The following is a 71,564-nucleotide window of genomic DNA, read 5'->3' on the forward strand; positions in this document are numbered from 1 at the left end:
TGGAAAATCACAGGGGTTGCCCGGGTTAGGAGGCAGAGCTCTTAATCTCTCTTTCCTGGGCTCTCTTTGCACAGCAGCCGCTGCTGCCCCAACACGCGGCGCAGCATCTCGGGCTGTACATTAAGGGGCTATACACGAGGAGGAGAACCCCCCTGTGAACCCATTTCAAAGGCTGGGTGGAAACATGTATTTATTTTGCCTTTCCATGCAAAAGCCAGCGAGCTGATCTTTTTAATGCTGCTCTCCAGGACGTCTGCTGTGGGACGGAAGGTCCTTCAGCAGCATGAGGGGGCTGCTCTCTAGCTCTGCTCACAGGCATCTCTGCCCAGAAACCAAACCAGCCACAATAAGGGTGTTTTTAGGAACTGTCAGAAGTTGCTGCCACTTTTAGTACTCAACGCCTCAGAAAGCAAATCCCCCCCTCCCAGCCTCCTGGTTCACCTCGCTGCTCCACCCTGCATTGGCGACTGGTTTCCATTAACACTGGAAAGCTAATAAGTCTCCTGAAATCGGAGTGACCTGGATCATGCTGAGAGAGTGTGTGTGTGTGTGTGTGTGCGCGCGCTGCTCGCTAGTGAAGACAAAATGTTAGGTTGGGCTGTTGTGCACACAGACACACTTAAAAGGGGAGAATATTTCTTCCTTTAACCCTTAGGATGCCCTGCTCTCAAACTTTACCAAGCTGCAGCTATCTGAAGCCAGGAGGGGCTCTTTCTCTTTAGTACTTCTTATTTTTTCTATGAATTGATGGGGTATCTTTTTATCACAGCCTTCATCTCAAGAGGAAAAGGATAGACACCTATCCTACAGCACCGTATAGGAGAGAAGGGACTGGTTGACTAGTTGCAGCATTTCAGTAAAGCAATATTATTTCTATATGCCAAACTGCCATGACGTAAGCTGGGGCAGAGGGAAGTTCATTGTCTTCTTTTGTAAAACTCCGGGTTTGGAGTCATGTGAATCTCAAATTTCACTTAAACCCATGCTGCTTCTAATGCTCTTGTTACACAGACAGCAGAAACTATGATCTGAAATACCCTCTAAAGTTTTAAAAACCAGACATGAAGGATCCTTATTTTCAAATAAACCTTTATTATTTTCATTCATTTAGCCAATGTCTTTCTTCTGGAAAAACAATTTCTTGAAAGACTGTGCTGGTAATATTGAAGGTGCTGCACTGGTCCTCGACCCAAAGAAATACAAGAGCTTTTGTAGGGACCGGCTGTTCCCTCCCAGAGCTGTGCCAGCTCAGGCTCCAGAAAGTGCAATACAGCCACGTCGTATTGTGCTACCGTTGCCTTTCTGCTTTATTGTATTCATCCATGCAGTCACACGTTATAGCTGCCCAGGTAAAAATCAATATGGTCTGGTAGTCCAGTGGTGTGTGCGCTGAGCTGGGTGAGGTGGATGCCAATATTTCTACTGGTGTTATTGCTGTTGTTGTTGCTATTATTACAGTTCCTATTGAATTAACACCTAGGTCCCCTGTCATAGTGTGAGAGCCCTCAGCGCTAACACTTACAGATGTGAAATAAAATTGTGAGGACTGGCCCAAAGCATCTATAATCTGACTAATACTTTTCCTCCCCCTTACAAATTTATGTTGCTTAATACTTTTGGAATCTCGCAGCATTTCAGCCATGTGAGATTTTTATAGCCTTTTTTGTACAGGGACCTTTTGGACTTGGAGGGGGGTTGTTTGGTTTTGTTTTGGCTTTACTTTGATTTTGTAATTTAAAGGAATTCCTTGCCACTGTATTGTAAAGGGGTTCCATCAACTTGCAAGCACATTGATAACACACAGCATCTAGCTTTCTCATTAGAAAAGGACACTTCATTTGGTTGGGGTCTTTTCTGCTAATTTTCAATGCAGCAAAGCTAGCTTTTGACCCAGAAATATCTCCAACATGTAGTCACTTCTTCAGAAAAAGAATGGGGGAGTGGCACCTATTCCGAATGCTGAGGCACCGAGATAATGCTGGGCTTCAGAACAAGCTTGCACGGGTCTGCCTTTTTCGGGAATACCAGTGTGGAGCATCTAGATCTGGACTTGAGTTATTTACGGAGTCTATGGCACCGCCATCACCCCGGGAGGCAATGCCCCTGGAAGGGGACAGTCCCCAGAACTGATGGAGTGTGGCGGTCCCTTGGCAAAACACGGGCTGTCCCTCTCCCAGCAAACGCCCAGATTACGGCTGCAGCACAATAACTTGTTTTTTGCAGTAGGACGCCCAGCGATGCCACAGACGTTACTCACGGCTGCATCCTGGAGCCCAGACGAGAACATTCATTTCACACTGCAAACTTATTTTTTTCCCCCTCCGACACTTTCTTTTATCGAGTTTCAATATAATAAACAAAGGGGATGATATTATTTCACTGGCAAAGACTCCAACTAATGCACAAACAGTTTTCAATACTGGCACACGGAGGGACTTTTTCACCATATACTGGCCAGTCAGACCCATATCAGTCCTAATGGCAGAGGGAAATGGAAATTCAGATCTTTCACCTTGAAGAATAGCTGCAATTCATACACTGCTTGTACTCCACTCTCCCCTTTTTTTTCTTTTATTGCTAGCGCAGCAAAACAAATCATCATAGTGGTATCAAAGGAAACTTTTCCAAGCTGTTGACAACAGCAAAGGGACAGTTTCATATAACTCAGCATTTAATTGTCTCAGACCGTGGCACTCTGCTTTGTACGCACGCTTCGGTTCTCACAATGACTTTGGGCACGTTGCTTCACTCCTCTGGGCTTCTGCTGCCCTTTTAGATGGTCCATTTGGATATAAATTCTTCCATCCAAAAATCATGAATTTAAGCCTTATTCTTGGCTTGTGCCAAAGCCATTCCCAATAGACTACATCAAAATTGGTACCTAATTAATTGGGTGAGAGGCAGCCGAGTCCAGCTCCATCACTTTTTCTGTCCCATTGGCTTTTGCTACAGGTGCCCTTAACTGTGCTGGCTCCTGGGCTCCAACAGCCCTTTGACTAGTTACGAATACAAGCCATATTTCATGTATTATTTGATAAGCTTATTCTATAACTCCAGCTATTGTTAATCTAACGATAAAGCACCAGCGGTGGTTAAAGCAGACAAGCACTTTATTTATTATTTTTTTCAGAGTTGGCTTTTGAGCATTCCTTTTTGGAGCTGAAAATATACTGAAGTTGTTAAAGACAGCCTCTGTATGAGTCTTTTATAAAAGCAGAGGTTTTGCAGGCAACCCCACAGTATGAGATCCAGAAGTACCTGCCAACTTTCATGGCAACGACAAACTGGAGTCCCCATCCCACCAGTACATCCGCAGGGTAGCACTGGGAGAGCACACTGACGGAGGGAAGTGCAGGCACTGATAACCAAGAAAACTCGGGGGAAAAAACAAACCTAGTGCAATGCATCTGGGTAACTCCATCAGGTAAACTTCTCTACCCAGAAGAAGCCAAGATTCATTTCTGGCCAAAATTCCTGCACTAACACTAACCCCCGCTTGATTAAGTGATTTTTCCTGAGATGATGATGCAAGTCATTGTCAGAGGAAGGGGCTTATGGAAGGCTGCTGCAGACCCTGCTGAACGCTTGAGCCATGCAATGGCCCAAGCCACCGCACAACCCGTCAGGCCTGTTACCTGCAGTCAGCTCCCCCATTGGAAAAACATGCAATTTTCCAAAGGTAAGGGAGTCTTGGGTTACTACGAACACAAATCATTATGAGTAAAACTGCATTCCCAATTTATTGTATTTGTTTTATTTATAATTTTATTACTTACTCCACATTTTCCATATTTTCCATGTGTTTCACGTCATTCTTGTCCATTCAGGCCTTTACGTGGAAACTTGGGCTCTTCTCCACTGCCTAATGTGTTAAAGGCTTTATAAACAGCCTTGTTTCATTGTTTGCTCTGCATGTTTCCTTCCAAGAGCATGCGACTAACGTTGTGCCTGGTGCAAGTCTGAATGTTCTCTCACTGGGGAACAAGATGGGGCAAGAAATGAAGAAAAGCAACTATTAATGTGATAAGCTGGTGAAAATAAAGACCATCAACTTGGTCAACTGGAGTTCTAACAAAGAACAATTTGAGACTCCTCTGATTTGAGTTGGTTTTTTTCACGTTAGGGATTTAAGTTGTCAAAGACAGAGATTTTTTCCATGCACCGCAGTCAAGGCTGAAGACTGATCAACGTTGCATGTGCACACCCAGATTTCCCACCAAACCAAAAACCACAGTTCACTGAATGACAAGGAAACTCCTCCCAATGCTGGCAGGTTCCTTCTCAGCTCTACGCTTCTGGAAGGTAATATCATGCATTTGTGCGCACAGTTAATTCACTATTTTCCCCTCTCCTGGATGCGTAGGCAAGTATTTTCTTTCATGCTCACTTCTGACCGCAATCTGTGAGCGAATCAGGAGTGTTCAGCAATGCCGCTTTTAGCTGCGCTTTCAAGGTTTTGTGTCAACAGGAACATTAGGTCAATTTGCAAGCAGCCTTGGAAAATCTGGTGCAGCATCTCTAATGCTATTGACAGGGCCTGCTTAAATTCGGCATTGCCGGGCTAACAGTTGTCATTCAGCTCTTGAGCATATTTACACCATCTCATCTATTTTTCATCAGTCTTGCACCCTTCATGACACCCTTATCAATTCATGAGCGCGTTCCTTCTGATTCAGTGCAATCCCACGAGTCCCGAGTCACACGTGAACCTGAATAATCTCTCGGATAGCGAAAGGATGCTCAGTTCCTGCAAAAAAAATGCAACAAGTTTATTCTAGATTCTATAGTTAAGGTGACTTTTTCATATCAGGGACTCAAAAAACAGCGTAGTATTTGACAGCAGAGGAGGGGCAAGGAGATTGGATTAAAACATCTGGCGGGGTAATTAGATTCACTAAAAAGTTTACACTCCAAACTGCCCCTACATAATTGATGGGACTATTGTGATGTGTCACTTCCACTTACTGGCGTTCAGCAGCCGCTCTCGCCTTGCTGCGCCCTGCGCTAACCTTCGCGGCTGACCTGCTGCGGTCCCCCTATTAAAGCCGCAATTACGGGGTGACTCTTAATAGCGAGGTCTTGCTTCAGAGTGGGGAAAAATGTTTCTGTAGCTCACATGCGACAATTAAAGATAATTTAAAATGTAAGTAATTGCGCCGGGTTTCTGGAAACTACTGTAGAGGTCTTGTCCCAGGCATCTGACAGGCATGGTGGTGTATTTTGACAAGTTTTGTGCAGATTTCCATTAAATACCAACTAGCAGCTCTATTTTCTTTGGAGTCATTGGTCAGGAAATGGAGATTGTGAAAGGTCAGGCCTGGAAGATTTGGGAGGGGATGGAGGTGTTATTCATGTTCTGATCCATGGGGATCTAGTTCCAACGTAAATCCTCCAGTCGTTTGATTCTTGTTTTCTGCGTAGTCTTTGAGCAGGAGAAAGGTAAGGACCGATCCACGGAGAAGAGCTTCTGTTGAGTTACTTTCACTCCTGCAGAGATGCCAGGCAAGGTGGGACCCACAAAATGTCCATCTGGTCTCTGGAAACCTATAGAAACCTGGTGAGTCTGCCTTGAGAGACCTGGCAAACACCAAAATGTTTGGTGGGATCTCCATCCCACCGCAAGCACTTCACTAAACCTCTTAGTTTGCAAAACTAGATTTGAAACTGCAACTTCTCCGAGGCTTCTGCGAGGTCAGCGAAGTGTGAACATCATGCAGAATGCACCCAGATACTTTCAGAGATTCAGCAGTCCCTGAAAGAGTTTTGTATCATGAAAACAGACTGTCAGAAGAGTTTGGATTCTGCCACATGGTCCTAGTGATAATAAGCCATCTGTGTGCATCGTGCTGCACCCGACCTTTCCTCTCTCAATTTTGTCTCCGCTTTTCTTCCAAGCCCTCTCTGATTTGACCTACATTTAAGTAACCCAACAAATGCCAGCAGTGCACAGAGCAGAGTTAAATATGCGCTCGGTTACCAACATGCTAATGAAGAGTGAGTCCATCTACATCAGAGTGAAAATAAACATGTGAAAATAGGATGATCCATAAAATGGAAAAGGCCCCATCAGGAATATAATCACCTTCTGCCACATTTGACTGATTTAGGCTCCTGTCTCTGATAGTGGGACTTTTGCTTCTAAATCACTCGGGGTAGGGTTTTAAAAGATGTTTGGTAACACAAAATGCAGAGAGGAAACTTGTACGACATTGAAAATTGCACTTTTATTTGCTTTTCCGTAGCTGGATTTCTAAATTATGTTCAAAAGCTAGAGCTTACATCTCTGCATTATAGATGTATTCAACTTGTGCCACTGCATAATAAAATTAAATATGTTTATAAGCAGTTGCAGGATCAGGATGTCTGAAAGCTTTATCCTTTGTATAACTTTATATAGGACAAAATACATATAGGAAATAAAAGCTAGGACAGACTTGCCTTCATTATTGCTTTCAAGTGGCTGTCTTTCTGCCTGTAATATTTCAGATGCATCGGTAACACCATGGCAGCTGACCACAAAAAAAACCATTGCGGGACTTCATAAAAACCAGAAAATGAAATTAAATATAAAAAAAGAAAGAAATGAAACATGTCTCTGAGGCAAACGCAGTGAAATGCAAACTTAAACTGCACGACCACAAAAGAAATTGCATCAAACTTTAAAATTATTTTTCTTCCTTTCTAAAAACGAAATGATCCCAAATAAGAATATGCCTGAGCCCCTGGTCTTTATACTTATTCCAGTGTGGTGTTTTTAATGAGGGACTGAAAGAGAAATTACCCTTGAATGTAAAGAGAGTTTCAGTTCTTATTTTATCGTGACTCAAGTATCACTTATGCCATGGCCAGATCCTTATGGATGAGCCAGAATGACAGGAACTGGTTTAGGGGTTGGTTTTTGTAACCCAGAATCGCTTCCTTTTTTTTTCTTTTTTAAATTAAAAAGTCATCAATGTGCTCAGACACAACACAACACATGTAACCGTGACCCAGACAGAGGGAAAAGGGTCCGAGCCCTCCGGAGAGCCGCGGCTGAGTGCGCCTGACAAATGCCACCGCGTGGCACCGAGCAGAGACAGGCGCTGCAAAAAGCATTCCGGGGGAGATTTCCTGGTGCCTCTCCAAGCTGACAGAGGAGGTTTATATTAACATCACATGGCTGTCTTCAGCTGCGTTTGTTAGCACAGCCCATTTGGAGATCTTGCCATGTTGGGCTGCATGGGGAACAGGACAGGGGGGGAAAAAAGGGGGGGAAAAAAAAATTAAAAAAAAAAGGCAAGCAAAACATTTTGGTTTTGAACGCCAGCATCTTCATTGGTACCATTATCAAACGCAGGGTCCTCTGGCCTTGTCCATGCAAAACCTTTGTACAACACTTGGAGGGCAGCTTTTAAAAATGTTTTTGAACATATAACACATAGGAAAATAACACATTATAGAAACTTGGCAATGAGTTTGCCTCAAGTAGCCAAGCTGGGCATGGAAAAAAAAATTAGACAATAAAAGGTCATTTCTAGCCAAGTTTTAAGTGAGTATACAATACATACCTTTTTTTTTCCCTGCTCTTTGCCTTAGTTATTGGCCAACTTGGCTAGGAGCTTATGGAAAACACTGAAGTGGAATTATTGTAATTGGGGTGTTTTTTTCTCTTTTTGACCAAGCAAAAGTTCTTATAAGCAATAATTTAATTACGGCAAAAGAGTAACACAGACACGGTTTTTAAGGATGCATCATCAAAAAAACCCTCTTTTCTACACCATACTTTAAACTAAGGCTAGTTCATGAGAGCCAGTGATCTAATACTACTGCTATTTATGATTTTTTAAATTATTTATTATAAAGTATGTCATAAAGTGGAAAATTACTGGTGCCGATCACATTTCCAAGCAGGCTAATTTAGAACCGAGTGCCGTAAGTCAATTAGGATAATAAACCTGCTGGAGTGAGGAGGGGGGACTTCTCTTGGAATTAACGTTTTCATCCTGCTCCTGGCGTGCTGTTACGTGGGGATCAAACAGGAGACGTTTAACAAGTGGCTTCTGAAGGCGAAGGCACCCTTCCGCCTCGCCGTTTGTGTGGCAGCTCTCCTCCGAGATGGCTTCAGTCTGTTGCAACATGTTCCCACAGCCTCCTTCCTTGCCCCCAGGTATTTCAGGTGGATGGCTGATTACGAGCAAGCTCCTTGCTGACGTAGGTTGCCTATTTAACATCCTGCTCTGCTTCATACCTACATGTGCCTTGGGTATTATTTTATTTTTTTGGAAGGGCAGAGTTTGAAAAAATCAATTAAAAGGAAATATGGGATTTTTTTCCCCCTCTGATAGCTTAACTGGAGGCATCCTCCTCACTTTTTGAAGACTGTGGGCTTTTTGTCTGGAGAGATCTTCTGAGATGTTTGACCTAGAAACATGGGTAATTCAAGCTTGCATCAGCCCAGGCATCTGTGTGGCCTGGACGAGATGATACTTCAGAGAAAGTTGCATAAACAGCTCATAGACAGCAGCCTCTCTGCGCTGAAATATCCTAATGATGCTGGGCTATTTTGATGCAAGGACGCTGACTCTGGATGTAAGATGACATAAGATCAGTTTTGAAAAGCTGACCTCCTACATGAGAGGGAAAGGGAGTCAGGCATGACAGTAAAAGGGAAAAAAAAAAAAAAAAAAACAGATTTGAAGATGAAAACCAAAAAGAAACAGGGACCACAAGCCTGAGACCAACAGAAGTTTATACACTGCAGGTTTGGGCCATGTTTAAATAAGAACAACGGTTTCCTCTCTGTCACTTGTCAATGGAAGAAGGCAATTCCTTTTCAAACACAGCTGATTTTACATTTTCTCATATTCTCTTGGAAATGTCCTTCCAAGCTGGATTACTTTTTTTTTTTAGTAAGTGAAAGTTTTGCCAGATGCATTTACCTCTTTGAGGTTTTTTTTTTTGTCTTTTCACAAAATAAGAATCTAAAGTTTAAAAAAAAAAAAAAATTCCATTTCCATTTATGCTACTGGAAAATGGGAGGAAGCTGCAGCAATGGAAAAAGCAAAATACCTTCAGTTTGGAGAGACTGATTTTTTAACAGAAAATATTCATGGCCAAACTAATTGTGCAAGGAGAAGGGTATTATTTCTCCCACCCCCAGTAATATTTCACAGCAGAGCGCTACAAGTCACCTCCAAGCCCATGTTGGTTGCAACATGTAAGCAGCAAGCAAATGGGAATGGGTTGCGAGCACAGAGCATCGCCCAGCTGGCTGTCACGACTGTTTTGTGCAAACCCACAGGCAGGCGTCTCCAGCCCATGAATTTGGCACCGGGCGCCGCGCCACAGCGATGGAACAGCCAGCCCTCCGGGCAGACTTCATTGCAAGCTGTTTACTTGTGCTACTGGGGGGTTCACAGCCCAACAAGCCTTGTCAAGCTCAACATGTGTAAGGCGGGTGTGGCGATCTCTAATTATACCCCTTGGGAAGGACTTACATGACCTAACATATCTAGCACATAAGAAGTCCATTCCACACTGTTTAGATGGCATTCGTTAGCTGGCACGACTGGTTCTGCGCTGCAGCAGCAGGGAGTTGGGTGGAAAGTAAACATGGTGAGTAACGCCAGAGTCACGCTGGATGTGGCAGGTAACAACTTGATTTGTGACAAACGTGGTGGAGAGACTGGCTGATGCGACTGGCTGCCTCAAGGAATTGTCTCTGGTGATGTTCTGCTGGTGCTTCGCATTCACGAGTTCATATGCAGAAACGCCTGCAGGTGAGACTACCAGCCATAGTGGTTCAAGAGCACTGGATGGACCTCCTTGAAGAGAACCGGTGGGAAGGGTATGGGGCTACGCTGCTCCTCACTGCCTGCCTTGGCCCCATCTCATCAGGCTGCACGTTTTTTGGCGAGGGGACTCTCCTTTACTCGGCGTTTGTGCAGTGCCTCTTTTGCGTCTTTCTCTTTGGCTCACCATGCTCCAGCAGAGCTACTGAGAACTTCAACCACCCAACAGACGCGTGTGCATCACTGTACTTCTCTCATCGCTGGGGAATCTGCCCAGTGCTATCGTAGACAACTGGGGAGGGGACATGGCAGCCTGCCACCCTTTCCTCGGTGACAGGACTGTGTGTTCCTGCACTGGTGTCTGCAGAAGTGCCATAAAATAGAATTTTTTTAAAAAAAAGGTCTGTGCAGAAATGATGAATAGAGGAATATGCCTTTTGCTTGCAAAATCCAGAACTCATCCCGCTGCTATACCATCAGTTCTATACCTGGTCTCTGCGATCGCCTTGTCTCTTTTCCTCAGCCTTGCCCAGACACAACCCACTCACTCATCCTTTGTGTTGATGGGATGCAAAGTCTCACTCAAGTGGGAGACCCTCAAAGCATCAGCAGGAGATCCTGCCTGGCCAAAGAATCTGGAGGTTTCTATCTTTTACAAGTCATTGTCATCATCTTAAGCAACATTAGAAGGAAATTGCTTTAGGGCACTGTCATTACTGTTTGAAAGTATTTGTTGACAGTGCAATGACTGTGCCATTTTTATGAACCTCAGGCTGGGTTAGATTTGAATGCAAGTTCACCAGCTTTAGCACCTATACATCAGCCAGCTGAGCTGAAAAATGAAGGTCTCAGCATCACCAGGAACTGGCAGTTGCTTAAAAGTTACTACACATCCTTGTGCACAGTCTTTGCCAGCAACAAATGAAAAATGATGGACCTAGCTTAGTTGAGGACAAAATATAATTAAATGCCTGCATACCAATGTAATTACAAAGAGGTAGGTGATTAAATACCATTACCGAGCTGGACCAAAACCTGTTAGCAGGAAACAATAGATTCCAAATAGTTACACACTTTTGCTAATGAGTTACACAATCTTACACTCCTACAGCTACCAAGAATCTGCACGTTTCCAGGTCTGGCTGGTGCTCACATGGTCTGATGGCATCACCAGGAGGGTGCTCATTTATTCCAGACAGTGAAAGTAGCACAGACTGGATGTTTCCCATGCAGGAATTAGACTGACCCACGCATCATCCAAAAGCCCTCTTCCACATACATCATTGTAAGACATGTCACTAAATTTAGTGCTTAGGAATGAACCTGCAAGTAGACATCACAGGTTTTACTAAAAATTAGGTGTGCGTTAGCAAGGCTGCTAATCACTGGGCCGTTTTCTCCCAGCTTTTCCTCCTTCACAGCTCACAAAATCCTAAGTCTCCACCTTCTTCACCCCAGAGATGACCCTGGATTCAGTGTGAGAAAATGAAGATTAAGCAAGAACAGAAGTTCCCTTTTCCTTCTCCTCGACAAATCCCACCACCAGTGATTTAGAACTAGCACCTTTCATGTCAAGAATGAGATGCCAACATGACCTTCTGCAATAGCTTTTTGCCCTGGACGCTGAAGTTATCTGGTGTATACAAAAATGGAAAGTCTATGATGCCAAGTGATCAGCACAGGGTGAGATTTGTACAGAGGTAACTATTTGTAAGTATTTGACAACCCCAGCCTCCAGCATCCCAGTCATTAGGCAGATGGTGGCAAGGTCCATGGCGAGTCTAAAGTCTGGATGGAGAGAAGAGGCAAAGGGACGGACAGACAGACAGAGAGATGTCATTATCGTAATGAAAGTTAGCTCTCCCGTCCTTTTCCAGTTGGAGGCTGTCTCATGCTGGTGAAAGGTAGGGATGGTGGCCTTTTCAGGATCAAGCCATCAACCTCATAGAGGAGCCAGGGCACTTAACAAGCAACGAGAACATGCCTGCGTGGAAGGTGTCCTGCTGGAGAGAGGTTCCCCAGTGCAGGCAGAGATGAGGCGGACAGCACAGGGCTCCCCTCCGAGGGTGTTTCCCATTCCTTGCCTTGCAGGCAGCTCCACCGCTCCAGGCTATTGACTCACCGCGACAGCTCAGGATGCGTAACCTCATCATCCTCTTAGCAGAAAGCTATTTCTGTCTCCCAAACAAACATAGGAGAAGCTCTGGGGAGGCAGAATGAAAAATTGCTGCGTGGGTTCCCTAAAGGACGCGAACGCAAGGAGGTGATCGTCAGCCATCTCTTACCATCTGATGGGGCTTAAACCCAATATTGTCCAAAATCTGTGGACAAATAGCAGTGCTCTAACCACAGGATAACACACTCAGAAAGGCTGGCTGAGATCCTAGTGTAGCTGAAAGCAACTTGAGACCTGGCCAGCCCAAGCAGAGTATTTTGTTGTTGTTTTTTAAAAATGATATTCATTAAGACCAGGAGTCGGGCAAGGTTCCTCTCTTTTCGTCAGGCCAATGTGCTCTTCTGCAACTGCTAATATTGAAAGAAGGAGATGGGGGAAAAAGAAACCTCGGAAAATAAAACTTATTTGGCACTGCTGATTAAAACCAGTTTGTGTTTCATTGTGAAAGGCTGTGTTTGCTCAAGGTTTATTCAGTTCTGGTCTCTTCCATCCACATAAGGTTTGTTTTAATGACCGTGGAGTTATATGAATCTATTAATTTTTTTTCCTGAAGGTTTCATAATAACAATGCCTGTTTTTTCATATAGCACTTTACAGCCACGCGTCTGGAAATGCATTGCAAATGGGCAATTAGTGTCAGCCCTATTTTGAAGATGGAGAAACTCACACAGAGTCCAAGCAAGACAATTCCTACAATAGCAATGCCAAAATCAGGCCTTTAGCTTGATCTTGAAAAAATTGGAGCCAGAGCCTGAAAAAACTCGCAAAGACAGTTCAGCAAAGACAAACGCAAAGCATTTCGTTCAGCAAGGAATAACAGAGTGCACACGCACAGAAAGGGGAATGACTGACACGGACAATGACTGTCAATCACTGGGCAAGCCTGGCACAGCTCATGTTGTAGTCAAGCAGGAGTCACCAGTCATCTGCCCTCACGAGGAAGGCAACCACTCGACCAGAAGGTATAAATAGGATTATGGCATGCAAAGGCCTTAAGAGATGCACTTTCCTGCCACCAACCCTGGGATGCTCGCTCCAGCTCATGGCACCCATCGTCTTGTAGGAGTGCAGTGGCCCAGGATAGACAGACAAGGGGACGGTAACAAGGACGGATTGACCCACGTGGGTGCCTTAACCTGAAGAAGAGAAGGAGGAAGAGGACTGTTTCAGTAATGACAGACTTCAAAGAGGCCGCTGCAACCACTTACATCCCAAATCCAGTGCTGGAGGAAGCCACTCTAATGAAGGTTTAGAGGTTCCTATTTTTTGACAAGGTCTTGTTTCTTTTTTTCCCTCCAGGTGTTTTAATGGGAAAATCTGGAAAGGTTAAAGCTCAGAGGAGAAAAACACCGAGATAATATTGAGGCAAATCTCTAACCCTTTACTTGGGCTACGTGGGAGGCGAGAGAAGTGTTATAAACAGGGGAATATTAAATTATTAATATTATGTCTAGGTTGAGATTAATCAGATTCCAGAGATATAATAACCACCTGCTGCCTCCTCAGCTACGGATGTGTGGAGGTGTGCATTTAATGAGCAGACTCACACGAGGAGGACCACAGCCTGCAGGGAAACAGGTCCTGGGGCAAGACACGCTGCCTCGCACCGCAGGTCCGAATCCAGCCCACCAGGGAAAAAGAGCAGTTGTGCAAGAGCTGCTTGTGCAGCGAGCCGAACAAGCACCTGCAGTCCCACCAGGAGTCAGGGGGAGCGGGAGGGGGCCGAGCCAGGCTGCCCTCCCAGCCTCCTGTGTGGACGGTGCAACCGCAAGCTTGTCTTCCTTTCTTTTCTCCTCCAGGATAAATGGATGGTGGGGAGACTTGCTACCAAATCTGGGCACCACCAGAGATGCTGACACCAAACCCTTCCCCGACGCACTTGGCTGGATAGGCTTCTGCAAACTAGAGGTTGTGGGTGTGCCAGGGCACAGCTGCTCATTTGCTCCCAGAAATATCGTGGAAATACATTCAGCCCTTGTCAGAGCTGCTGGGTGAAACTCCACAACCCCCGCAAAAACTCAAAACAGCCTTACCCCGGGGCGCCGCGCAGCCTCCTGACCTCTCCATCGGGTCCAGCCCGCGCCGGGCTGCAGCATCCCGGGATGCCTGGTCCTGGCTGGTGTTCCTGAGCCGCTCTTCACGGATGGGCCACTCCAGAGGAGCACCCACGAGTCACAGAGAAGTAATTGAGGTGGTACAGGGCGCGTGGGCTGGCGGACAGCTGGGACGAACTGCCGGCAGGTTGGGGACATGGGAGTGGGGCGAGATTAGAGCCAGCCGGAGAGCCGCCGTCATATTTCATTTTTCTGCTGATCCCCAGAAACCTGTCCATAGATCATCCTGCAGGAGCAACACGTGGATCTAATTCTCTAATGCCAGGCCTCACTGCGCCGTTATCCACATAAATCCTGAAGCCCTGACACCAGCCTTTTCATCATTTAACTGGAGTTTGTAAGGAAAAGGGAGAGGAGGGAGCGTAGGCTTGGAGGGAGAGATGGGTCTCAGCAGCAGGCATGGCTCCTCTTTCCTTGTGGCCTTTATCCTCCTTAATAATCCTCTCTCTATTTCATATATCAGCTGATAACATGTGGGTCCTATTTCCCCCCACCCTCCCCACATCTGAACGAGATGGCAGATAAAGCCGTCCTGCGATCTGAGGCATGTTTGCAACTGCTCTTGATTAAAAAAGAAAAAAAAACCTCTGGATGCGATGAATGCAAGGCTCAGAAGGGCTCCCCACGCCATCACTAAGTGCCCTGGGTGACTTCGGTTTCAGGCTTCATGGTGCATATGCTTTGAGCTGAACCTCTCCTGCCTTTGAGGTTACAGGCCAGTTTCTCACCTGAGGTTCACTGGCACAGGGAGAACCCTGCCTTTTAATTACTCTCCCAGCTCACTTTATCTACTTTAATATTAAAAGCATTAAATAATTTCAGTGGCATGAGGAATAAATGCATGCATTTGGGGGTAGATTTTGAGAGTGTTTCATCCAAAATGTTTTTCAGTGTGAAAAATCAGGAGTTTTTTGTTTAAAAGAATAGAAAATAAAGCCAGAAAATCTGCAATTTTAAAATCAGAAGGGGAGGGGGGAAGGAGGATTAATGAAGGCAAAAATTCTCCCTCTTTTTTGGGGGGGGTTGGAATTAATAGAAGTAATTTGGGGCAGGGGGGTGGGATGCAGTAGAAAGAAAAATTGCCTGATCAAGTGAAGTAACAGAGAAAGTATCAACCAAACTGGGGACATTTTCAGCAGTTGCTGCAAGTCCTTGAAGTTTCTCCTTCCCAAAAATCAGAGAAAGATTAATAATTCAGCGCAGAGCTCAGGACCAGTTTTGTCCTGAGATCATTTCCCAGCACCATCAATAGCGTTTTGCTTCACATTTATCTATCAATTCACTTGAGCAGATGATGGTCTAAATTTCCAACTTTCCTTTTGCATTGCCACCCGTCGGCTGTAAATCAGGCCCTCCGTGGGTTTTCTGTGGTTTTGCTGCCAACCCAGCTGTGGGCTTGAATCGAGGGGGGAGGGTGCTGCCACCCAGCCCCGTGCCAGGGCTCTGGGGCTCATCCCGGCACTTGGGTACGTGCCCATGCTCCATCTGGAGGAGTAGCCCTTGCTAAGCCCTATGGTTTGGAACAAACCTGCACCAGGCTGGTAAATCTCCGTTAATTCCATTAGAGAGCAGGTCCTGTTCTTTGAAGGTGCCACACACCGGAGCTTATGAGAAGTGAAGAGTGAAGAAAAATCTAGAAAAATACAAAAGAAGAAAAGATACTGAGAGGAAAGGAGATGGTGAATGGCAAGAAGGGAGTTAATGAGAGCCAGAAATGCAAGTTGGAAAAATGTTGATTTTATTTAGCATTAATTGCAGGAAAGAGCCTATAAAGTGCGGTAAAAAAATTATTAAGTACCACTATGCAATGCCAGCTTTGTGCCAGCCATCCCTACGAAACAGGTGTATTATTCCTAGTTCCCTAGGTATAAATAAATAATTGCTTTCCCACATCTTTTTTATGATGGCATTTCATTATTTTTTACTGCCGTATTGTTACGGCTCCAACTCCTCCAGAACAGATTTGGAGATCTGCCGGCGAGGGAATGCGTGTGCGTGTACAGATGCACACGTGGGTTGGCACGTGTGAGGTGGGTGAGCGGTGAGGTGTCTCAGCTCACAGCCTCCCAAGGGACCATGCAAAGCCTGATCCCCCTGCCCACAGGTTGAAACAAGGTCTCCCCTGTGGTCCAAGCTCTGCCAACAATATCCAGACGAATACAGAAAGGAAAATTGTGGCCACAGGTACAAGACAATGTGCATCACGTCAGGGAACCACTCAGCAATGCAGAGGGAACAGCTGTAATAAACAGGTCAGGCAAGTCACCTTTCCCAGAGAGGGATTACCCTGGGACAGGACATTTTGGAGGACATCACCCTCGTTCAAACACTGGTATCACATCAGCCCGTTTATCTTGATGTCAGGGACACAGAGCTGGGGTTTTCCTGAGATATTCCATCCATCTATGAACCCCATTTGCAGGTTCTGAAATTACAAAAGGAAAATAAAACCTGTATTCCACTCTGCTTTTAATTTTCTGCTCATGATCCGCCCATATGCTCTTCCCAGCATCGTTACATGCAGACTCTGATATTGCCTGAGTGAAGAACAACGAGGGCAGATCACATTTTTCCTGAGCAATGTTTATATCAGCATTTTGGGGCTTGTTTTAGCGAGTCTCTCACTTCTCAGAAGGAGGCTCAGCAGGGAGATAAGCGCTGAATGCGTTTTCCTAGCCATGTCTCTTGCTTCAGATGAGGCCACCAAAGACGTTCAGGGAAGCAATGATTCCCTGGTAATGCCTCAGTCCAAGCTCTGACCTGGAACCGTGGGCTCTGCAAATACGCATAAATCTTCAGCTCACGTCCAAATCGCTGCAAGGTTCAGTGAAAATAGCAAAACTGCCAGTGAATCTAACCTAAGCTTTAATCCAGCTCCGGCATGATTTATGACCTCAGGTGGAAACCATGAAACACGATGGCTTCAGCCCCAAACTGGAGGGCGGTTGGCTACCCCAGCCCAGACTTGGCTGTGTTCAGTGCTGAAGAATTGGGGACAGCCAGCAGCACAGATGAAATTAAGCAGCACAAACACATCCCAACAAAGTCTTCAAACCCTGTTCGTCGTGTGTTGGGTAAACGTAGCTGACACACAAATCAAACCAGTGTCCTGCTCAAGTCAGAGACAGGAAATTAAACAAATCAAAGAATAATAAGGGCGAGCAAGCAATGAAGTTATTTTTTCTGGTTAAAAAAATAGCAATTCACCAGCTTCACCATTCGTGAATGGCGCTTCCCTAAATGCAGAACTCTGCAATAGTGCTATGGTATTTTGGGACATTTATAATGGCTTTTTAATATTTATTCCCCTATCAAAATATTATCATAGACAGTAGGAGACACAATTATTTTTTCCTACCTAAAAAAAAGAGGAAAGAGAGAGGGCTTCAGTCTCAGTGACCCAATTTGCTAGGGGAGAATGGGTGTCACATCAGCAGGGAAAGATGCTTCTGTTGTTCTCTGCTGGCAAAGTTCCCTCCAGACAGAAGCAGGAATGATTATCTCTACAGAGCATTAACGAGGCCATTTCCTCTCCTTTCTCTGACCCTCGTTATCTATCCACATATTAGCTTGGAAAAACTAACCACGATAACAATTAGCATAAGATCCCAGGTGACATGACCAAGAAGACTTTTGACCAGTCTAGATATCAACACTGCATCTCACTAGTAACCTCCAAATAATCATTCTCATTCAGCCCTTGAATTTTGAGTCTCTTTAATAGTTTAGCTGAGAAATTGCTGGGTGGGAAGGGGAAGGATGGGTGAGGGAAGGGATTTCTGCATCATTACCCTATTGAAAGGCAGCCACGAATTGCTGCTCGGCTCCGAGCCTGCAGTTTACAGCCCATGTTGACGTGGGCTCACGGCTGTAACATCTGTATCCCGTCCTGGTGCCAAGTTCGTCTTTTTTCCAATACTCGGCATCCCCCCACCACCACCACCACCATGTGCATGTAAAGGGAAACACTGCATCATGGATTTTGACCAAAAAGGTAATCCCGGGAGGTACGTTATAGCAACACCTGCAACGCACTGTGGCTTTTCCAGCCCAGACTACCGTTATTGTGGCACAGGGCTTCCACCACCAACCACCCCCCGGGATCCACAGACGGCCGTGAGCTAATAAGCCGCAACGCAGATGGTTTACAACACCCCACAGGCTTTTGGGTCATGAGGCGATGAGAAACGGGTCACCCGGCCAGCGATTTCGGGGGCTCAGGGAAGGCGATGCCGTGGGTGCAACAGCCCGGACCAGGCTCGGCGTGACAGGGGGCTGGTGGAAAAGGCACGTGCCGTGTCAAGACAGAGATGCCAAGAGCAATCAGGGTGCCAGGGAATGGGACAAACTGAATTTCTGCTTCCTGGCGGAACAGCACCCAGAATCGCTAACTCTCTCTCAGTGCTACTTCCAAGCATTTCAGTTACTGTTTTCTTCCATTTCTTTACGCTGAAGGTGAGCGACCGCTGTTGCGACAGCGAAGCTGAAAAACCAAGTCCTTGCGGCTTTTCCCAATTCTTCCCCAACTCTGCTGGGTGCTGTGCAAAGGAGGCTGGAGGTGAACGGCCCTTTCTAACGGCAGCGCTGTGGAAGTGGCGATTCCCTGATTGTGGGAATATTACCGATGTACCTCGTCCGTTCTGCACCCCTCGGCACTCTGCAGCCTCCAAGAGTATTTACCAGGCTCCTAACACCCGTGACACAGCCGCTCCTGCCTTCAGAGGGGTTAGAGTAGCTGGAGGTGCTCAGGAAAACATCTCTGATGCTGAATGGGTTTAATTCACTGCAGAAGCAAGAAATGAATCACTTTACCTTTATACCACATCCATTTCTTCAGGCAGCCTCCTGATTTTTCATAGCTATTTCTCATCCCTGAGGTAGCAAGTGTGATGTGGACATAGATGTCACAAAGAAGCCGCCTGACCCCAGCTCTCTCTGTAAAAGCCTAACATGTCTGGCCTGGTCTGATCAAGCTTTTTCTTGAGGTGGATGTTGGCAAAAACATAATCCAGAGGGCTTATTCGCTCCTTCTCTTTCAGTGCAAAGCCAGAGAGATTCCCAGCTCTCCTCATAGGAAAAAGTAAGCTTGCACTGAAAGGGTTTCTGCAGGACCTACCTTGTAAATGAAATGAGATTAGTAACAAAGTTTTTGCCTTTTTTTTTTTATATTTCAAGTGAAAGAAAGAGTGTGACAAGGAACCAGGAGTCTGTCTGCCATGGAATATTCCTGCAGTACTTGGGGCTGTGGTTTATTTTACTAGTGGTGACTAGTTCAAGCCACATTTAGTCAATAAATATGAGATATGAGGTCACTCCGCCATTTAGCTGTTACCCTGTCTACATATTTCACAGCTGGGTAGTAACCTTTTAACTAGCGTCTACCTCGGTGGGGAGTCTCCATAAAAAAAGAGCCAGGATCCATTGGTCGTGGTGGGGGATCAAGGCATAGGAGCACCACGGAGATTTCTAAGCAAGCTGAGTGGGAGAAAGGGAAAGCTCAGGGCTTCGCTTTTCACTTTCTTTCCCCAGTTTCCAGTGACGTAGCTCCCAGCCGAGGCTCAGGAGCCTCCGAGCTGGCCCTGCATCTCCACGCAGATAACGGGCGATGAAACAGCACATCCCACACGCTGAGTTTTACAGCGAGTTTTCCCATGTTTCATACATGAATGGGTCAAAAGACAAATTTCCTCCGGTTTCCAGCTTTACAGAACAAACGTATCCGAGCCAAACATTTCCAAGGGGTTAGTTTCTCCTTTTATCCACATCTTATAGGATTTAACAGAAATTCAAATTCTTTAAAAGGTTAATTCTCCTTTTTCCGAGTCTGTAGCTTCTCCTTGCTGCCTTTGCTTTGGTTTGGGATGAGGAGGACTCTTCCCTGGTTTCTGGGCTGGTAACTCCGGGCTAAGTTGGGTTAAGATAGAGCATCCCCGAGTCCAACATTAAACCTTCACACCAGCACATGTTGCGATGAGAGCAAACTTTCTGTGATAGTCCCAGCTACAACTGGGAATAGAAGGTGCATCCCCAGCCCTGCTCCTGCCCCGATTTGAAACCTCCAAGGTTTCAAAGGAAGCGGATCTTAAGGCGTTGTTCCTCTAGCCCTACCTCGTGCCCATCCTGCTCCATCACTGGCGCGGTCCCGCCGAGGGCTCAGCCCCAGAGACGGCGGCAGCAATCTACAAGAAAGCAGCCAGCGCCAGAAGGGACCTGGGCCAAGTCACCTGGCCCGGCTCCAGCAAGGTATTTAGGTATCGAACAGAAACGAACTGTACGAGTGGATATGGGGAGAAGTGGGCAGGGAAGAGAAAGCAAACCCACGAGCGAAAGAGGCCACGTTAGGGAAGCCAGCTGCGGACCAGATCACGGAGCTGTATTGCTTTACACCAGCTCTGCCCATCGTCCCGGCGTACGTGCGCTGGAGACGAACGGAGACCTAGGACCTCAGCTGGCCTCGTCCTTCCCTTGCAAACTCCTGTACCTGCAACGCAACTGCCAACAGTAAACCCAGGGCGGGGGGGGGCGGGGGGGGGGGGGGGGAGATGTGCCCGACCTGCGGAGCAAGGTGCTAAGAAGTCCCTTCCAAGCATTGCACAGAGTCTCCAAGAGGCGAGCCAGGAAAGCAGCAGCTCAGCGCTGCTGGCAGGACCACAGCGATAGCTGGGGTGAGCGCCCGGCTCCTGCCCTCCGGCACGCCGGGAATCCCAGCCTGGCTCTCCCTCCCCGACGTCACGGCCGGGGCTCGGCACCAGCAGACGCAGCTCCGGCGCCGGGAGACGAGGCCGGCTCCACCTCCAAAAATCAGAACCTCTTCTGTCAGCTGCCTTTTATAGGGCTATAAAACCGCAAGTTCATGTACGAGTCTGTCAGACGTTGGCCGGCACCAGCCTCTGCCACCTTCATCACCAGCTCCGCGGCTCCCGCACACACGTGGTCCCTGCTCCCTCCACCTCCATCCCCAGAACCACCACCTGATGACCAGTACCCCTCAGACGGACAAGCGGACGTGGAAAGATGGACTTGCAGCAACGCCAGCTCAGGTGGACGTGCCCAAGCAAAACGGGGTACGAGCGAGGCAATGAAATGCCCTTGATTTGGAGCCTCTCCATCCTAACGATGCTCGGAGGCATAAACAAGCCCGGCACCATCGGCGCGGGGCTGCGGCTGGACACCCACCCACCAAACCCTCCCCACCAGCCGCCGCCGCAGCCTCCCAGCCCCTCACGGCAGGTTGGGACCAGGCAGTCGTGCCACACGCTACTATCAGACGCCACTAATAACGCGTACACTTGTAATGCTGGGCCCAGCGACAAGAATAACATGAAATAACACTGCACCCACCCACTGAGAACACCAAGTGTGTCACACTCCTCTGTGTCATGTGTTTAAAAATATCTCTACTGACGGCCTTTTTTTTCTTTTTTCCCCCCTTTTCTCTTCACATTTATTTATATTTTTTGAACGCCTAACTCGGCCAGGTGGAAAAAGCTTGCATCAGAGCCGAAGCAGAGGATGGTGACGGGTGTCTGCTTGTTTTACGTTAAATGGGAGGAAAGGAAAAAAAAAAAGAAAAAAAAAGTTTGCAATTACATGTTCTTTGCGGAGAGGTGTGGCCATTGGCACGGTGAGACGTTTCAGCCTAAACCGCATAGACAGATGCTCAGGGACGTGGCTTTCGTGGCCAGTGGAAATACACAAACAGGGGCAGCCTGCAGCTGAGATTTTATGGGAGCGAAGGGATTAGAAGCTAATTGAAAGGCTGAGGAAGAATTTGGTCCTCCTGAGGGCTTCCGCTTTGTGTTAGTCGCTTTGCCCAAAGCTGCATAAGAAGTTGGCAGCACCGGGTGACAGCGCTCGGATCCCCGTCCAGATCTGCGGCCGCTCATTCCGGCTGAGGATCCTGTTGCCGTGGGGCTGGCGGCTGTGGCCATCCCAAGCAGCAAGTCCCCATCGGAGGGTAAAGCTGCATGAGCCTCGACTAGCCAAAACCGGCAGCGCACCAAGGTCCGTACCCTGCATAAACATTTTTCCTACCCTTTCGCTGGCTGCAGTTTCTTTTTTCCCAAAAAAATAAGTGTTGAGGTTATATTTAAATCATCAATACGCATAAGTTAGCTTTCAACCTAAAGCATCCACAAATGGAGGCATCTGGGAGCAAGGCATATTTGGAGAACAGCCAAAAGTAAACAAGTCAAATAATGGGTCAAATCACAGGCGTAAGGGGAATTTTGCCAGCTGAGAATCAGGGCTTTAAGGCGAGGCTGAAGGAATTGGCAGGCTGGGAAACAATGGAAGTGCAGGAGAGAGAAAAAAAAGCAAATTTTGGTAAAATAAAGGCTGAATCCCTCTACGTTACCCTTGTCTGCCCTACCAGCCTTGCCAAAATGATGTAAAATTAAACTGAGGACAATTGCACTTTTAACAGATACACCTTTACTCTGAAGACGGGACGAGCCAAATGAGCGTGAGCAATGCAGGCGTGTGCAGCTGGGGGAGGCTCAATTTCTTTCCCCTTGAAATTCCTGGTGCCCCTCTGGGGCAAACTCTTCCTTTCTGAACCAGCATAGAGCAGCTTGTGTTTCTAGATGTTGCATTTAATTGTCTTTTATAAACTTCCCCAGAATTAGTCACCCATTTTTTGTCTTTTCCTTCTGCACAGGTTTCCAGACTCTCAGAAATTTTGGACCCTTCCCAACCTCACGCTGCAGCCATTTGGGCTTCACCCCATCATGCAATCAATCCCGCAAACATTGATCTCCCAGGTACAAGAATGTCCTTTCTACTGCTGACGCTGTCGATGCCCGCCACAAGAAAACATACTTGAATTTAATCGCTGAAACAGTCCCAGCTGTAAGTATTACATTATACTATATTAGGTTTTGAGGTTTGTTTGGGTTTTTTTAATCAGACAAAAGCACAGCCACACAACAACCATCTAAAAGTACTTCAGTGGTGCTCAGCTACTCACATCACTAACACGGGACGTGCCAGGCTGTGGGAGGTACAATATGGCCATCGCTGCACTCCCTGTGGAAACCTGCTGGCAGAAAACTCGTCCTTGAGCCCTCGGGAGCTGTGGCCGGAGCCTGGCTCCACCAGAACACTTAAATTCACAAAGTCGACATGACTCTGTCTTGCCCAATGAGGCGTAAAAGCATCAAGAGCCGGACAGTGCTGTTTCTGTCATCTCTTCAGCCTAATTTAATCGTGCAGAAAAATGGGCTTTGAGCTATTTTTGATTCTTTTTCCAGGATGGGAAAAGGATAAAAACAATGCAATGGGAGGCCCTGAGCTTAAAATCTCTCCCCTTAACTTTTTTTTCCCTTCTTGCTTTCTTCCACAATAGCAGGCTGAGACACCAAATCAAATTGCTGGCCTAACGCACGGCTGCTCTAGGGTAGGAAAAAAGCAATTGAGTGGTGCCTACAATTGCCATGTTGTGGCTTTCGGGAGGCTCAGCTGCCGAGCTAATTTGGTGCAGTTTCCTGTTTTTCTATAGCAGATAGAAGGAGAGAAGAGAGATGCGGCTAATCTGAGCTGCCTGAGCTTGCAGCTCTTGTGCTCCTGGGCTGAAAAGCTCAGTTCAGCGCGCTCAAAGCCCCAGCTCAAGCCCACGGTCAATACCAAGCCCAAAGCAGCTTGCCTACTGTGAGGCAACAGATACACAAACTACCAGCTGGCTCTCGCTAATGGAAAGCCAAGAGATGGGGGTTGATTCGATGGCTTGGCAGCCGTTTCAGTTTGCAGCATGGACTGCGGCTGACCAGCCAGCTCGGAGCCTGCACAAGCCCCTTCCAGCTCCGAACGATCATCGCTGACATCGCCCAGGCTCAGAAACCACTGAGTCTACAATGCTTAAGCCTCACAGGTGAGCATTAACTTCATTATTCTCCAAGTACAGTGGTGACGTACATCTCTAAACTCCTCAAAGTCTCTGCACAACACACACAAAACCATGAGTGTATGCACGTAAATATGCGTGTACACACTGCATATACACACACACTACATACATATATAATCATATTAAAAATACATAACATACACATATGTTCAATGCATTGTAAGGATAACAATCTCCAGGGCGCTACTCTATTTTCAGGAGCCAACTTATCAACAGTAACGCTCACTTGGCACCGTGCTGAGCTGCACAGCCATGCCCAGCTCCTGAGACAGGCATTACAGGCTCGGACCAGAGTCAGTGACAGCAATTCTCCAGCCAGAATTAAGCAGGGACTGCTTATAGATGCCCCCAAGTTCTCTGAATCAAGGACATGCCGCTTATAAACAAGCTTCTTTGGGGGCCTTGCTGAAATATCTGCCCCACCTCCCTTCACCCAGCGCATCTGTGCAAATAAATAGGAGCCACTTCAAGCAACAGCCGTCCCTTCTGCATGAGGCAGGGGCTCGTGCCTAACCAGTAACAGCGAGAAGGCTGTGCACGCCACAGCCCCTTGTTTAAACATCTGCTGTCCCTAATAGGAACGGCAAAGTACAGCACACGCCGATTCCTGACATGGATGGCAATGGATGGATCTTAAAAATGCATTTCATCATCTGCACGAGGGAAGGATTTCACCACAGCCAGTTGGTCCCATCACTAGCACAACATCCACCGTCTCAGATTATGTGACGCTGCAGCCAGGGACTTCAAAAAGGACAGGATTATAGTCTAATTGGATTTCTGGTCTCAATTAGGGCAGAAGGGAAACCAAATGCAAAGCTGACAGGGAAAGCTTCAAACATCTGTAACAACAAGTGGCTAATTTACAACGTACCCACCTAGGAGCATGCAAGCAGGATGCAAACCTTCCTCTCGAGGTGGCCAGGGACTCACCTGCTCCTAAATGAGCCTGCGGATACTTCAGACCAATAAGGACCAAATATAATCAGATGTCACCTTGCTTCCCTGCAGCATCGCGGCGATGGGGATGATACCCGGAGGAGCGGGTTCAGCAGGTGATCTCTGACTCCTTCCTCCTTCCAGACGTGGGCTCGACTGCAGGAGACAAGTGGGATTGAAGGGGGCAGCACCCCTGCAGCTCGTTTGAGAAGCCTCAGGAAACTCAAATCGGTTTCACCTTGAAATCAAACAGAGATTAGGGCCTAACAAGCAGCTAAAGCAAAGTAATGGCCTGGGCCACATGTTGCAGATCAGATGCCATGTGAGGCTAATTATTGCAGCCCAAAGGTTAGAATGGCTGCTCAAGCATTTCCACATGGGCTTTGAGAGCCAGCTCTGGAAGCACCAAAAAATAAATGAGTGAGTCAGTACAGAGGTACCAACAGCTGATGGCCAGTGCTCCTGCTGCGCTGCAGGAGAGGCAAAGCCGGGGCGGGGGGGGGGCCGAAGCAGCCCCTGTGACCGATGCAGCTACTGGTGTGGCCGTGCCATCCTGTGCCTCCCCAGCATTCTCCATCAAAGGACCCCAGAGACCTTTAGGCTAAAGCCAGGCTCGTCCTGCTGCTTTGTATTGCTATGGCAAAGCAGTGCTGGCAGCAACCCCAGCTGCTGCCTGCACAAGGCTGGTACCCCAATCCCTCCTCCCTGTCCTCCCAGCACAGGAGGCGGGAGGAGATGAGACTGGGACATGTCCCAGATCACCCAGTTAACTGGCACTGGGCTCTGCCAACCAAAACGCCGGTGATGGCATCCCCATCTCTTGCTGCTGAGAGCCAAAGGGCTTCTTTACGGTGACTAAAATCCAACGGCAACCTGTAGCTTTCAAAACCCACGCTCCTGGGAAATAAACCCTGGGAATAGCCACGCTTCATGCTCCGACTCTCCCTCTGCTGGCTGCTGGACCGTGGCCACTGCCCACCCCTCGCTCCTGGGACCCCTGCAACAGCCGAGCCGGGAGCGGAGCCGCTTTCCCGTGCGGCCGATAACCAGCTGCTGGCCCGCATGAGCACAAGGATGGGTCTGCTCCATCGGTCCCGCTCTGGCCTCTTCAAATGCAAAAGCATCCCTACAGCAATGTACGGCAGCTCTCCCCTCCTTGATCTCCGAAGGACGTCGGGGGACGAGCCCGCTCGTCCTTCCCACGGGAAGGGGCTCCAGGAGCCTGGCACTCACTCAGCCAGCACTGCCTTCCCCTCTTCGAGAGCAGGAGGTTTGCATAGCATTAACGTTTCCCTTAGGGGCTCCAGATTAGATTGTTTAACTATATCTTGCCAGCTGATAGAAAATTTGGGTTTGCATGCATTTCACGGCATGTTTACATACCCAGGGGGCTAAATTCCACTTTGTGAATGCGCCATAGATGATGCAGTAACCCCAGTGGCTCCACATAATCCCACTCCTACTCCAGCATCACAAGACTAAGGGAGGGAGCAAGAAAGCACATTAAAGTTTGGGGTGACAAACTCCTCCATCCCACTGCATACTGTGCTGATGCAATGGAAAAATGCATGATGCACCATTTTTTCCCCCAAAAAAAGTCCTGTTTCTCACTGACCCATTCACCAGCACCCTCCAAGCCACCAGGCTGTGGTGCTGTGGTCGAGGGGCCGCGAGCATACCGGGGCTGCAACCGGGGTGCACGGGCTCCGTGCCGCCGCAGCGGAGGGGACCGCAGCCGCAGTGCAACCGCGTCTTATTTATGAGACAGGTTCTCATGATCGGCTGCAGCCACGGAGGAACTCCCAGCAATTTCCACCCTCAGTAGACACAGGTTTTCAGCACCGGCTATTTTTGCTGCCCACAAGTATTTTCATTCAGCTGGTTCAAAATCAGGGCTGTAAATGTAGCAGGCTGGATGCTGAGTGGGTGCGAGCAGCTCTTGCTCCATCTAAGTCCAAGGGAGATGCTGCCATTCTCACCCACACAGCATGAGATTATTGCTTGGCCCCTTTCCAGAGGGGCTTCCAAGCTGGTTTTTCCTTTCTGCTGAGCAATCTGGAATTTGACTTTCCTCTGCTGTGCGTTTTCCTCAGCGGTAGATGTGGGGACTGAGGGTTCGGCACAACGTTTTTAATGCTGCTGCTCAAGAAGGGCTGGAAGCAAGCCTTGGTTTTTGGAGTGCATCAGCAGTAGGATTGGGAAATGAACCCCTGGCGGTCACCAGTGCTCTCTCCTATATCGAGACAAAAAATTAAATGAAATCTCACAGAGATGGCACAAACAGCAAACCAAGTGGAAAGAACAAATGCTTAGGAGAAAAAATAAAACAAACCACAAGAGCTGCAAGCAAAGTGGTTATAGAAAATGTATGCAGTTTAAGAGTGTGATTCAGAGAGTCTTGTCTGAGTGTCAGAGGTTCAATACTATTGCCTCCAATTTAAATCATTTCTAAAAGAAGTGCAAAAGAAAGGTGATGAAAGGGCCCTAACGTTGTTCCCTGGTCGGAAAAACACAGCCCACTTGTGCACTGTGGTAAAGTTTTGCATTTTGGCTAGACATCGCGTGCAGGGCTGTGCTGGAGCCTTTGCTTATTTTTAAAAGTTGAAGTCACCAGTGATCCACAGAGGGAGAAAATGCTTTTGCCTTTGAGGAAGATGCTGTAGAAGCAGCATCTTCCAGAGGAAGGGAGCACAGCCACTCCTGGGGGGTCCGAGGGGGCCGTCACGCTCATGCGTGCCTCCCGGTCCAACAGCGCATGGGTGAAGACCAGACCTTGGACTGCCACCTCCTCCCGCGCGCTGCCTAAGGCCTGCTGTTGATCACAGGATGGTTTGGGTTGGAAAGGACCTTCAAAGATCAGCTAGTCTGCCCCTCCCTGGGCAGGGACATCTTTCACTAGACCAGGTTGCTCAAAGCCCCAACCTTGAGCACTTCCAACGATGGGGCATCCACAACTTCTCTGGGCAACCTGTTCCAGTGTCTCAGCGCCCTTGTGAAAAATTTCTTCCTTACAGCCCATCTAAATCAAATCATAACCACACTCCTCTCCCCACTCCCACTTTGGAGCGTACTTGAGGACATCAGAACTGCTCACGAGCGGGCGGTGGCAGGCAGAGGGTCCCCTCTCCAGCACAGAGAGCCACAGATCAGCCACGCCGCCGCAGGGACCGAAACACATGCTGGGATGGGGATGCACGGCCACATGCCGTAGCTCTCCCAGCACCCTGAGTTTGGGTAGCATCACTCAGCAGCAAAGCTATCCCCATCCCTGCGCGTGCAGGATCCGAGCGACCCCGATCCTCACCCCCAGAGGCACAAGCAGCAAGTTTTGACATATCCACCCTGGCTCCCAGCCTCGCCTGGGGTTCCTGGTAGGGAAGGCTGAACCCTGCGTGTTTTCCAAGATAAATACACTGGGCTTTAGGCAGTTTACTCTATGGAGGCCCTTTGCTGTGGCCCGTCTGCTCTGACCAGATGCTGGAAGCGCCGCGGCACAATGTGCCAACCCGCCGGGAGCGAGCAGAGCATCAGCCATGGAAGCGTGGTCCTCCCTGAGGTCCGGGTCCACGCCGGCACCCTCCCCGTGGGGAGATGATGGAGAGGTGGCCCGCAGCAGGATCCGGCCCATGCGGTTGGAATCACTGGGGTTCGCCTTGCAAGACCTTGAGGTGCCACATCCAGCCCCTGCAGTCCTCAGCGGAGCCTGTTCTCCAGAGAGCACAGTGCCGCAGCGATGCAGAACCCCATCGCCCTCCAAAGAGGATGGAAAAACCGGGCACAGGCATCCACGGACAACACTGGATGGCTGGAAACAGCCACTTCACTCACGGAAACTGCTTTGCACTCACATTTTAAAAAAAACAAACTGGGGGGAGAGGAAACAAAATATAATTTTTTTCTGCATTATTCATGCACCTAGACATTTCATGCACCAAGCTGGGGTTGATAACCTCACCTGAGCACAGATCACTCCTATCCCTGCATTGCATCTTAGATTTTAAGCTCAGCATGAGCTATTATTATCATCCATCTCCTTTGTAACCCAGGCCAGAGACTTTCACTGCTGTATCAAAACAATAACTTCTGGGTAAGCCTGCCAAACTACTTCTATGTGGATGTTCTCTCTGTATTTTAAAGGAGAAAAATTCATAATGAACACCCTTTCATTACAGCAGCCTTGTGGATTTGGGGTGTCCATATGTGTGTATGGGCTTGTACTGAAAGATAAGTTTAACAATCGTGTGATTTTTTCTATTTTTTTTTTTTTTAACTCCCCTCCTGCTTATGCAGTGAGTTACTAATATCCTGATTGGAACCAGATTTGCATGAATTAGAAGTCGAAATTGGAGCAGCAACTGCTGTGCAGAGGATGTAAAGGGAATAAAATGAATGGGGTATTAACCTTCAACCACTGAATATTAATCAGTGTTTCACAAAAAAGAAAATACAGAGGCTGCCACACTAAATATTTTTAGCATTTATTGACGGGCTTGATTTCCTCTCTCTTTTAGACCTTTTGCTTCCAATCACGGACCATAAAAAAATCACATAGAAGATGGGGAGGGCCAAAGAGGGGGAGGGGGTGAAGAAAAAAATAAAGATCATCCATTTTCTTAAATGCTGGGTGAAATTTGTGAGTTCTAGAACACAGAAACCCACCTAACCAACAGAGTACCTTATCCCACAACTGATCGGTTCAAAGGCTCATTTCTCCAAGTCCCAAACCAAACAGAAATCTACCCTGAAGTACAGCGAAGCCTTCGGAAATGAATGCACGATAAAGAAATAAACTTCTTAAAAGCTAAACTTCCCGTGTGCTGAAAGGTAAAATGCAGTTGAAAATCAGCCTAATAAAAGAATCAGCTCGTTAAACGAAGACTTTTTTTTTTTTTTTTCCCAGTGTGCTCCAGTGCAGTTCATAAAATAGCTCCATGGAAAACAAAATATAAAAGCTTGTCGAAACGCTCCTTGAAACGGTGACATCTCCATCGCGCTGGAAATGCTTTGGCCCGAGAGCAATAGCCAGAGCACGGCTGGATGCCGCGTCCCCCAGGTCCTTGGGGGACTCAGCTCTTCAACCGCCCGTAGGATAATGGCTAAATTGGGAATTTTATTGGCATGAGCAGCGATGGCCATGGTTCTCCTCGTGGTGTTACGGGGTGCCGGGGCGGGTTGGGCTGTGGGAAGGGTGGGCAGGTGGGTGCGATGGGTGGCGGGGGGTGGCTGCTGGGACCGACACCAGGAGCGGGGGCTCCTCAGGAGGTCGGGGTTCATCGGGCCGAAAGCGCGGCCCCTCTCGCCCCCCCGGTGCGAAACAGCTGGCAGCGAAACCACATCGCATTGTATTGACCAAACCATGTCATCCCAGCGCTTTCTCACAAACAACGTCTAAAATAACAAAAAAAACACAGAAGTGGAAAACTACAGAGCCTCTTCTTTTGCCATTTCTCCCCTGCAAAATTTGGCACCAGGGGATTTTAAAGCCAGATGTCCCTTGAAATCTCTTTTCAGCAGAGACAATTCCCTCCCTTCCAAACACTGCTGCCCTTCTCCTCAATGCACCTTTGCAAAACAGAATTCATTTGTTTTCATTAACTTCTTATCAAGTTACCTGGATTTGTTTCAATACTCAGAATGTATTAGAGAGAGAGAGAGAGAGAGAGAGAGAAAACAGTGGTAGGTTTTCAGGAAATAGCAAGTTCTTTTTCACTGAGATAGAAATCATTTGGCAAGCCACAGTGAAATACTTCTAGGTTCCAGAAGAAAGCAAGGGGGGGGAAAGCAAGCAAGGAAAGGGAAGATGCTAATGAACTGCAGAGGAGAGAAAAATAAAGTTTAAAAGAAAATGAAAACAAAAGAAAAAAAATTAAACACTAATGTTGTTCATACATCCACATCCAGCTGATCCGTAGAGGGAAACTGCCGCATCTCTAAGTCACTAGATAAGGACCTACCCTCCACTCTTGGGGAATGGTTAAGGATAAGAGGCGTTAAAGTCCCAGAAATAACCAGCATTTAGACCCTTTTTGCTAATAAATCCCTAGGCACCAGGCCAGCAAAAATTTTAGGGGCATGCTTCCCTTCTGCCTTAGTAAGACGAGAGCCCAGCAGGTATCTGTGTCGGTGTAAATAGCAATAAACATGCCTAACTTTAGCACACGCTTAAGTGCTTTCTTCTTAAATGGCAATAACTGTGTTGAAGTTGTGCTAGACTCTTTCATTTGGTGCTCTAAAATCTCATAACATACCAAAAACCACTGGGTTTACTTTAATTCTTGTCCTGCAGCTGAGTGTTAGACCAACACAACGAAGAATCGGGTCCGACTTGGGCAGGGATCAGCTGCCTCCAGTCCCGAGGTAGCGTCAATACCGCAGTATTTTTTCCCAGGAGAGGGCCAGAACATCCCAGCACCTCCTCAGCCGCCTCCCAGCACTCCCAGTCAAGCACTAAGAAGCAACCTTGCACGTGCTCGCACACCTTGGCTGATATGTATTTTCCAGCTCTAAGCACATCAAAGTAGCAGAGCTGAGTTATTCCATATTCTCAGGCCTTTAGTGCTCACTCGGCTTCTTTCCTGGGGAGGAAAGGAGAATTTTTTTGCTCTTTTTCTTTCTTTGCATTTTCTCAGAAACGAGGCTGCATTCTAATTAGTTTGCATTTACAGGCTGCATAATGGAAACGCGATCCCTCCTCTAACCTTTATCATCTGTTTCTTATCTTCAGAGCTGCACAGTCCCCTTAACTCTTAAGGCACAGGGAGACATTTAAAAGCCCTTCTGCTCTGAGGAGAGTCACAGTGAAATGGGGAGAAGGAAGAGGCAGCAGCCCCAACCCACACGTGTATCGTGGGGGGAACGGGGACACGGCTCTCTCCTCCCACCCCCGTTTCTGCTGGCACAGCACCCCCGGGAGATGTACGGGAAGATGCTGGCTGCCGTGTTCACGTGGGCTGCACGGCTGCACCACCGAAGGTACAACAGCACCTCGTGTTCGTGCTCTCCCAGCATCTCTCTATACCGACCGTCGGTGGTGGCGGGACCCACGGGGGCCACGAGGATGCTTCTGGATGGAGGAGCGGGGAACAGAAGACGCCATCTATCAGACACGCTTTGAATTAATCTCTCTTCTGCCCAGACCTTCGCACCAGAGGCAGCACAAGGAGCAGCAAATGAGCACGAAAATGCAGCAGGAGGGAGCCTGCGAAGGCGCTCGGTCAACTCGCTTTGCAGTTGCTAAAGCTGGTCCGGCCGAAGCCGGCGGTAGCACTCCCAGAGCAGTTTGGCAAGTGATGAGCGTTTCTGCAGAGCTGAAAGTTTAATCGCTTGTTTAGATCTTAAATAAGCCACATGCCTGAAAAAAACATCTTTCTGCAGCAAGTGTCTTCGGTTAGACGTTTGTATATATAGCCCCTTTGAGCCGCACGTTAATTGTAGGTTGCTATAAAAAAGTTTTTTCCCCTTGCACATTTTAAATCTGTCAGTTTTGATTTCCATCACATGCTACTAATGCGAAACGTCCTGGGGACGCTCTCGGCGTGGAGCGGGGCTCATCCCGTGCTGTTCCTCCTGCGCTGGGAGGGGAGGAACGTCCTTTGAAGTCCTCCCGGTGATTCATGCCCGAGTCCTTCCCGTCCCCTCCCCAGGAGAGGTTTCCCCAGGCTGCCCTGACCTCCTCTCCTCTCCGACTCCGTGGCAGACGCAGGGAGGATCAAGTGACCTTCCCAAATCCCAGGTCAAGGAGGAAAGCCTTCCTGCCCTGCTGAGCCTTTGGCAGCGAGGGGACCCAATTCTTCCAGTTTTACACCAGAACCGGATTGGATTTAACTGTATGGGAAGACAACCTGTTTTCAGCCTTACAAATACTCCACGGCGTTTTTTTCATCTGGGAGGGATCTATTAGGATCTTTTTCAGCACGAAGTTCAGGGAGTTTCACCAGCGATTGCAGTGGTGAGACAAACAAAAGCCTTATTTGTTGTCATCCACAAATCTCCATCCTGCATCTTGCTTTGATAATAGAAGAGTGCCAGCTGGATTATTTTTTTTTCTGTTTCTCTTTCTTCTTTTTTTTTTTTTAAACAGACTGTATTGCTTTCTAACCATTATCCTGTGCACGTGGTTCAGCCTTTTACAAAACAAAACAAAACAAAAAATCCCTAGGTGTGAGAAGATTAAAGATTTTGGGATCTGGACATTTTCAAATCAGAAACACATGTTTAAAATAAATCGGGCTGGCAGTCAGCCACCACTTTTAAAAGCCAAAGAGCCGTTGCATTAAAAGGATCCCCCGAAAGCCTGAAGAGAACAAGAGCATCACCGGTTCCCTCCACCCCACCGGCAGAGCCAGGGCCAGGACAGCTCCACGGGGTTTTATCGTGGATCTCCATGGTCTGTGCTCTCTCCTACCCACATGAACGTCACAACCGTTTTTCAACCAGCCCTAGCGATATCTGTGTGCACACACTCTGTCCATCCATCCCCAAAACTTCCACGTGCTCAGTCTCCTCTGAGAAGACCTCAAAGCCCAACCTCTTTCCTGCATGGCCCAAATCAGCTCCTGCCAAGATCTCAAGGGGAAACCGCAAGGACAAAAGCTACAAAAGCCCCAGTCTCACCTAAATTCATCAGGCAAACAAGACAACCACCCTGCAAAGGACAAGGGAACGGCCAGAGCCCTCTCTGCTCCCATGAGCAAAAAACACATCCCTGCAGGGACGTCAGGAAGAAGAAGCAGCTGAAGCTGAAGAAGATCATTGCTGGATCCAAGTCTCCTGGCTCGGCCAGGAAGCTGCAGTCAGGAGGAGATGGCTACAAGCTGCCTCTTCTACCTCTTCCCAGCTGCTTTCTGCCTGCAATCAAGGTTCCAACTAGCTTGTCTCCCAGCAAAGACCCAGACCATAAAGACATACATGCTAACCAAACAAGATCTCAAGTCCAGTCCTTAATTTAGGTCAAATATGCATCAAATCACCAGCAGCAACTGCTGTACAGTACTGCGGACCCTGAGCTATCTCGAATTTTGCCGGCGTGAGTGTTCACAGAACCTGGCATGGCTGAAATGCCTGCCCAAGAGGGTCCATCACAGCTGGGATGGAGCTGCAGACTGCCAGAGCATCCAAAATACCCGAGTTTCTTCCTACATGACAAGGTAGCTGCATTTCCAACCAACAGGAGAACATTCCAGAAAGAGTACCAGGCACTTTGCTCACCACCACCCAATTTTCTCACTCCTGGCATTTTCCTAGTTATTAGCAGGAGAACCATCTAGAACAGGACTCTGGGTTTAGGGGACCTAATTGGTGAGGAGAAAAAAAGAATGAACATAATTACCTCACCATGATGTTCAGAACCTGCTTTACACAGAATAATATTCTTCGTCCTACAGTTGTTTATAGGGTCTTTAACTCTTCCCTTTTTATAGGGGGGTTTCTGAAATCTATTTTATTAGGGGAAAAAGATTTGAGTGTATTAGGCAAAGTGCCAGTAGCCATGGTAACCTCGGATTTTTCCATCTTCATTACAAGTTCAAGTAAAACCTTCATATAAAATCTAAATGAAAGGGTACATTATAAGTCCATTTTGAAATGTTTGCCTGGAAGTAAAACTTTGGACTGCATCCTTTTTTCTCTGCTGAACATTCTGGTTCTATGCGGAACACATTTTTCAAGTCAGATTTTTGTTTTCTTTCAAATTTTATTCCGTTTGCTCATACAGGGTGGGTCGTCTAGTGGTTAGAGTAAGGCATCAAGGCAACTGGTTTCCAGTCTCAGTCTGTTCCTGATCGGTCAGGGAGTGTTCCCAATTTTATCCAGGTGACTTGGGCAAATCCTGTCAGCTCTAAAAATCCTTTTCTTTTTTTTTTTTTTCCCTTCCTTACCAATATAACAATGATGATCGTTATAGTCCTGAGGTTGCACCAGGATTCACTCATTAACGTTGAGAAAGAAGTTGCTCCCCAGAAGAGCAGCTCATCTCTTCCACTGCATTTTCTCCTGGGTCTGGAAGCCAGACTGAAAGGTTAAGGAGAGGCAGCTGCTAGAGGATGGCATGAATTGTCTCTTTTCTTTCCAAAGACTTGATTAGGAATTATGAAATTAGACTGTCTGGTGTAGATACTGACACAATGTTGTTCCAGGAGATACTCAACATACTTAGACAATCCTTTGGTGCCACTTGAGCAGATTAACTCTTGCCTTGTGTCATCTTAAAGTGCTCTGGTTTCATCCAGTCTTGGGAGGAGGCAAATTCTGCAGCTGCCTTTCATTTCTGGGCACCATCTCACCTGGGGTCAGAAAGCCCTGATCATTGCGAGGTCTTCCTTCTCAAACAGTCCCTTCTAGTGTACGTTGCTGAGCTGCTTCTCTAAGGCTGAATCAGAAGGAGAAATCTCCTTTCCAGCCTCTGTCCCGTCTGTGCAATGCAGCCCACCCCTGGGGACCCTGTGGAGCACCTGGTACTTTGGTTTTCCCCAGGAGACCTTGTCCATGGCCCTTTCTCAAGGCTACAGAAACATATGGGCTGACGCACTGTATGCAAGGAGAATTTGTAGAAAAGCTCTGTGCTAATCCCCTCATATTTCAGCCCAGAGATGGGTATCATTAATGGCTGCAACTGGTTTGGGCTCAACCCCTGCGCCGTGGCTGCAGTGCATTTTGTCTCTGCATGGGCTGAGGGCGAGTCAAACTGGTTTTTCAGTGCTTTGTCCTGGCTCTGGGCTAGCTGCAAAGCTGGCTGCAAATGCTGGGGGCATGACTTCTACCCATTCATGCTAAAAACAGCACTTACCCTCACAAACAGGGTTTTATGGGAGCAGTCCCCTGCTCCATGCATTACACAGGGTGCAGCATCAGCTGACGGTGGGGCAACTTTGACCCTAAAGGACCACCACGGGTGGCTCAGAGGGGCTGGAGCACGCTGGCAGGGATGCCAGCAGGCGAGGCGAGCAGGAGACATGCCATGCTACGTGCCAAGAGCTGCATACAGCAGACAGGGCAAAAGCAATCCCTCCTGCACTCCTCGCGGGGCAGGGACAGGGCACAACCCAGCCTTTAGAGCTTTTCATCCTTTCTAACGCTGCTAGAAAACATTTTCCACATCTGCCATTAGACTGAAAGGAGACCCTGCTCCTGTTGAATCTGATTTCCCTTCTGCTCCGTTACAGTGAAAACTACAACCTGCTGCCTCCTGGCCGTGCGCGTTTCGGGAAGGGGAGGAGGGGGGTTACGAACAGCGCGGGGGCTTTTTTCGTTTTTTCGATACATCCTTCCTTCCGCTCTTCGCAATCAATTAGTGGGCAAAGACTTCCGAAAAGCTCTTTCCTCCCTAACCTTTCGCAGCCTGTTGCGATAATGACTCTGGAGAGCTCGACCTGGCCCTTTGCGTGGGGTTCGTTACCTTCCCGGGGCAGCGGAAGGTGACCTTCATCGCTCCCTCCTCTTCCTTTCCTACCCCTGCAGCTCGGATGGTCTCAGGGAGGAGGAGGAGGGGTTGAAGGTGCCTCACTCTCAGCAGATAGAGTTTCTCTCCAGTGTCTTTTTTGCAATCAAAAGTCAGAGGGTGGTTCTAGAGACAACATAGACCCTGGGAGGCGGAGGGGGGCTGCCCTTAAAAATAATGATTATAATTATGCATACCTTGAATCAAGACATCAGGAGATGGAGGGAAAAGGGGCTTTCTGGTTTTAATTTGTAATTGCTTTCTCCCTCTCTCACAAGGCATGCTGCTTTCCAGAAACCAAGCTCCAAGCTGCCACGGCTTCCCCCCAAAACACAGCTTACAGCTGAAGCAACTTATTTTGCCAGCCGTAGCCGGGGAGGCGGGTTCGGTCCCTCCGTGATGCAAACACACAGGTAGGATGTACTAGCAGACAAGTTTTCCCTGGCACCTGCAGCAGCTTTCGCAGCCCGTCTGCCTGGGAATGGTGTATCGTGGGCTTTTCAAGCAACACCTTCTACGAAAGCATCCCTGCTCCACAGGGCAGCTTTGTGCTGGCTCCCACACAGGGGGCAAGGATGGGAAGGACTGCGGATATATCCTGGGACAAGCACGTCCCACTCAGCATTTACACAAGGTCTTCTTCACAGCCCTGACAATACTCGCCAAATCTGGCAAGTGCCTCTCCTGGTGCACCACCCTCACAGCATCCCTCCTCCTCCTCTACTGCTCGCAATACGCGGAGCCGCGGTCCTGCCGTGCCGCAGGTGACACTACAGTGGTTTACTGACTCACGTCGCTGTCCCCAAAGAGGAAGCTTTCCAGCCCGTTTTTCCTCCTGTGACCAGCAGAATAAATGAGGGAGCCACCTCCACCCCAGCACTGCTGCCCACGGAGCAGCTGCACCTGGGGAGATACAGCAAACGCAGAAAAATAGCTGCTAAAACCCACGATTGGGACCGTGCAACCCACTAAACGCAACACTTTAAACATATCATCCTGATACAGTCACAACTGCAGTGATGCAGTTCCTTCCTCAAATGCAAAGTGACCCCCTGAGGAGGGGAAGAAAAAAAAAAAAAGGTCATTTTTTAAAGTTACTGCCAAACTCAGATAATGCAGGAGGTGTTTTTCTCCCCCACCATCGCCTGTACCAGGAGGGTGTGAGCAGCCACCTGTGCTTCAGCTCCTCCCTGGCTCAGCATCACCCCATTTGCCCCCCCAGCACCCCGCACCCATTTGCTGCCCACTGCAAAGGCGCTGCACATAATCACGACCGGCTCTCGCCCACTGACGGCACATAATCGAAACCATCACATCCAAACCCAGCTGAGAGCAACTGGAACCACTTTGAGGCGAGAAGCCTATTACTGAGTTATAAACCTCTCCCATCCTCCGCAGGAGGCTTTCATAGGGGCAGCTAGAAAAAATAATAACTCAAACCCATGTGGTGAGAGGGAGAGAATACGGTGTCTCCAGGTAACAAGCATTTGCTTCTTTCGCTATTGTTCCAGCCATAAAATGGATTTATTAAAAAAATCCAGAATCTGATTTAATTTGAATTAAATGTGAATGTGCCCCTTTGCTCCCCACTGAGCGTTGCTTAATATTTTTTAAACCACGAAGTCACAGCTGAGTGCGTACGATACAGAAGGCTAGGCTCTCAACGGCTAAAACAGCCCAGCTTCGTTGGCGTCAATGGATTAGAATTGATTTACATTAAGTATTAAGATGGGGCATATGGCACGTATGTATGTGCAGGCAGCGAGTCAGCGCGAACAGGTCTTGCCGCGGGCAGATTTCTTCCTCCTCCACCATCCACTGAAATGCAGAGGTCCCGGTGCCCCTCGGCGCACGGGCTGCATCCCTTCTGCTGACGTTTCACATCAGCTCTGGGCAGTAAGGGTAATAGGAAGAATCAAACTTTTGAGCCGCTACCGTGAAACAAAGCCTTTTTTCCTCACCGTCTCCAGTTTCAAAAAAATTCCCCAATATTCGTCCGTATAACTTTTCCCCACGTGGCCCGGAGGAGCTGGGAGAAGCTCTCATCCGCTCTCTGTAAGCGGGAGCTGAGCAGAGCCATGCCCGTGCCGCGGTGGCAATGCCGCACTCCCGGCAGAGGCCGGCTGCAGCACGCTGTCCACCCTCCTCAGATTCCCAGAAAACACCTGAAACTTCCAAAATTCCACATTTTGCTTCCCCATTTACTCTGCTTGAACTGGCACCACCAGCCTCTCACCCCACTCCAGTAATACCCTTTGGAGGGATGGGATTCCCTTCCGCGTAGGCAAATGCATTAAAAATCAAAGTTTAGGGTCATGGATCTGCGCGAGACTGAGATAACAGCTACTGCTCAGGAAAACTTCATGCCCATAGGACAAAAAGTCCATCGCTACATGGTCTTTTAGGATCATTGCTTTTCTGCTCCTTCTCCCATGAAATCTCATCTCCGGCCACTAGAAGCAGAAGAGAAAGTCAAGAGACAAGCAGAGGACATGGTTCCTACTGCTTTGCCCCCTCCTTCGCCCAAAATCTAATAAAGATGATTAAATTACATGTCTTTTCCTCCCATTGAAATCACCGCACACTGCTCGAATATTAGAGCTCAGGAAATAAGGCACGACAACTTCCCTCGTGAAACTTAAGAAGGCAGAGCAGGGGTCTGGAGCGACAGGCCTGCAAGACTGGGCTGCTCTAATTAAGAAATCACCCTGCTGAGCAGAACCTAATCTAAATAAAATAGAAAAAGGAACTTAGTTCAAAACGCTGCCTTGCGCTCGCCCCCCTTCCCGCCAGCCCACCTCCCCCCCGTAAGGAACCCATCCAAGTCACAGGGAGTTTTTCTCTTCTGCTCTTTCTTGGAGGGTGAGGTAGGCTCACAGAGAGCCCTGTGTGTGCTTGGGGTGGCCAACTTCCAAAGGAAAAATACACCAGCCATGTATGGCAAAAGGCTGTGATTTTTTTTTTATTGGTGATTTTTTTTTTTTAAAATGATACTTGGCCTGCTGTTTGCTAAGGAGGGAAAAAAAACCCCAACCCTCTGATGATTACATTGTTGGTATGGCTGGTCAAAACTGGTTTGGGACAGAAAATTGAAGGTTAGGTTACATTTCCCCCTCCCTTGACAAAGTTTCTGCTTTTTGTGGAAAAATGTTGAAAAAATGAATATTAAAACTAAAAAAACATTTTTTTATTATAGAATTTAAAAACAAAATATTTAAGCCAAAAATCTCAGCTGATTTGATCATTTACCACCTCTTCTCAAAGAATTTCCTTATGTTCCCATTCACCCCAACAGATCAGATTCCCCAGAGGAAATAAATCTCCCGTGAACCAACAGCCCCACCTCCCTTGTGCCAGTGCCGCAGATCGCCGTGCCCCAGCCTGGACCAGAGATTTGACCATCGCCTACTGCTTGTCCAGGTCTCCTCCAACCCCCTTCTCCTCTTCTCCCCATCACCCCATTCCCCAGGCGCCCATGATTTCTCTCCCCCTTTCCAGTTTGGAAAGGTGTCCCACCACGTGCTACGGCCGCTCCGTTCATCAGCTCCTCACATTCATGAATTTCACAAGCATGAAGTTACCATGCGAATCGCTATTTAAAAGCTCAGGCACAGAAAGATTTATAGCAATAAACAGAGGAGCACAGACATTCCCGTGTATGTTTTAAAAAAGTACTTACCTGCTTAAAAGGGAAAGTGCTGCTACTTGAAGGTTTCCTGGCCAGACCTGAAAAGTAAATCAAACAAATACTATTTGCATTTATTCATAATTCCCAGCAGATTGTTGTTCTAGCAGCTTCTGACTTCAGTGGAGTTAATCTGACTCTTGCCAGCAAAGGGCCATGCTGGCTGAAGATGTTCTCCTAAAGACATCAGGAACAGGACGAGACCAGAACACCAAAACCAAACACCCCAAATCCACATTGTGCAGGTAGGCACCGGCCAAATGATCATGTGGATTGAGAAACCTCAACTAGAGGACATCTCCTTTCCTCCTCCACATGACATGATGCAATGCTGTCAAGCATCATAGATGCAAGTACACACAAGGGCTGCCGTTGCCAGCACATCATTTAATTTCTGAAAGAACCAGAAACGAAACAGAGAGGAGGGCAGAGCTCCGTGCAGCCTACCCACGGGGGTTCACCACCTGCAAGACCACATCTGCAGTACCGTGTCCAGCCTTGGTTCCCCTTTGTACAAGACGGACACGGACGCACCAGCTTGAGTCCAGCAGAAGACATCGAGATGGTGGAGAGCTGGGGACAGGCTGAGAGAACTGGGTTTGATCAGCCTTGGAAAGGAAGAGGAGGGATCTTATTGTTGTCTCCAATTCCCTAATTTGAGGGCACAGAGAAGATAGAGCCACACTGCTCTTGGAGGGGCACAGGACAAGAGATAATGGTCACAAGCAGGGACACGGGGCATTAGGAGAAACTGTTTTCACCATCAGGGTGGTCAGACACTGGAACAGGGAGACGGAGAGGTTGTGGGATCTCCACCCTTGGAGATATTCAGACCTTGACAGGATGTGCACCAAGCAACCCAATGCGGTTGGCCCTGCTTTGAGTGGGGTTGGACTGGAGACCTGCAGAGGTCCTTTCCAGCTGAAATTCTTGGCAATTCTGCATCTTTCCGCAAACACACCCCCGCCAGTGCCCCCAAGTGTCCTTCCAGCCTGCACTTGCTCCCAAGCCTCTGCAGGGGCGCAGCGTGCTCCCAGATGTCTTACTCTCGCAATTTCCTTTCAAACAGTGTTGCCATTTCTCCATAACTCGGCTAAAGCATTAACTCTCCTGTTTCAGTTTCTTTTATGATAGCCTCGGGCTACTGCCAGCCAGGTTCCCCTCATCACCCAACCCACTCCACAGCAACTCCAAGTCTCTCACAGCGCTGCCTGTTCTCCAATGGAAAAAAAAAAAAAGGTAAGTAAATAAATACGCTACAGAAGAAGAACATTGGAGTTACCAGCCAACAGAAAAAGGCAATGAGCCAGCATGGGTCCTCAGGTCCACGCTGCGCCCACCCCACACGCCAGACATGGGTCCAGCCTGCTTCACCCAGCAGAGCTGCCAGGGTGCTGATCAGAAGGAGAGCAGGGCTCTCGTCTGGTTATCTACAGGGTTTGTGCCCGTTCTTCAGCCCTTGGGCTATAAAGGGGAAAAATAAAGGGACTGGAGTGGAGTCTGGTGGGTTTTCTCCCTGCCGTGGTCTCTCCCATTTTCCACAGGGCTTTGCGCAAGTCCCACAGCTGCTCCTCTGACTCTGTTTCTTCCCTGTGAAACGGAAAAAAAGATTGTTTTACCTTTACTGAGCGTTGTGAGAATGAAACCCACTTGCAAAGTATCAGGTGAGGGGTGGCCACTGTTGTATACAGGGAAAAATAAACTCCGGTGGGGAGGCGTTATCACACACACCCCCCCCCCCGCAGCCACTCCCCCTGAATACAAGTGGAAAGTGCGTTATCCAGCGATCCTGGTCTGAGGTAGCATTACTATTTCTCCTAGGTGTGATGCATTGCACTTGGGAAGTAGCATCAAATAGACAGCATATTCCTGCTCTGAAGAGCTTATGGCCTGAGTAGATTTTAAGTGTGGGAGCATGATAACAGATGATTTCTCAGCTTAGTGCTGCATGCAATGTTTTATCACAGTGTCAGAGGCGTCCTTTGCATCTGCTTCTTTCTCCTTTTTTAATAAAACCAATAGAAGACTTCCCTCTAACATCTACCAATGACAAACTCATGGCAAATCTGGTTTTGCCTCCACCTCTGATTCATTCACTATGAATTTCTGTTCACTTCAGTGTTCAGAACAGACCCTTGACATTTAGCGCGGTGCAGTTCCAGTGTGATTCCCTGGGACACTTCAGTAACTGCAGTTTCATTGCTACCGCCTAAGTGAATACATCAACACTTACCACAAAGACTGTGCCCTCCTTCCCTATCTCACCATTACCGGGAGTGTTCATAATTAGCATCATTCTTGTTGAATAGATAGGAAACTAAGGCAGGGAGACGCATTAAGTAATTTGCCACAGGCAAAAAGCATAAGCAGAAAGGGAAAAATGTTTCTTTTGAACCTGAGACCCTGTTTAAGCCCCAGGCAAGGCTTTCCTGGGTGTCCATAGTCATCCCTCCATCCTGCTAATGAGGACACACGTTTCTAACCACCTTAACCTCACTCCATTTTGCAGAAACAGATAACACAATAAAGTACAGCACTGAGAGGCATCATCACTGGGTAAATGCCAAGTAACACATCAGAAGAAAAGAAAAGAAAAAAAGAAATATTCTAAATCTACAAGGAGATTTTTAAAAATTTCTGATGGCCTAAATGTTCATTGCCACTTAAAATTTTCTTAGCTGAAAACATATGTACAGCTCAAAACTACAATCACCATAAATTTTGTGCTTGATATTACATAGAAGCTCTGTACTTGCACAGCATATAGTATGCTCTGCTGCGTACCTGTATATGGACAACAGATCTCTATTTTACATTATTCATACAGTTACTATTTTACTCATATCTTTTGTGAACGACTGCTAATCTTCAAGAAATGAGTCGAACCCTTTAATAAAACAGAGCATGCCAGAGAGGAAAGCTCAGTGAAGACGGGAAGGTGCCAGATGACATTCAGCCACTGCCATTCCTCTCCCTGCACCACTGCAGCTCCGATCCTCAGCCCTGCTCCAGGAGAAGACACGTTCAAAGAGAAGATCCTACGGCAATGCTGCTAAGACCCTGTACAGCTATATAGTCTCCTGACCTTTGAACAAGTTAAACTCTCAGCAACAAAAAACTGGATTTGCTTCCCATTTCAGGTTGGGGAAAGAAGATGTTAAGAGTTTTCGCGTGGGCTGAACGTAGTATTGCTGGGGCAGGAACAGAGGGAGGGCACATAGACTGTACGTATACATATACACACACACATAGGCATATACATACCTACACATCCCAGGGTTTATGCAAAGCCATTCCAAGGTCACGCTCTTCATTTTCCATCCTGTTCATCTGTGGCGGGGATCCCGGGGCACCTCTGCGGACCACGGATGTCCAACCTCCCCAGAACAACACGGTGCCACCACCTGGACCACGTCTCTGTGGTTCTACAGAAACCCTCCCGCTCACGGGTGAATTCACAGCCCGGAGAACTCCGCAACGAGCCAGGCAACGCACCAGGCAGGTGCATGGCCAGTACTCGCCCACTCCTCAGCGAGCAAGCACCCGTGCCGCTCACGGGGACCACGTGGCCCAGCTCGAAGAACAAGTTGCCCCAAAGCCCCCGTTCAGGACCAGCTTCCCTCCCCCGTCTCTGTCCTAGACTTTCGTTTTCTGCGATGCCAGAGCTTCCCAGAGAGCAGGGACCACCGAGCCGCAGCCCCGGCATGCCACCGCGCTGCAGCGGGGACGAGCAGCGAGCCGGCTGCCGCCGCCGGCAAGGAAATGAGGCTGGAGCACACTCCAATCTCATCTTTTATACCGCTTTGTTTATAAGCTCTCGACCCATTTTAGGAGGCAGCGGCAGCGAGTAGGCACACGCAGGGAATGGAGGAGATGATGGGTTTTAGCAGGAGTCCAAGGACACCTTTTCTTAAGCTTCATTCATAGCGGCAGGCACGGTACAACAGCCCAGCAATTGTTCTCTCAAACGCCACCTTCCCATGGAGGGCACTGACAAAAACCTCCCCTTACAGGCCCACGTGGAAGACTGGACTCTTTATTATTTTTCTAAGCATTCTTTTTTTTTAACCGCGCTACCCTGCAAATATCTCCAGAGAAATTCCACCACGCACAGACCAGGATTTCCCCCCCCACACCTCCCAGCTCTTCCTTCTCTCCTTTGCTTTTCCTTTCTCTCCTTCTCCCTCTCTCTTCCCTTCTTCTCGCAGCTGGAACAATTTGGCTCTGTTCACCTGCATTCCTGCGGGCCCGCTCCTCGGGCTGCCCGCGCCGGGCTCGCTCTGTGCACGGGGGACGCACAAGGTCTGCATTCAGGCAGGGGAGGGCAGGAAAGCGAATCTAATGTACTCGGGGGATTGTTGTGCCATCAACTTAATACCTGCGCAGGGAAAACAAAGGCGCTTTAGAGAAGCGACTTTGGTGCCGTGACCCTTCCCCCAACCCAGAGGAACCCGAGAGATAACAAGGGCTGAAAGAAAAGGCACAAACATAATTAAAACTACCCAAGAGATTTCTGGAGGTATTATAGATGATGATAGCCCAGAGGATAATAGTATTCCTGGTATTATTAACATCCACTGGCACGGAAGGACAAGCGGTTTGTTTGCTTTTTTCAAGCCCTTCAGCATAGTTATTTTAGAAGGGGAGGAAAAAGTTCGTCTTTTGGAAGAGAAACCTGGGTGCAGGCGGAACCCTTCTGTGTGCAGAACGGCGGCGATGGGACGGGCAGCCCTGGGGGTACGGCCACCTCGTCCCCCTCCTCCGGACCACTCCGACCCACGGGCTCGGTGTGCCAGGGAGACGTCGAGGCTCCCCCGTGCCAGCTCGGGAGTTCAAACCCATCAGGCACAGCTCGGCGCTCTGTCCCGCAAACGCGTTGACTGAAAAGCACGGTTAATTCCTCTGCTGCGACCGGTTTCTTCTTGCCTGCAGTGTCACGCCTGCTGACGCAACCCCGGCCGGGGCAGAGGGAGGTTGAACAAAGCTAAACAGGTGCAAGGGATTAACGTCCCGGACGATCTTTTTGTTCACGTGAAACAATTTCAGGCTCTCGGCTAATGAAGTCCAGAATCAGGCTATTCATCTTTCTGCCCATAACAACGCGCTCTTGATCAGGCCAATTGATCCCCAAACCCAGGCTCGTGGCACGAGCGAGCATCCCCTCCATCCCTGCCAGCACACGCTGTAGGATGGGATGTCCCCAAGCACCACGTCACAGTGGCCGGGCAGACCCCAGCCCTCTCCTCCCCTTGGCTTCAGATGCTTTGCCAGCCCCGCTCCCACCGGTAGCACAGACACGTTCTGTGGGGTTTAACTATTCACCTAAAGAAATACCACCAGTCACTTGGGGAAAGTGCCTGTCCAGCACATCTGGCTCATCATACAGGCTCAAGCAAGCCAGGTCCACGTTCCACCACCAAGCAGACCTCAGCTCTCACAAACTGGGAGTTGGACTCGGTGATCCTTATGGGTCCTTTCCAATCTGAGATATTCTGTGATTCTAATTTGGGAGTTTTCCCCATCAGTCACGCCAATAGTCCACATCACTTTGAGCCTGGATTTGTCAGTCCCACAGTGCAGAGCAGCAGGTTGGGGATCTAGGTGGGAAAAACACCAGCAAGATCAAGTGGAAAAGGCTCCCCGAGTTGGGCCAAATGGGTTGTTTCGGCAGGGTGGCTTGAAGCCAAACAACCACAACCAGTCAAGGCAAGAAAATGGTGTCAGGAGCATCACAAAAGTGGAATTTTCCTGAGAAATCACAGAGATGTTTGCAAAGAGTTTTTCACCCTGGTCTATTGCTAGATAGAGCCGAATTCCATCCTATTCCTGTTGCATAATGTAATTAATAGTAATACAAGCTCTGCCGTTATGCAAGAAAACTGGGGACGCTTTCTGTTCTAGTTTCATCTCACCTTAATCACTGTTTTCTTGCATCGGAGTTAACACTGTTTCCTCACTCTGCATTCAGTGTAACCTCATTAAGCAAAAGCATAAGTCTGTATTATTTATTTATTCCACATGATAAAACCAGGATATTACTCACTGTGATAACGTGGGTTAATTTTCAGTGAAGCCTCTCCTGGCAAATTTTTAATACAATGAATAACACCCCTATCAGATCCAAGATAAAAGGCTGACATATTGTAACCTCATTTCAGTCTTTGGCCCAGTAACGCTACACTTCAAGGTGCTGTAATTACATTCCGCTTTTTTTCTTAATTGTTACTCATAAAAACCGAAGCATAAAATTAAATTACTACAATGTTATTTAGCAGGAGCTTTGTCCAAACCCAGAGCCTGCATCAGGCCGGGAATGGCTGTGTTAAACTCCACTTCCAATGCACCTCTCTGCCGGTCTTTACGTTTGAAGTTAGGTGGACAGCAGTTGGGGCGAGTGGGATAAATACCGTCACCCACTCCCTTCTAAATATTGTCACCCAACCTGCGCGACAGGGTGCAAGCAGAGCTGGGGGCAGCCCTTGGCCATCTGAGCCCCCGAAGCTGCAGCGGGAGCGGGTATCTCAACGCTCCCCTTCTAGAGAAGGGAGAAAAACGGGGGAACAAACCTGACAGCTGTTAATTTGAGCTATTTCTGGTAAAAGCAAAAGAGGAAGAAGCCGTTACAATTTGGGGGGGGGGGGAAATAGGAGATAGTCACAAATTAGAGTTACCATTTTGAGCCACTCCAGCCGAAGTCTTGTTGCAATGCTAGACCCTAAAAACAAGCCTTTCCTCCCGCATGAGGCTGTTTTAGTCCCAGCAGAGCCCAACGCTGCTTCTGGGGCAAACGTGAGCAATGTGGGCAATGCAGTTAACAGTTTCTGAAAGGCTGGATCGGCCTCATTGACCTCAGATCACTTCTTCCAGCTTTATATTCTACCAGCGTAAGCGAGTAGAGAAATGGCCACATGATTCGAGGGCAACGGGGTTATTTTAAAATTAGAGGAGCCTTCAAATAAGCTACTCCATGAATTTACTTTGCAAGTTTACCTTTTTCTTTTTGAATATCTAGGACAGCAAGGGAGTAAAAATCTATGCAAGAGATGGCATGAAGCATGCTGTTAAACCAGGGAAGCCTTCACGAGGTGTCAGAGCCATGATAAGTCCTGTTTAAACTTTACCCAGAGCTAAACACCAAGTGTCAACATGAGCCGCTGCCCAAGCTCTCTGATCAGGCCAGGCAAACATCCAATCAGAAGTATAAATCAAAGCCGAGACACATCCAAGTGAGACTGGAGTGTTTAACTCTACAATTCCCATCTGACCAGGACTTTCCCAGCAGGTTACCCACAGCCAGGTCTCTCCCCAGACATTTATTTATATAAGAAACCCGGCTGTATGCATTATTTTTGTATTTATTTTCCCCTGGTAGGCACAGACACAAAGCAAATGCTCCGCAGGGTACACGGCGTACCAGCCCTGCAGCATCCACGGGGACTGCTGGTAGATGTTGTATTTGCTTTTCCTCCCGCCCCATCGTCTCCCCACCACCAACCCTGCTGGCCCCAGGAATCGGCTTCTGTCGGCCGGCCCAAAATTGCAAATAACAGGAGGGAAAAACCACGCTCCTGATCTCATCCAGTGGGATAGGAGAGAGAGGGTCACGCGTTACCTCAAGGGTCATCGACCTCCCTCCACGTCACCCTTCCTCCCCCTAAATCAAGGATTATATTCCCCAAGCGAAGGGGCACGGCAGGGAGGTGCTCTCCTTTCGGGAACTCTTTAAAAAACCCCAAATGCCACTTTCTTAAACCTCCATCAGAGCCCACCCTTACCTACAAGACTGAACATCTACTGCCAAGGACGACACGACATTTTGGCTGCCAACTACACATGCCTTTGGGAGCTGTTGGCCGCGGCACTCACCAACCATTTGCTTCCAGGAGTGGATTTTGCAGTTTTCCCTGCCCATCCTGGTGCCTGGAGAAGAGGGGGGGACCCGCTCCCGCAGCCACCCCCACCGTCACCCCACAGCCCCCCATCCCCTTGGCCCTGCGCCGGAGCGTGCCCGTGTGTCAGCATCCATATACCTTAACACGTGAACGTATTTCGGGCTGGCAGTCTGTCCCCTGAGCTCACTAAGCTTCGGATTAGGCCTTCAAGTGATGTAACTCATAATTAAAAACCCATGCCAATATTCTGAGAACTTTTTTTTTTTTTTTCCAGATTGGGCAAAAGAAAGGTTAAAAAACACCATCTGTCGTGGTAATTTTTTTTCATATTTCTCTGTCCTTTCCCTCGTTAAAGGGAAGTGGGGAGGGGAGAATGTTCATTTGAAGCTTGCAACATGTTTTATTAATTGATGGCAAATAATCCTAAGATAAAGTGCACAATAAATTTTTTAATGAGAACATATGGTGGGGAAAAATGATAGGACTGAGCCTTTGAAGATTTCTTTGCGAGCGCAGTTACAAGAGGAGCAGGCAAAGACTTGCACAGGGGAGCCCGAACACTCCTCGAAGGGAGACCAAGGCAAGGGGCAGATGGGGGGATCGCTGCCATCACCAACCACGTACCAAGTGCTCCAGCTAGTCGTGGTCCCTGAAGCGATGCCCCAAAACCCGACGGATCACAGCCAGTCTAAACACAGGAGTGTTAAAAGCTCTCTAAATTCACCTGTGACTTTGATCCGTGCTGGGTTCCCTGGTGCCACTGGCTCTGGGGACACTCCTTGGTATCGACCGGTTAGGAACGGGCTTAAGCTAAACTGAAATAAGCTGCTCAGAAAGAACAACTGGCTCAGGAGTTTATGCCCATTTGGCCACCTTAATTAAACAAGAGTGAGTTTGCACAGGGATGCAGGCTTGCTTTGGTCTGCTGTAAAGCTAACAGACTCCATCCTGGAATGACTTTGGTAAAATCAGGAGGAAAAAAATCTTGTGTTTTCACCTTGCTTCCTGCTAAACCCCACGGATGACCTTTAGCTCCTCCATAACCTATCCTCCGCAAAGCCACGCTACACAGAGACGATGCAACAACGACACGGGATGCCTGAACCGTGCCCTGTGCCCGTTGCCCTGCCCAGCATCCCCTGCCCCTCCTCGCTTCCTGAGAAAGGCAGCAAAGCCCCAGCCAAAGGGAAATGCCCAAAAGCGCATCAGGAACTGTCTAACATGAAGTGGTTTTTCTTAATAATGTAATTCATTTATTATAGATTTATTAGCAGTACCCAGCTGTGCTGCCAACTCATTCACAAAAAAAAAGGGGGAATACGACAGCGGGGATGGTATTTAAAGCAGCATCTCTCTGACAAAAATCAATAAATAAAAATTACCTCCCAAGAGCAACCTGATCCCCAAGCAGCCATATCCACATTAAATATGGGATTCTTCCAGGGACAAAGTGACTTAGGCGCAACAGGCCTCCAACTGATTTGTAGAGGACTTGTGCTCACTTCGGCATCTCCAAATATCCCATTCTAATACAGGTCCATAAACAGTTACACCCTCCAAATCAAACACACCCTGGCCCTTAATCCACCACTCCCAGAGGAGCCTGAGAAAACAGCCGAGTCTTGCAGGGTACGATGAGAATTAGCTCATGTAGCCAAGTGCTCCCCACCACCCACCAGCACGTTTCGGCGCTTGTGAACCAGTTCTACGTCAACGAAGCCCGACCCCTGCCCCCTGGTCTGTCTGCTGGGGATAATACCTTCAAAATACACGAGATTCACTGCATGTGTTTTGGGAAGGAGTTTTGCCTTGTACCCCGCAGCGAGACACAGCTCTGGGCGATTCAACACACTTCGCATCCCCTCGAGCCCCATGGCTGGGTGCGGACGCACAAACAGCCCCAGGGATTTGGGCTCGGGCTGGTGCTTCGGGGCTGGAGACCATGCAAACCAAGTGCTACAAGCAAGAAGTGTCCCCAGACTTCATCAAACAGTAGCTTTAAAATATAATTAAATCCCTCATTAAATGGAAATAAAGAAATAATGAAATGAAAAGGGCATCTGGCTTTCACATTGTTCATATTCACTCAGGGAAGTGGTTCTCCTCCACCAAAATTTAGCTTTCAGGTAGGAAAAGTCAGGATTCACACGGTTCCGGGAGCTGGAGCTTTAAGGAAAATATCCTCAGAGCGGAGAGCTCAGTGCTTTTCCAGCCTGTCGATATTTCTTGGCCCCGTTCGATTCAGTCATGAGACCTGGCCGGGGCACCTCGGGTCAGGAGCTGGAAGTGCCAATTTGCATCTGTAACCCATTAACCGCAGGCAGATACGGATATTGAAAGAACTTTGATTTAAAAACGTATAGCCCCAAAATAAGATGCCTTGCACCTGGACTTCACAGCTTTTTGCCATCCACTTGGGACTCCTGCCTAACATTTTCAAGACCCTGATGAGATGGACAAACAGTTCTGGACCAGGAACGCACCGGAGGCTTATCAATATAGATATTTTTCAGTAGCACGTGATAAAGGGTACTTCCATTTTCAAGCAACCAGCCCTATAGCCCTTCAGGGGAGTGGTGAAAACCAGATCTTTTGAAGATATGACCCAAAACCAGCCATCAGCCCTGCCCTGCCCTGGGTGCTCCTGCCAGCTCCTGACCTGGGCAGTGTGGGAGGACCCCCAGATCCCGGTCCCGGCTGATCCCGGTGGATTCCTCTCATTCTTCACATGGACTTTCACCGCTCAAACCAAACACGGGAGCAGAGCTGCTGGGCAGGGCGGGCAGCAAGTGCCCGGGGAGGATGGGCAGGATCGGCCAGCCCTGCCGACTTTCCCACGCTTCCCGTGATCCCTTTTTATCGGTGTAGTGACAAGAGATGTCAAGGACTTTCTAATGATGGCAAAGGTGCCTCTCTGGCCTCGTGGGAGACTTTGCCTTCCTACGGTGGGTCTCTCCTCGACACGGCAGCCGGATCCAGGACAGCTCTGGGACCCGACACACGGGAACACCTCGGTGCCATCCTCAGGAACAAAATACTGCAAAAAAGCCCCAGAGCCGGCAGCACCCCGTTATCATCCAAGCTGGCACAGAATCCTGCAAAACACCCCCAGGGCAGAGAAAAAGGTCCTGCAAATAGGGAGGGGATGAGCGGCAGTAATAGGAGGGGAAAGAGCCAGCAAAACATTAAAATGGGCTCAGGACCCCAGGGCCATAACGGTACAGCCCCAGGGAGGAGCGTCTGCAACGCGTCCAAATACCTGCACTGGCACCTGCTTTAGGGAAAAACTTTTGGAAAGGCCAGGATCGCTATCGGTTTGTTTAACACAATATCCTGGGAGCAGCTCTCCCCACTCATTTCTAGCGGGATTTCCAGCTTTCTGGGGCAGGTTTTGAGGGAAAAGATGTTTTGTCGGAAAAGGTGTTTTTGTCATTTCACGAGTCAAAACTAAATGCTGGGCAGGGGCAGGAGGATGGTGAGGGTTTAAGGGGAGGGCACTTTTTGGAGGAACTGGGGGTTATTTGCTTGGAGAGCCATATGCCCATCGCTGCCCTTCTTCCCTGCCAGTTCCCCCCACAGACCGACCAGTACACACACAATATTCACCGTTGTTCATGCACCTACTTCCAAAAGCCTGCTCTTTATCCCTGCCAGTTAAAGACCTGAGACATAGGCAGGATAGGGAGGATAGAAAGAAAGATTTTTTTCCTATTGCAGCTCCTAAAATAATGATATACGGAAAACAAAGGCAAAACAAAAAAGGTAAGGAACTGCGTAAAAATAGTTGCAACATTTATCTTAAAGCACTACTGGAGCAAAAGGCAATCAGTACTGAACCGAGATATTGCCTATAGCTCTTGAAAACTGGCCAGTTCCATTAACACAATAAAGGCAATGTGCAAGTGTGTGTATATATTTTTCTTTTTACATATATATATATAATTTTTCCCACAGAACTTTGGACTAAATGGAAAGTTGGGCCAGGAATCCTATGAGAAGAGAACAGGATTTCCCAGGAGATTTCCATCACTTCCTCCCTATGCTCAGGCCGGAAAGCTGGTGCTGTGAGAATTGTCCTTCTCTGGATATTTTGGCCCGTCCTCTTCCACTGCTGAACAACCCGGGGCCAAACTGATGGGAAACATCAGATTATCTCTGTTTTTTTAATTTAAAAATATATATATATATATATGTAAATATTGTTCACGATTTGGATAAAAGTTCAGACTTCCGAAGCCATTTTCAAACTGGGACTCTGTGATCAGACACGGGCAATAAAGCTGTTGGAGCCTGAGGTTGCTCCAAACCAACATTGCTTTGCAGTGGGACCCACCAGCTGAAATGTCAAGGCACCAACGCAACTCAGACCAGGCGCCCTTTGGAAAACGGGGCTTTGGTTATTTGGAGCATGCTTTGTTCCTACCTGTTCAAAAATGAGGCATCCACCTTTGGCGGAAAAATAATCCATCGAAGGGAGAAAGAGTAGGATCAGCAGGCTACAGGTTTTCAAGAAAAACCTCTTCTTCACTCCCCGGGACCCAGAGGTCGGGCCATTCCACCCTCAGTGCACTCTTTGGGACAGACATACTATATAGAGTGGAACTTCTCTACTAAAAAAAATATTTTCCGTGTTTTTTACGTTGGGCTAAAGATACTTTTCCTTATTGGCTGGCGTATCAAAGAAGCAATCATAAATCTTACCTAATTTTAAGGAAGTGGGGCTCTGTAAAGAAAATGGAAATGCAACATGCAGCCCTGTCATATTTGGTTACTGTCCCCATCAGTAGCCTGACCAAAGGGAGCCCCATGAGGCCAACAATTCGCCCTATGCCAAAGAAAAATTAATTTGTGACTTTAGAACTTCAGGCAGACTAGGAAATATGACAGATTTAATTTTTTGCAGACCTACAATAATGAGCCACTTTCTCTTCACAGTCACAGACAGAAACCTGCAGAAAATGCTTTGCCCATCTGCTCTTTCCCCTCAGAGCAATGCAGTATCTGTAATTCTTTTTTTCTGTCTAGAGACTAGATGACACATCCTTGGGAATCTCTTTGCATCGTTATGTGCATGACGCAGTACGGGCAACAGCGCCAAAAAATTCCAGTTTCTAAAGATTAGGTACCAGCTGAAAAGCAAACTGAAAACAAGACAGTTGGGTGTCCCTCACTTCCAAACATCCAGCACTACTACATAAACAAAACCCACCAAAACTATCCGGACAAACTCGCACCACGGACACGGTTTCCCCAGATTTGTTGTCTCTACCACTGTTTTTGCTCTGATTATTACCAAATGTCAAACTCATTTCTTTACGGTAGCTTTTTTGGACCCACTGTTCCCAAGCAGACACCAAATTCAGCCGCAGAGTCCCACCACCACCCAACGCCCACTTAGGGATTTTCTCTGTACCAGTCCTTCCAATTAAGAAAATACAAATCTTAGGGGAAAAAGCAAACGAAGGATCTCAGGAGCTGGACTGGGGCTTTTTCCGACTTCAAAACCTGGAGGTCTCACCTTTGTGAGGAAAGAGCAATGCCCACACCCAACTCAGCACACAAAACCAGCCCTGTGTGCTCAGCGGCCATAACTCACCCACATTTGGGACAGTAATTAGCGCCGTGTGTCGTCCCCCCCCAGCTCTGCCCGCATTCAAGGAGGTCTCAGGTCAGCGGGGAGGAGGTGGGAAGGGAAAGAAGGGGTGTTTAGAGTGAATTTCAGACTTTCGCATCCCCTCTCCAGATGTGCCGGGTAAGCGCCCGGGAGTGGAATCTGACTCCGGAGGAAGGGATTTAAGACATGATTTAGCAGTTTACCTCCAACGTTTGTCCTGAATTTTTTACGGAGCGGTTCGAAGTCAAGCTGAGAAGTTTCTCAAGCCCTTGTCCAAGCCGGCGGGGCCGCCACGCCGGTGCCAACCCTCGCCCTGTACCTCCCCGCAGATTCTAGGAACTTCACCCGAGCAAGGGAGGAATTTTTCTGCAACCTCCCTACCTCGCCCTGTGCTTTTTGGCTGGGGCTGCGTAATACCGTTTGGCCTGTCCTGGCAGCCAAGTGCCAAGGTATATATGTACGTACCGATCAAAATGAATGGAGCTGCTGAATTAAGTGTTGGAGCAAAACCCTGCAGGACAATAAAATCCATTGACGGTGGAGCAGAGTCCAAGTCTCCGTTGCTCCGAGACAGAGCTCCTACAGCAGAGCCCTCTTGATCTGAGCCATCCCTGCTGTGGGATGGTCACCAGCCTCCCGGCTGGATTCCTCCTGGGGAAAAGCCACTTCTCTCTGGAAGCATGATGGGCAGACCTCTGCTGCCAGCTCAATGCGGGCTTAAGTCTTCTTTTGGGGCACCTACCACCTAGCTCGTAGCCCTCTCAAAAGCTGCCCAAACCCACGCTCAGTGGAAGAGGGAGTCCACAGGCAGACAATGTCCTCCCAGTCACTCAGTCCACACAAACTGGCTCTAGGCACGGATGAGCATGTATTGGTCTACGCCGGGTCCAGCACATGCCCTGGAAGCCTGCGTGACTCAAAGCAACGGTGGCTGCTGTCCCTTTGCTTTCCAGTGCTTTCCATTTGCCATGCAAACCAAAGAGTGAAAGCAGTTTCCAGCTGCCACGCTGAGTTTGGGAGGGAGAAATCTCACTGCGACTCATAAATGGAGCAAATTTGATACGGACAGCCATTGACAAGGGATAAATATTTTAAAAACCCTAGGATGTCAATTTTACAGTTGCTCTCTGGCTCTTTGCTGACCGTAACCACACTTTAAACACTAGTTTATGATGCAAACAGCCAGCAACCTACTGCTGGAAGCTTGTGGAACGAACTACCCACTTTGCAGAGATAGCAACAGCCCAGGTAGACACGGGCAAGCCAGCTCGCTTGAAGGCTGAGCCAGGACAAGACGACTTGCTTGGCTCTGGGACGCAAACCACAGCTCTGAGCCATTGATGCTGGCCATCTGCATGTGAAAAAGCAAACATATAAATAAAAATTACTGTGAACGGCAGAAAACGATGCCGGAGTACATTCCCACCGGCTTGGCTTCTCCTTAGCCCTGGAAGCAGAGCTGCATCGCAGCCAACGCTCAGCCAGAGCCAGCCTGCGATCGCTCGCCCACCTTCGCGCCCAGGCGTGCAGGCTGGGCTGCAAACCCTCTCCCACCCATGCTTGTTGGAACAAGGGAGAGGCTGTACGCTTGCAGCTTTGAAAAATTATTAATAAAAATGCCAATCGGTTGGTCAGACCTTTTTTTTAAAAAAAAAAAAAATTGGTTTTGAATGACACTAACCCTCCTGTATTGCAAAAACTCATCTACCACAGGTCAGTTTTGCAAACAGCGGAGTTTGCTTTCTGCAGAGGACTGATTCGTGGTCTGTCCGGCTTTTGGGTGAGGATGGAGGTCAGAGAACTCACTGGGCTGCCTCCAGGACGGACCTGCTGCATGACCTCAAGAGCTCATTTCAGCTCTTCCCTGTGGTAGCTTCTTTCTACCGTTGAAGGCAGGGGGGATTCACGCTCGATGGCTCCACCGTTGCCACCAAACTGGTTCCTGGGGGCTGCTGGCAGTGACACCCCAGTACACACGGGGAGTTCGAAGTGCAGCAAACAGGCAGGGGCAGATTCTGCACCGTGCTCCCGCTCTACAGCAGCTCTTGAACACGGAACACCCTCACTCTGTTTGCTGGATCTTAAAAAAAAAAACAAGATGAGCCAAGAAGTGTGCTGGATACCCAACCTGAAAGCTGCCACACACAAAAAAAATATGCAACCTCAGCCTCTCTTATTTTTACTTCTTTTTCTAAAGGAGAGTTATGTAGTTTTCCTCTGTGTGTCCGTGGATCTGTCAGTCTCGTAACTTCAAAAGTTATTTAGATAAACTGTCTCTTTGGCCAGTTTCAAGCCTTTTGGGGAAAGGATGGAGGTCCTAAAGGATGAAGCTCTGTGGCAGAACATGGTCAGGGAGAGGAAGAGAAGCCTATGGATGTGGTGACGGAGAAAGGACTGCCCTGTGGACACACATCACATAGATGCATCGGACATAAGAGAATTTACCCAGAGAAAGCTTTTGTGAATGCCCCAGTAATGGGAAAAGCTTTCACCTGTCTGCCCTGCTAACAGAATAAGAGTTTCTCCCACCTTCCCCTCATCTTCGGAACAAGATTTCTAGCAATTTATTTCTAGCCCTCTTGAGCCAGATGTGCAATAGCTGCACACCAGCACCAGAGCACGGTCTCACGCCGCACCCAGCACTCGGCTCTTTCAAAAAGCCCAGTCGTAACCTCTTACACTTGCCGTTTACCACGTTCCTGCAGCCTGTGCCGATGCCACCGCAAAGGCTGGGACTGTCCAGCAGGCAAAGCATGCAAAAATGGCCATAAAGACCAAGAAGGTCACACCGTGTCATTCGCATGGGGTCACCAGCCCTGACGGTTTTCTCCACCGTAGCAAACCCTGCCACTGCGAGCAAACACCTTACTGATCACCCTGCAGTTACCAGCACATCTCATTAATGCAATTCACCCTCCTGAAGATCATAATTAAATAAAAAAAAAAAAAAAAAGAGAGAGAGACAGGTGGCACACCCTTAAATAGAGAGGTTTTCATAATGGTTAAACATTGGCCTGGAGCCAGACCACAGCTCTGAAAGCTCAGGGGCAGGAGGAAGGGACTTAGGATCTGAACTCCAAATTTCACAACTGGTCCCATGCATGCATAGGGACTAGCCCAAACCCCCACATTCAGGAGGTTGAAGTCAGATCTCGATCTGAATTTGGTGGCTTGGGCCAGTTTCAAGAATCACAAATTACCTCTACTTATTATTATTAATAATAATAAAGTGTTATTTTATGCAGGAGCTTTGAGGTTCATTGTGATATGCAGACAAGCGGTTAGACCAGGGGCAAAATGCGCAGCTGGCAGGAGCAGGTGGGATTTGCATTGTCTCCAGCGGCTCCCAGTGCCGGGGCCGAACTCTGCCTGAACTCCGTGATGGGAACATGCCACGTGCATGTCTCGGCACCACCTGAGCTCCACGCCAGTCCCCGGCCCGAGGCTGAAGGCGTTCACCTCGAATCCCCGCTCCCGGCTGCACAAAAGAAGCAGCTCAGCCTCCTGCACCTTCACAGTGCTCACCACTGGCCGGGCTTGTCCCCTGCGGTGGCCACAAGCCCAGGGCTGGCTCTTGGTCTTCTGCCAGGGAAGGAATTTCACCAGCCAGAAGCAGGGCAAGGTGAGATACAGAATCAGTTTGGCACAACCCACGCTAACTCAAGTCTGCGTACGGCAGTCTTGGGCTTTCGGGGAAAAACTTGGTGAATACGGTTGTCTAGTTCTTCTTCTTGTACTGCCTTGGTTTTGGAGTTTGTTTAGTAAAAGATGAACCAAAATTGCAAAACAAAGATGTTGCTTCAACCTACAAAAGAAGGAGGGAGGGCTGGAGCCTGGCGAGGACCCACCGGAGCATCTTTTTCCAACGTGACTTCCAACAGTTTTCCAAGAGCCCAGCCTGAGCTGCTGACCGTCTTCACGCCGAGCCGAACCGAGCCAGCAAAACCCTCTGTGTTCCCTAGAAAAGGCCCCAGACAAGCAGCGTTTCTGCGCATGCCAACTGCTCCACCGGCTCCCACCAGCTCAGAACCTGGCCCCGACCCCTCAGCAGACGGTTTTGCTTCTCCTCTGTCTTGCCTTGCGATGCAAAGCCTCCCCCGCGATCTTCGACACGCACAGCCGGGTCGGTGCTATCAGGCTGGCTGCCTTCAGGCTAAGACCCCTGGAAGAGCTGATCATGTTCCTCAATCACGTTTGCAAACGAGCACTCATTTCCCGCTGGCCGGGCGAATGCGGGCACTTTGTCCCTTTAAATCCTTGTCTTTGGCCAACGATACCAAACACCGAGCAGCCCTCGCTGCAGACGTTCAACGTCATCAGATTCAAGGAGTGGGTAATTAATATTGAAAGGTGTGATTGCAGCTGAGCAGGCTGGCTAATCAGCTACTGATTTTGCTCTAATGTCCTAGATCATTTAGAAATACAATCTGGAGGTGGTGGGAGGAACAGGGGAGCACTAACTGGAATTACTGTGGAAATGCAGTATTCCTTTCCACGTCTAAACACTGCACAATTACGGCAGCGACTCAGTTACCTCCTTATTCATCAGGCCAAGGCCAGGTTCCCAAACTAAGGAACGTAGACGTATTTTTTCCTCCAGCCCTTTTCTGTACCGGGTCAAATGTGACTCTGCAATACCGCGATCCTTTCCAGGGTACTGCATTAGCAGTTGGATCAGGGAAAAAACTTCAGGGTCAGTTGGGTATCTCTGCCTCCCCTAAATCATAAAACACAAATACCCATTTCCTAGTCCTACACTGCTATAACACAGACCCAGCCTACCTCCACGCACATAGCCAGACCGAGGCTGTTCAACTGATGCAGCTCTAAGCACAAGTAAAGACAAGAAGAACACGGTACCATTTGGAGATTTCTTTATCACAGATTACCAACCCTTTGGATTCTGTAAAACCATTTAAAGTGGTGGGTTACTGTGACTACATTCAGAGATCCTGTAACAGAACTGTTCCTTTAAAATTCAGTACAAACCAAACCCCATGCTTCATTTATAGGGTATTTTATAAGTGCACTATCTTGTAGATGGGCTATATTAATAGTTGGGGTCCTGTTTTGATGAGTTGGAATCTGCAAGGAACCATCTAGTTGATTTGGCCTCAGGGAACTATCAGTGGCTTCTCAAAACGCAGACCCCCGAGGTGACCATAGCTGGGACCTCAGCAGAGGAGGGAGCTCTCAAAAATGACTTACGGCACAGCTGAAACCTCCCACCGCATCCCTCCATCACGCCGGTCTTCCTTATCCCTAATATCTTTCCCACCCCATGGCACAGCAAGGGCACGATCACTTAGCACAGCACTGTAAATCTCCTTGGCCATGCTCTTTGCATGCCAGAAAAACGCGGTGGAAAGCCGATACTGTGCTGAGAATTTCATCCTCTCTTTTCTGCAGAGCCCATCACCAGTCCTGGTGTGCCGGGACAGAAAACACTCCCCAAGCCCATAGCCATAGGGTGTTGTCCCACCTTGTGCAAAGGAGATTAGAAACCAGGATCTTAACACTACAAACAACGATGCATTCCTTCTCCTAGAATTCAGCAGATCGTTGCTCTCCCTCCCTTTTTTAATTAATTGAAACAATCCCTCCGCAAAAAATGTTCCTGGTTTTTCAACCCGCGAGGGTTTCCACACCTTCCCCTCCGGCTCTCGGAGGGGAGGACAGCCCTGGGATGTCAGGACAGGGAGAAAGCACACGGACCTGGGAGTCATCTCCAGCGAGCCTGCATCCCGCGCGACGGCTGTTTGTTTTGGATGCGAAGCCTGGCGCGTTGGGTTAGATGTTACTTAAACTGACCTTTCCTGTTTTCTGAGTCAACCGGCTTAGATCAGGCAAGTCAGGCACAAGATGTTGAAAATTAATCAGCATCTGGGGCTGATGGGGAACTGCTTGATTGGAGAAATGGCACGTGGTGGGAGCAAACAGCCTCATTTTCTCAGCTGAAGCGAGGACCCCTAATGCTCTGCTAAAAAGCCTTCCTGGGGCCATCAGGAGCCGCTGCAGAAGAAAGCTCTCATAAAGCACCGAGCAGTCACAACCCCACCACGGAGTCAGCTGAAAGCACTCGGCATCCTGCAAGGTCAAACTCCAAGTGCTGATTGCCGTACGAGGCTAATCCTGCTGATTGCCAGGACTTAGCCTTTGCGGGAGGGAAGCACCGATTCCCCCGGGAGAGCTCCGAGTGAGGGTGGCAGCACCAGGCGGGCAGTTAATGGCTCAGAGCGCTACCTTCGTTAGCCCAACCCACCCGATTCCCCTAAAATAGCCCAATAATTTCTGATATTTGCCTTAAGAGCCTTACCCAGGCAGAGAGGTCTCCTCTCACACAGGGACAGGCTCCACAGTCATCCAGTTGTACTCCTGACTTTTTCTTTCACAAATGCTGCCAGACCAGTAAGACTGGATTTGATTTTCTTTGGGGGGGGGGGTGGTGGTTTTTTTTTTCTTATCCCAAAATACATCCCTCCTACCCCAGTAATACAGAAAAAATGTGGGCGTTATCTGTGTAGTTTCAGGTAATTTTGGAGACCTCAGATTTGTCACCTTCTCAAGAACTGTCTCGGAGAAACAGACCTCTTGGAAATGATTTGGTTTGGGCACCAAACCTGGACCGTTAGACCCCAAAAGATTTAGGACCTGATTCCAGACCTGAAAAATCAGACTTTGACCCAACTTAGGACAAACGATAAGGTGCTGAACAAGCAAATAACTAAATAAAGCCCACGAGGAGTTGTATGGGCAGCAGAAGATGGGAGCCTGCCTCCCTGCAGATAGTCCTCAGCATCTGTGGATTCTCTGAGGTCTAGTATAGGGGAAGCTCACGTCGCCATTCTTTTTCTCAGCAGTGTTTTACTACATCTTCACAAATTACCAAAAAAAAAAAAAATCCCTGACCTCTTCAACATCCTCTGTGTCGAATTTGCCTGAAGTTGGAGAAGGAGTTCAAAAGAAGGACGCAGGGCACTGATGAGGGAGGAGGAGACACACATATACATACTTGTACTCTGTTCGGTGTGAGTTCAGGCACACAAAAGGGACGCTAAGAAGCCTTGCTAATAGCAGACAGGAAAAAAAACCACAACCAACTGTTTTATAAAAAGAAAACATTCCCCACTGCCAGGCCCTGGGGCTGGTGGCGCAAGGACGGTCCCGTCGCAGGACTGGCAGAGCAACGCTGTCCCAGGCAGAGCTGATCCAAGATCTTCCTTTGTTTCTCAACTTGGCTCTTTGAGTTTTCTTTGCCTTTTTTTTTTTTCCCCTTTTCTTTTCTTTTTTTCTCTTTTTTTTTTTTTTTTTTTTGTAAGGTAACAATACCTCCTTTCAGGCACTGCCAAAGTCCTACTCAAGCCCACTCAGATAAGAGCTGGCAGGAAAGGTAACTGCCATCAATATTTTGGTGAATGTTAACTACCTGAGGACAGACTGGGTGGGGGATCACAACAGTCGGTTGCGAGCACCTGGGCTATGTTTAAAAACACCACATTAAAAGTCATCTCCCTCCCCGGATCCCCCTGAATTCCCAGTAAAGTCTCTCCAGCGTAAGTGGCTGTAAAAGACAGCGCTTAGCCAGTCGGGACTAAGTCGCCAGTCATGCTCCACACGAAGGTATGTTTTCATGATGCTTCTTTTGCGGCCGTTTCATTTACTCCACTAAAATATTATTCTTCAGCCAGAGTTTATTTTGGATAAGTGCGGCAAGTAGAATTTGTAGCCCTAGATTCTCAAGTGCAGGTTTCAGAATTAAATGTTAAATAAAAATAAAAATAAAATTGGGGATGTCTTCTTTTGCCGGGATTTCCCAGAGACCTGCAGGCTATCGCTCCCTCACCCAGGCTATGGGGGAGCGGTGTTTTGTCTGTCTTTTCTGAAGGCAGCACCTGTTTTCATCCTCTTCTTCAAAGTCAAAAATCGTTTTGTATGTTATGAGTAGGAACCCAGGATTACGATAAAGAGTGGTTTCAGACTGACAGCAAATTAAACTGCAAGCCAAGGTATATATACACCATTCGGAGACGTATTTATAATAGGTTTTTTCCTAAAACCAGAAAATATAATGATATTCTGTCATGGAGTCCGAGACGTTCTGTGTTATTATTAAGACCTAGCAAACATTTCTAGGTAAAAAACTGGGAGCTGGATGGTGTTATTCTCAGAATAAGCTTTTCCCACTTAGCAGCAGGATGATTTTTTTCTCGTGTTCATGCAAAAAAAGTATGATTTTTGCCAACCTAAATGGCCAGCGCATATTTCTAATCTGTCACAGATAGGAGAGGCAGGTAGACAGGCAGGCACAGAAAAACCAGTACTCCCTGCCCTCCCAATTTCTGTTTTTCTATCATACTCCGCTTTGCTATATTAATTTTAACACGATGAGCGTTAGGCTATTTTTTCTTTTAACCATAAGCATGCTGTTCCTGTGACAGCCATTCCTTTTTTTTTTTGGTACATAAATAAGGCAAATGAAAATAGAAGGAAAACAGAATAAATGATACGCCCCTGCAAAGTTTCATTGTGAAATTAAAAAAAAAATCGAATTCTGTTTACGGAGTAAACAGTGATTTAGAGAGAAATTAAAACAGCACCTCTGGCTCGGTTATCCAGCGCCGGAGTGGCTGCCGGGCTGTCCAGCCCGTTGGAGGCTCCGGGTCGGGACGGGTCCGTACAGAGACCTGGACCTCAGTCCAGCCCCAGGGCAGGTATTTCAAATCAGCCTTTCATTTCAGCACCTTTTGAACAAAGCTCACAGTCCTTACCCCGGCCCCTTTGGCCACCCGCCCCGAGAAACTCCTTTAATTATCAGCACGGGGCAAAAAAGGGAGGAAATGGGTGAAGCCACCACGAACTTCTCAGGGATGCTGCTCTGCCAGGAGCATCCCGCCAGCCCCGAGTCTCCGGGTGCCCAGCAATGCCAGCCAGGCACCACCATCAAAAATGGGCACTTTAAAAATGCCTTGAAATGCTTTTGCCATGGGAAAAGGAGCCTGGGAGCTGCCCGGTGTTGCGTGACTTGCTTCCCAGCACAGAACACCTTTAGCATCCATGGGGAGTGGGAAAACGACATCCCGCATGAGCAGCATCCTTGGGGCTAGGAAAATGCTCAGTGCTCGCTCCCGGTCACATCCTGCCCCTAACTGATGGGGAGACACGGCCACGTCCAACGGCAGAGACACCAGGGCAAAAAAGTGCCCAAATTTAAGAAAAGCGAACCCGGACTGGGGCGGTTTCAGCATCCCCCGCGGTGGGTGCCCGTCGGGACTCGCGCAAAACCAGACACCGAAAAGCGAGGGAACAGGGTGGCCCTGAGCACACCCCTCGCTTTCCCCATCCAGCAGCCGCGAAGAAGAAATACAACACAAAACGCGAAAAACTTGCTCTCTAAATTCTTAGACACGTCTGGAGATTTATGTTATATGTAAAATAAAATATTTATATAGCGCTCGGGCACATAGCTATGCACTTGGCATAAAAGAGGAACGGCAAGACGCAGATATACATATTTTCAGTATATATGAGCGCATGCATACGTGAGTCTGTCTTTAGATATATATATATATAAAACTAAAACAAATCCCTGTTTATTACTCAGTAGAGAAAACTGCAGGTTTTTTACATAAATAATCCCAGTGTAAATAAACTCCCCACCCTGAGCAAACTAAAAGTGATCCCATAGCAGATTTCTCTATTTTTCAAATAAATCATCATTCCACCCGAACATGGACCTGGCAGCTAGAATTTCCAAATCACTCAGGAGCAGCAGTGGGATGGGAGCTGGAAACAACCCAAACAAACAATTTTACAAGTTCCAGAAGTCGAACTCCCCTCTGCCCATATCCACCATCCCCTTTTTTTTTTTTAATTTCTTTTTTTAATTGGAAGAGCGGGAGGGGTGGGCGCTGCCGCGTTCGTTGGCCCATAGGAAATCGGTGACCCAGGGACATCTGCAAGCCATTAGGACACAGACTTCAGGTAGCTCCCAGAAACACGTGCTGTCCACATTACACCCTCCAAGTATATTTCCACAACTTTACTTCTCCAAATAAACAGTCGGGCTCTCCCTGCATTAGCAAGGAGCTGCACAAACAGGTAGAGAGAATGGCAGTTTTATTCCCCTTTCCAATTCTGATGGATTTCTTGTAAGCTGTCGCTGGGCTGTGTAATTTGAACTATTGCTTGGAAAACATAATAGGACCGGTTTAAAATTACGGCCATTTATTTATCTGTATGTGACTATGAAACATCATGTACAATTTGCACAGCATGTTAGCTCGCTTCCACGCTTTACCCGAACTGCCGCTTATAGGAGTGTGCTGCACGGAACAAATGGATCAAAATAAAACTAAAAAAAAAAATATATAAATATATATATATATATATATATATATAAAAACTAGAATCCACCAGGACTTATAATTGGGTTGAGATTTTTTTCTTTTTAATTTATAAGCAGGTTTTGTACCTTGCAAAGCTATCACACTTCTCTTTAACCTCGCTAAGAGAGCGAGCCTTCGCGATGCCACGCACATCCCTGCATGAGCGCGGGGAGGTGAGCGGTGGTGGCTGCAGCCACCGTGAACGCAGGCAGCGATACCGACGGTGCGGCGCTCATCCATTTCTACGAAAAAAAAGGAAAAAAATAGGTAGAAGCTGATTCTGACCACTTGTTGCCAGCATTCGCTCTAGGGCATTTTTCCTTTTCTGGAGAGCTCGGTATTGTTATGAATGAAAACTATGTCTTTTGTCCTCATTACCGGAGCTTTACTTCTGGCTTTGATCAGTTTACCCCGAGTGATTCGAACCAGATTGATTTATCTTAGCATCCGATGGAGAACCGCTTCCAGCTCTGGCTGACATCCGCTCCGAGGGGACGGCCAGGGGATGCTGCGGCTGGCAAACGAGGCAAAGCCACAGCCAACAGCAGAGCAACGGACACCTCTGATCAGGCCAAAAGTAGTCACACGAGTTAAAGGTGCACCTTAGGGGGAAAAAAAATAAATAAATAAAAAAATAATTTCTCCTCTTTTTCTCCTAAGAGAAAAATCCAGCACTTTTAGGAGGGTATTTCCATTTCACTTTAACTGAGCCTGATAAATTTTCCATTTACCCAAGTTTGCAGAGCTTCGAGCCAAACGCTGCGAGCAAATAAATAAATAAATAGCCCCAAAACGTATCGCTTTAATCTCCAGAAAAGAGTGTTTGTGAAGAACAAGGTTGTGCGCGGCGGTTTCCAGCTGTGGGAGAAAGAGCAGAGAAGAACGGCGAGGTTATGTCTATTTACTATGGCGGAGCCTGCGCGGGAGCCAGGGAGTGTTAAAACTCCTCCGGCGCTGCTCAGCCCGGAGCTCTGGACTCCAAAATGGGAGTGAGAATAAATCCGTCCCTGGATTTTCCTGCGGGGGAGCAGCTCAGCAAACCGGGGAGCTGCTGATCAGCACCGGGATTTCTTATTAGCGAGTTAAAAATCCCTGTCTTTCCCCCATCCTTTTCTCAGACCCTCATATTTCCAGCTTTTTCAAAACTTTTTTCCAGGGGGGAAAAAGCCTTTCTCTGATCCAAAAGACCACAACGCCTTTACCGTCCTCTCTGAGACTCAGCCTAACCCTGATCACCCCTGGCAGGATCCAGCCCCCGGCAGATTTGTGTTCCCAGGATTATTTTTTAAGTGGTAAATCTCGACGCTATTTAAAGTGATGCTATTTCACCAGCCACAATGAGTGTGCAGTTATTTAATAGCTAAAACAGACAGACGTGGTCAAATTAACACTGCCACCCAGCTCAGCCCTTGTAAATAATCAGAATCATTTTACTGCAGCGCTGAGGTTATTCTTCCAAAACTTCTGAATTTCTTGCACTTTATTCTACACAGTGAGTGCATCAAGACACTATTTTTAGGCATGAATTAAAACGCCGTAAAAGCAAATATCCTTCAGGCACTTGCCTTGGAGTCTTCAGGCTCCCTGTTACCTTACACGCTGAAAAAGGGGGAAAAAAATGCCCGTCCTTCAGCTTTCTCGCCCATTCCCAGGTCAGCATTTGCCAAGCTGAAATCAGCACGCTGCGTTGTCTCCAGCTCGAGCCGTAGCAGCTTTCGAGGGCGGTATATTATCAGGACAGGCCAGAAAAATAGATAGATTTTTTAAAAAATTAATACAGTGACGTAAATATACAACATCAAGGAATTCTCAGCTACATTTACAAAATGAATGACAGTTCTGCCCCCAGTATATCACCAATCAGCTACCGCTCTTTCTCTCTCTCTTTTTTTTTTTTTTTTTTAACTGTACAATGACCTTCCGATAAGGACATGTCAGAACATGCCTGAGAAACGCTGGGGCTTTTGAAAAATAAATAGATATAGCACAAAAGGGGACAGGGCCGCAGCTCGGCGCAAGGCAGAGGCTGCAAACCCTGCCCGGGAGGCCGCGGCAGACGTGTCCGACAGTCCCGACGCGAGGTCATCTCCGCATCGGGTGGATTCTGTCGCGACATAGAGGGTCAGGATCATCGAGGGTCGGCCGGTCCCACGGCTTTTGGGCAGGTCACCCTACAAACCAAAGCGCGAGCCCCATTCCTGCACGGGTAACGCTTTTGGGATCGGAAAGAAATACGTGTCGCTTAACGCGGTAACGCCCAAACGGGAAAGATGTTAAGATACCTTGCCCTGGAGACCCGACCGCGCCTGGAAAAAGGTGATGGAGAAAAATTAACTAAAACGCTACCATCTTGCGCCGCACGTGAAAACGTTTGGCGGCGACCAAGGGGCCGGCTTGACCCTTCCCGGCCCGCAGCCTTCCTTCGATGGAGAGGAAAAACCCGGAGCGCACAAAGGCTGGTCGGCTTATTTTGCGCTCGGTGGGATGCAGCACAACTCTCGTTTTTAATAAAATATCATTGTTTAGGAGGGAGCCATTTTTATAGGAGGGAGCGATAATTACGCTGCAATTAACTGCGCTGCACCACCCCCGGCACTTGCCAAAAACGCCGGAGCAGGCTCACTTCGAAGGCACGATCGTGTCTGACGTTGGTGTTTTGTGCCATCGATCGACGATCGGTACGGGTTTGCTATCAAAATTAAGAGATCTGCTGCGGGAACACCTGTGTTTTCCGAGAATTCTGCTAGAACCCAAATCCCACGGTTTTGCCCCCATTTCGCACCGTGGCAAGGGCGAGCAGGGAGAGCGTTTCTCTGGACGGGGAGACAGCGCCAGCTTCAACTTGGGTTTCTCACCGACCCGGGGGGGGGGGGGGGGGGCGGAAAAACCGCTTTGTGCCAGGGCACGGAGACGCCGCCGGCCCGGCGTGAGGTCAGAGGGGACGGGGTGACATCACAGCACCCGTCAAACCCGGGGGGGTCGGCCCGCCTGCAGCAGGAGGAGAAGCACGCAGGCTTTAGGAAGGAGCAAACTTCATCAGGTGCCAAAGGGGGAGCCGGATCCACCCCCACCCCCCCAGCTCCCACAAAATATCGGTCAAACATAACTTATTTTGGCACGAGGGCTCTGCCGCGCATCGGTACTGTATTTGTAAGGTTGGAGGGAAAAACCTCCCCAAACATCCCACACGGGTTTATTCCCTTCGCTACCGAAACTCCTTCGCGCTCTGCTCGGAGGCTTGGAAAGGTTGTTTCCTAAAAACCGGTGATTTGATTTAGCACAAGGCAGAAAAAAGCCATCAAACGAGGACTATAATCCGCGCGCGTCTTGCTAAAAATCTTTCCTGATATCTGAGCTTGCCACTTAACGATAAAACAACGTTAATTCTTTAAAAAAGAAAAGAAAACTTCCATCCTGACATAAAAGCAGCAACAGCTTGTCGCTTTAAAGGAAACTTCTAACCTTGCAAAATGACTGTGATTAATCAACTTGTCCATATCATCTAAATAGCCCATGGAACAGAAATTAAAAATAATAATTCAGAAATTATAAAATTACACGTGATAACATAACTGGAAAGCTCTTTTCCATTTCTCTTTTGTTTATTGTTCAAACTTGTCAAACCACTTTCTTTTGTTAAAACAGATTCTTTTGTAATGAAAAGGCAGAGTCCCTTTCAGCAGATGGACTTTCAGAATGAAAAATGTTCTAATTATTACACTTTTCATTAAATCAATTATCCTCCCAAATTGTTTTTGTGTTTATCTCTGCCAATCAGCAGTAAAGCCACGGAACAATCTGTTGTCACCATATTTTTCTCCTCCAGGTACATTTGTTCAGATTTTTGCTACAGCAGCTCCAGCTGAGATAAGAACAATCTACTGCCAGAGTTTTCTTTGATGTTCTTATAGCAAATACATACATTAAAAGAGATTTGTCGAGCTGAATTCCACTCGTGCACTAGCCTAGAGCTGAAATTGCCAAGGGAAAACGTTTCAAAATTATCTCCTTTAACGTTTACCGTGTTTACCTTTTCCCCTGCAAATAACAATACAAAATTCAGCATATCTTCTCCTGGACTACTGCGCGTTTAGCAAAGGAAGGACACATAACGCCGTGAAAACCGTCTTTGCTGTCGCAGGCGTAAGAAACCCCAAATGCTCAGGAAGAAAAACCACCCTCTGCTCGCAGTCCCCCTCCTCTTTCAGACAAAGGCTCTGGAAACAGGACAGCCACTTACCTTTAAACTCACCCAAAGAAAACTACTTTCCAAAAGTTTGCAAGCCAAAAAAAAAAAAAAAAAATAATAATAATCTCAGGGAAAGATAGCAAAAGACAACCAGGGTCTACCAGGGAGATTGCTTTTCAAATGCATTTATTCAGAGCTCCTTCCCCCGCTGCCTTTTTCTTTTTTTTTTTTTTTTTTTTGACTTTTTTTTATGTGCCATTTCCAATACCTTTAAAACGCACTTATTAACGGAACGGTGATAATTGCAATAAGGGTTCCGCACCAGGCTGCGGCTACCGAGCCGGCCGCTGCCCCGAGGACCGTCCAACAGGACAAAGGCTGCAAATCAAAGCAGCAAATTAAAACGGCTTCGATAAAGCACCAACTTTAACGCTCGAGTTGAAATGAAAAATTATGGACTGCCTATTTTGTAAAGGGAGAACGGGTTGAAGGTCTCTCCCCCCCGAAACACGCTCGTGGAGCCGAGCGTGCGGGGAGGGACGCGGGGGCCGGAGGGCAGCTTGCCTTGTCATCTGGGCTGAAATTCAGTTCTCACCGACCCCCCCCTCTCCTTTAAACCTTAAAAGACGAAATCTGCTTTATTGTCTACCTAGGTAATGACTTCTCTCTCCTGCCAGCATCCCCGAGGTTTAATTCTTACGCGCACGGCAAAGCAGTTCGCTAATAAAACACGATTCACTATCAAGAGAAATAGTTGCATTTATCTAGCGATGACCCCGGAAAGCTCCCAGCGCTCGTTTCTTTGCTTTTTGTTTTGATGACAACAGTGGGGCAACTCGGCAAAACTTTTTTTTTTCTTTTTTTTTTTTTTTTTTTTTTTTGGGGGGAGTGCAACCCTCTTTCCCCTTCCAGAGCTCCAGCACGGGTGACACCGAGCCGCGGAGCGGAGCCCGGTCCGCTGCCACCCCCCCCCCGCCGTGGGACAGCGTGGGGGCCACCGGGTTTAATGAAATAAAACAATAAATAAAATTAAATTAAAAAAAAAAAGGGGGGGGGTATGATATCGCGGGATGGGAGGGCCGCGGGGAAACGGCCCCCCCCCCCAAAAAAAAATAAAAAGAAAGAAAAAGTAATAAAGTGGGGTTGGGGTATTTTAGGTTTCACGCCCCCCCCCCGCGGAGGGGCGCGGACATCCCCCCCCGCCCCGCGCTCCCCGCCCCCGCCGCGCCGTTCCTGGGCTTTTGGCGCCCCCTCTGGACGGCCGCGCGCACCGCCCCCCCCCCCCCCCAAAAAAAAAAAAAAACCCCAAAGCCACCCACCCCCTCCGCGCCCGCGGAGAGCTCGCCCCCCAAAACTCGTTCCGGGAATTCCCCCCCCCCCCAAAAAAAAAAAAAAAAAATTAAAATTAAAAAATAAAAATAAAATAGGGAGGCTGGGGTCCGCCGGCGCTCCGCACCCGCGCAAAAGGCGCTCGCTGCTCCGCGACCCCCCCCCCCAAAAAAAAAAAAAAAAGAAAAAAAAAAAAAAAACCAACCCAAAAACTTAACTTTCCTCCCCCCCTCCCCTGCGCGGCGCTGAGCGCCTCTACGCGCCCCGCCAAGACCCCGCCCCTCCTCCGGGGCGTTAACCAATAGCGTTCGCGCCAGCCCCCGGGGGCCGGCCTCCCATTGGCGGAAAGCTCCCGAACCGAAATCGCCGCGGAGAGTATTTATTCCCGCGCCGCGGCGCGGGCCGCAGAGCCGCGCTGGAGACCGGCGGGGCGCGCCCGGCTTCGCGCTGCCCAACCGACGGCCACCCACCCACCCACACCCACCCACCCACTCGCCCCCACGGTCCCGCTCTGCCCGACCGACCCCGGCCTCCCGCCACCGCCGCTCCGGGGTTTTTTGGGGGTTTTGGGGTGGTTTTTTTTTTTTTCTCCTCCCCCGACCCTCCTGCCGTCCTTTTCTCTCCTGCAACTTGCAAAAGTTTCTTCCCCTCCTGCCTTGGGGCTTTGGGTGGTTGATATTTTTTTCTTTTGGGGGTGTTTTCGGGGTTTTTTTGACTTAAGAGGGGTAGGGAGAAATAACAATAATAAAACTTTTGCAAACTTTTTCCAGCTCTCCCCCTCTTTCTTCCCCAGCCCGGCTTCAAGCTGGTGGAGACTTCGCCTCTCCTAGTTTTACTTTTTTTAACCCTTCCCTGCCCCTTAGCCACCTGATTTTTTTTTATTTTTTTTTTTACTTTTTATTTTTTTTCACCCCCCGGTTCCCCCCTCTGCCACTTTCTCGCATGAATCTCCTAGACCCCTTCATGAAAATGACAGAAGAACAGGACAAATGTATCTCCGACGCCCCCAGCCCCACCATGTCGGATGATTCCGCCGGGTCTCCCTGTCCCTCTGGATCCGGTTCGGACACGGAGAACACCAGACCCCAAGAAAACACCTTCCCCAAGGGTGACCCGGACCTGAAGAAGGAGAGCGACGAGGACAAGTTCCCGGTGTGCATCCGAGAGGCGGTGAGCCAAGTGCTCAAGGGTTACGACTGGACCCTGGTCCCCATGCCGGTCCGGGTGAACGGATCCAGCAAAAACAAGCCCCACGTGAAGAGACCCATGAACGCCTTCATGGTGTGGGCACAGGCGGCCCGAAGGAAACTGGCCGACCAGTACCCGCATCTGCACAACGCCGAGCTCAGCAAAACCCTGGGCAAGCTCTGGAGGTGAGCGGGGAGGCCGAGTCGGGGTCAGCGAAAAGGGGGAAAACTGGGGATGCTGGGGAGGGAGGCTGGAGCCTGCAAAATTCGCTCTAACCTCTACCAGCGGTCAGAGGAGGGAGAGGATGGTTTCGAGCCCGGAAAACTTAACGAAAACTTTTGCGTGTGCCGGCAAACTTGTTTTGGCGCGGGAGAAGGCAAGAATAGTAGGGGAAAAGTGGGAAAAGTAGTTCCCTCTGGCTGCCTTCTGGGCTTGCAAGTGGTTTCTTTCCCTTGAGCCACGGCCCGGGTGGAAGCTGACCCCAGTGGGCAGGAGGGGGCCGTGGGGGGGGCTAACAGAGCCCCCCCGGCCGGGCGAGCGGGGCCTGCCTTGGCGTTTGTTTGTTTGTACTCTTGGCCAGAGGAAATGATGGTTTTCTGGATTGCATCAGCTTGGCCCCGGGAGGAGAAGCGATGCGGGGCAAGGAATGGGGGGGGGGGGTTGGTTTGGGGGGGGGGGCAGAAGCCGGGCGCAGGGCGAGCGCCCGCGATGCTGTGCCAAGCCCTGGGTGGGTGGGTGGGTGCGATGAGTGGTGCATGGCTGGGTGCCCTCCGACTTCCAAAATAAGGCAGGGAGGGGAGAAAAACAGAAGGAAAGTGAGTCACCTGGCCGCCTCTTACTCTGTGACTGCAGAAGGGGTGGAGGGCGCGGGGTGGGGGGGGGGGGGGAGTGGAAATCCTAAATTTGCGGCTGCTCTTGAGGCAGGGAGGGGAAAGGAGTGAGCAA

The 71,564-nt window shown here is 48.4% G+C and overlaps 1 protein-coding gene and 1 long non-coding RNA gene across 4 annotated transcripts in view; one reads left to right on the forward strand and one right to left on the reverse strand.

The window, feature by feature from the left end:
* Positions 1 to 16,081: 16,081 nt before the first annotated feature.
* LOC126043898 (uncharacterized) lies at positions 16,082 to 43,856 on the reverse strand. Of its 2 annotated transcripts, none has more exons than XR_007507538.1 (4): positions 43,287 to 43,856; positions 40,017 to 40,063; positions 24,898 to 25,059; positions 16,082 to 16,485 (listed from the first exon to the last, which is right to left on the reverse strand). It is a non-coding gene; the product is annotated as an uncharacterized LOC126043898 (long non-coding RNA). The 2 variants fall into 2 exon arrangements; XR_007507539.1 differs by having other exon boundaries at positions 24,898 to 25,141.
* A 26,313-nt stretch (positions 43,857 to 70,169) lies between these two features.
* SOX9 (SRY-box transcription factor 9) overlaps positions 70,170 to 71,564 on the forward strand; it is a 3,762-nt gene continuing 2,367 nt past the window's right edge. For both annotated transcript variants that reach the window (XM_049812842.1, XM_049812843.1), the window contains exon 1: positions 70,170 to 70,804. In XM_049812842.1, the coding sequence (XP_049668799.1) occupies positions 70,374 to 70,804 (431 nt within the window). In that variant the 5' untranslated portion in view covers positions 70,170 to 70,373. The remainder of the gene's footprint in view (positions 70,805 to 71,564) is intronic.

The sequence above is a fragment of the Accipiter gentilis genome, chromosome 10, assembly GCF_929443795.1.
Source record: "Accipiter gentilis chromosome 10, bAccGen1.1, whole genome shotgun sequence".
Classification (NCBI taxonomy): Eukaryota; Metazoa; Chordata; class Aves; order Accipitriformes; family Accipitridae; genus Astur; species Astur gentilis.